Below are 71761 nucleotides of genomic sequence, written 5' to 3'. Positions count from 1 at the left end.
GGTCCAACCGGATCCGACGTGCCTGCTCCATGTCGTGCTGGAAAGCCAAGCTCACGCGCTCCGGGAAGAGCTGGGCGTCTTTCAGATCTTCCTCGTGGAGGGAGGTGACGCGGCCGTAGTCCCCGAGAGATGTCTTGGAGCTCTCCGCGTTGCTGAAGTGTCCACTGCTACCGCCGACCGAGGAGACCGCTATGCTGTTGATGTAAAGGACAAACACGTTAATAACACATTTATTAACACTTTTATTCCAATTGACTTACATGTATTACAGGATATTGGTTTAGGTTCCTGGACAAATTCAGGATTACATGGTATAATATGCAGTGTTAATTCAACATTGACTTGGAACTATGGCCCCATTCGATTAAGTGTTCATTTAAGATTTTGAGAATTGACTTCAACACTGTTTTGGAACATTTATCTGGCACGTTTACAGTTGAACTTAACACTAAAATTGAATGGGACCATACATTCTCAGAATAGGGTTCAAATAACACAGATTTTTTTTACTGTATAAATAAGAAGCTCTGCGTAATGTCAAAGTAGTGTAGCAGCCTAGAAGTAACAAAATGTAGTGTAGCAGTAGTAGAGTAGAGTGCCATTTATACATCCCAAGGAAAATTAAGGTATCGAGTAGCCTACATGTATACAGAAAAAAAAAACACAGACATTACACCTATATTCACCATACATCACACGCTTACATACATTTAGCCAAAGTCAGATCTCTCTCACTCACTCACACACACACACACACACACACACACACACACACACACACACACACACACACACACACACACACACACACACACACACACACACACACACACACACACAGTAACAACTATTACAGCATTCCACTGGTGAGCATAATGAGGCTCCAGATCTATTGTGTGATGATGACTTCAGGTATTCATAAGCTTTCCCATGAATATTTACCAGATTTAAACATTTTGATTCATATTCATATTGTTTTTATATCTTATCTTTTACATGAAGTGTGATTCAAACTCACTTCAACTTGATCAAACATATTTCTGCACCATCTTGAAGTATTTTTAACTAATCAGGCACACGCCCATTTTCCGCAGATAAACAGATAAAATCTATGGATGTCATAGTCACGCCAATTTGATAGCAGATGGGAAAGACTACATTGGACCCTCAAGAATGTAAGTTGTGGTAGTTTGCAAAAAGAAGTTACCTCTTCTCCTCTTCCATGATGTCAGTTTTAAAGATGTCCACCATGAGACTAGATGTTGTAGTCTTCTCTGGGTTGAGAAACTGCAATGACAAGCCACACAAAAGTGAGACAAAAACGGTTGCACAATATTCCAGATGTTCTAGTTACGACAGTTTACAGTTACAGTGTTTGGGTTTGTTCGAAATTACAATTGCCATCGAAATGACTACTCATACCTGTATGCCATGACAAGCAGATCTTAGCATCAAGCTATAGTACTAACACAAAAAGAAACGCTATTTCTGTTTCTGGCATAACCATCCTAGGGGAAACATATACACCTCTCCAATCCATACAATTCAACATTATTGCAGCACAAGTGGGGGGATTTTTGTGGCAGCAGCAGGACAAATGATTTTTAAATCAATATTATGATGAGGTCATTGGACATGTGGGGTCAGAAATTACAGGAGAGTATATGGAGGGCGCAGGTGATAATATGTGAAGAATAAAAAATGGCCTCTGAGACCCTCTAGTTATGTCACATTGTCTTCACCTCACACATGGTTTTACGACATCTTTCACACGTGCGCACTCGCACACCTTACCATTTTTTCTTGTGATTTAAGATGATCAATAGGCCCAATTTTTGGAGTTGAGGATATTTTGCTCCACCACTCTTTCTTGATTCTGGAAAATGAGAAGTAGTAGATTTGAATTTGATGTTGACTCTGCCATGAATGACGCTATTGCAGATTTATAAAGTATACTTTATTCAACAATTAATCCCATGAATTAATCAAGTGCATGTTTGTATATTCAGTTACATTACAATGGTCATTACCAAGCCCTTAAAATGACGCAAGAATAAAAAAACAAGGCTTTCTTGTGTGCACCAGCAATATTCTCGTGCGCACCAGGGGAAAAAAAGTGTTTCTGACCCTCGCCAGAAACACTTTGGTATTTCTTTTTGTACCCTCATGCGGTATGTCATTTTAATGGCTCGGTAGATCATAATGATCAGAATTACAATAATAACATCACTATAATAATGAGTGATATTAGTATTCAGATGTAATTGCTATTCCTCTAGTCCATTAGTATTATTATTATTATTAGTAGTAGTATGTGTGAATTTTGAGATTTATTTTAAACATTTATTTGAATTGTTATATTTTCCTACTTACTTTGCATAGCAGCATGCTAATGTACACACAATGAAGACCAGGATCACAACCAGGACTGGGATCACTTTTTTAGACACATCTTCGCCAGAGTCCAATGTAGCTGCAGCAAATATCAATGCATGAAATTAATTGAATGAGACATATTAATCCACACACACACACACACACACACACACACACACACACACACACACACACACACACACACACACACACACACACACACACACACACACACACGCGCACACACACAGACACACAGACAGGCGCACACACACACACACACACACACACACACACACACACACACACACACACACACAGTTTAATAGAGCAATTCCCTGATTTCGGTGCTCAGTCCCTGAAAAAAAAGACAAAAAAAAGTACCAGTACAAGTTGATTTGACTTACCATATTGAAATTCTTCACTCCAGTCACTGTACTTCAAATACTCGGAGTGGTACACTCTAGCCTTGAAAATATACTCAGTATTTGGCTCCAATAACATGTCTAGATGTGTTTTATGCATTGCCTTAACAATAGATGTGTCCTGAAAGACAAAAATGAAATATATTAGGCCTATACATACATTAGGCCTACATGTACAAAGTATAGACAATCTCAGAGAGGGGAATAAGCAAACAATGTTAAAAACTGTTTTCAAGATATAGTCTAGCACTACAAGCTGAGCACATGGTCTTACCCATTCTTTGGCATTCTTTTCCTTGAAGTAAATTTCCGTCACCAGTTTTTCTGTAAAACCAGGCTGTACGACCTTTGAGTCTTCATAGTTGGTCCGCCATATCACCGTAGTTTGCCCAGCTCTTGTCAGCGTGACATTGGTCATCGTTGGCGTTTTTGGCTTTACTGTAGATGGTAAGGGAAAGAAAAAATCACAAAGTCTTCATTACAGTTTTTTTTCAATTGCTAACAAGCTTTTGTCCAAACCTCAGCGACATTTACAAAACTCTTAGTACAGTTAGCACACCAAGGGCTTTCCATTGCGATACAGTTGACACATTACATGCCTTTTTAACACAATTAGCAGTCAATGAATGCATTTCTTTGTGTATATTTAACAGTGTATGCTTTTGAGAAGAAAATTAACTGTTTGGTCAATTGTGCTTGGTAGGTGGTAGTCCGTATTAAGAGTTTACAAAAAGTAGGCCTATCCAAAGTATGGGTAAGAGCTTGTTAGCAATTAAAAAAAACTGTAACTGATGTTAATTTTACAAGCAATCTTGTAATCGGTCTCCATATTTACAGTCATATCCATTAACCTCTTGATTTGTTATTTGTTTCATGTTCTTCATAATTTGACAACTACAGGAAATTAGAAGTACTGTCTTACTTGTGCCTTCCGTACTAATAACTGTGCGTTTGAGTTCCGTCCCATTGTCAACCCTTCTTAAGGTTACTGTACTGTCCTCAGCCAGCAAAAATCCCTTTGCGATTTCAATTGAGCAGCCACATTCCTTGTCAGTGGAATTCTTCAGAGGGCACTCGTATCCCCTAAGGTAGGAAAAGAATTAGTAACATTTTGCCAATGCCAAGGTGACATTTATTTAAAAGTTATGTTATAGACTATTTGCAGCATATGGCGACAGTAATAGCCAATGCAATAGCTTGTACATACCAACTTTATTTTTTAAATACTTTATACTTTGATAGGCCTTTAAGTGTGTGTGTGTGTGTGTGTGTGTGTGTGTGTGTGTGTGTGTGTGTGTGTGTGTGTGTGTGTGTGTGTGTGTGTGTGTGTGTGTGTGTGATTATTGGGAAGAAATATTATAATTCAAATTATATATAAAAAATCAGAAATCACCCTTACATGAGAAGGATAGACATTATTTTCAGAAGGTGGGAATTGGCTTACACACCTTTTAAGTTGAGGGTCTTTTGGCCAGAATTCCACACGCAGCGCATATATGGAGCAGTCAACCGGCTGCTCGGGTACAAATTCGCACATCATGATAGTGTCAAAGTCATTGACGCAATGCAAGTCCACTGACGCGGCGTCTGTCAGAAGGAGACAAAGTGATACAAATGGAACACGAAGGGTTTAAAAGTCTATAGGGTTAGTAGATTAGGTTACTACAAATAGAGATAAAGTGGAGAACTAAGTGACAATAATTAAACTTACCACGGATCAAAACAAAGACGACAATCAGAACACTTGTTTTCAGCATCTGAAAGAAAAGTTGGTAGGCAATGCGTTGGGCTTTTTCACAAACAACGACTTAAAGAACGTCTCTATGGTAGTAGACACGGACTGTTTCCTTACCTTGGAATCTTTCTTTTCACAGTATTATGTTCGAAGCCATGTTATCTCTAGTTAGATTCCCCCATAGATTGTGGCAGACTTCTATACAGATCTATGGATTCCCCAGCGCACAACTCCTTCCTCGAGTTCGATAGATACTGTGGGTGACTGAAGGCGTGTGTTCGACGTTTACTGGAAGTACCGTCCCAGACTGCTCGTGACGTTGACGTTGGCCAACCAAGGAAATGGGATCAAGTCTGCACATGAAGGCAGTCATGATGAGGCAAGGAATTCACATCACAAAGGCGGAGCTTTTCTTTTTTCTTTTTTAAAACTTACAGTAGCCTACCTTGATGCCCCATGAAATATGTAAACATGTAAACAACTGAACTTTGAATGTTTTGCCTTTTAATGGGCTAGGCCTATATCAGGGGGAAACAAATAGGCCTAATTAATAAACAAAAACAGGGCCCAGGGAGTATTATGCCTATTATGGTTGTTGTTAAGAGCTTAAATATTCTTCTTCTTCTCCCCCCCCCGTTTTAAAATGTTTTCGCGTGTGTGTGTGTGTGTGTGTGTGTGTGTGTGTGTAATGTAGGCTGTGTGTGTGTGTGTGTGTGTGTGTGTGTGTGTGTGTGTGTGTGTGTGTGTGTGTGAGAGAGAGAGAGAGAGAGAGAGAGAGAGAGAGAGAGAGAGAGAGAGAGAGAGAGAGAGAGAGAGCTACTACCAGGCTACTACTAGGCTAGTACTACTACTACTACTACTACTATTATTATTATTTATTTATTTGTGCTATTATCAGTGGTGGAAGTAAGGGTGTGTGTAGCACCGGTATAACATTTTCAGCAGGTGGGCAGCACTGGTAAGAAAATTGTTAATGCTGACCAAAAACACACATTTATGGGGAAAAAAGTAAGGTGCGCGATATAAGTTGAAAACACATAGGCCTACATCTACACTCTGACATTTGAGACAAGTGTCATATCAAATGAACAGAGCTCAAAGTTACCCGATAGGCCTAAACAACTAGTCCTGAAGTGCAATTTGTAGTGCACATGTGGCCATTTTTATTTGCACTATTTCTTCACTATGCATTCAGTTATCATTGTGCCTCAAAACCGTATGAAAACACCCCCAAAAAGCACCAAAAGCACCAAAAAGGACTCTTGACTTACTATTTTATACATGACCTGGACAAAGGAAAATCTAATACTTCCAACTCAGTGAGAGTGATTTTTACTGTTCCAGCTGAGTACATGCTTAACATGTTGTATAAAATAAAATGTCCTTTCTGCTTTGGCATTGCGCGACTTGATAACCCACACAACGATCCTTTGCTGCACTATGGTTAATTACAGTTTTAGGTCACAAAAGAGGATACATATAACTTACAGTATAAGCAAGCATCATGGAGAATATGTGCAGGTACTGTATGCAAAGGCATAGGTGTCCCTGTGTAGCCTATGAAACATACCCGTAATGTACTTCCTATGAAGTAGGCCTACTGTACAAATCAGCTTTGCATGGTGGGGAAAAAAACTGCAGTTTTGAACTAACTTCAAAAAGCGGCCCCATTAATCATTTCATGTTGGTAAAACAATCCACACCTATTCATGCAAAATACACTATTACATGTAAGCTAATGTTATAAACCCCATGAACGAAACATAAACCTACCGTATTTTTGTCATTAGATTACATTTGGCTGATGCTTTTACCCAAGGCGACTTACAATAGAGGACATAATCATAATAATACAATACAACACTTGAAGATACAAAGTGCACAGGAAATAATACAGAACAATAGGTGCAAATGGCAAGTGGGGTTAGGATTTTTTGTTGTTGAATACATTAGTTCAGTGTTAAGTAGAGTAGACACACACACATACCCAACACATAGGTAACATACTTTAGACTGCTCAGTCATCAGGGCAGTAAATGGTCATGAAAGAGGAGAGTCTTGAAGATTGAGAGAGATAATTTTGTTGTGTCTGGAAGTCCATCAGTCCACCACGGAGGGACAGAGAACAGTTCTGACTGGGATCACTTAGAGTGAGAAGGGGGGGCACGTATAGGCGGTTCATATTGGAAGAGCACAGCTCAATGGCAGGAGCATACAGCCATAATAACATGTCCTTCAGATAAGATGGGGCCGTTAACTTCCTGGTGTACGTTGTACAAGCGGGTAGACCTGCCAGGAGGGAGTTGCAATACTCCAGGCGGTAGGTGACCATGGCCGGAACCAGTAGTGGCACTGGATGTTAGGTGAGGTAGGATCCGATTTTCTGTATGTTGTACAGCACAAATTGCCAGGCCCGTGTGACTGATGCAATATGGTTGGAGAATGACAGATGGTCATCGATCATGACGCCCAAAGATTTTGGGGACTTTGTTTGGGGCCACAGTGGCAGAGTCCATCTTGAGGTTGATATTGTGACAGATTGACTTTAGCTGGGATCATTAGGAGCTCTGTCTTGGACAGGTTCAACTGTCGGTGGTGTTCCTTCATCCATGTTCAAAATGACACTTTTGCACACCTCTGTAGTTGGCCAGGTGCGTAGGATATTATCTCAGTGGGGTTGCCATTCAAGTGTAAAGAAATCCTGCTCACTGTCCATTCCATCAGCAAACTTTAGTACAACGTTTGAGTCATCCAACCGTCTTCAGGTTAAGTTTTTTTTTTTCAACCTTTACCGTCATCCATGTTGTCAAATTTGTTGCATACCACAGTATCACATCTAGACAGAGGAAAGGGTAATTATATAAGAATGCTGTTCATTGATTACCTCTATGCAACTGCGTGTTAAACTTTCTTACAAGCCGCACGCAGGTTGTTAGAGTGGGTGGCACAACATCTAACACCCTCACCATCAGCACTGGCTCACCTCAAGGTTGTGTGTTAAGCTCCCTACTCTACAACATTGACACCCATGACTGCAGAGCCAGCAGCAGTCAGAATTCCATCATCAAGTTTGCTGATAACATTGTAGTGGTGGGACTGTTCAATATTAACGATTAAGAGGCATACATAAATGAAGTTTCTAACATCTCACAATGGTGCCAGCACAACAACTTGGCACTAAACGTAAGCAAGACTAAGGAAATGGTGGTGGACTTTCGGAAAAAGAGGGGAAACTACACTCCACTTTCCATCTGTAAACAACCTGTTGAGAGGGTAGAGTGCTTTAAATACCTTGGTGTTCACATCACAAATGACTTAACATGGACAAACAACACACACAATATCATTAAGAAATCCAGGCAGAGACTGTACTTTCTGCGCCTGTTGAAAAAGTTCAAAGTTTCCACACCCATCCTAAAAGCCTTTTACTCCTCAGCAGTGGAGAGCATCTTAACAGGGTCCATCCTCACCTGGTACGGAAACGCCACAGTGCGTGAACAGAAAGAACTACAAAGGATAGTGCGCTCTGCTGAGCGCTGTATTCGTCAACATCTGCCAGCCGTGAAAGACATCTACAGTTCTACACAAAGAGGGTGCTATCCATAACATTCTCAAAGACCAGTCACACCCAGGATATGGACTATTTAAAAAATGAGATCTGGAAGGCCACTGTGCTGTCACAGAGCTAGAACTGAGAGACTGAGAAATAACTTTTTTCCTCATGCCATTTGCTTACTGAATTCATCCTAATTACTTTGATTGAACACACACACACACACACACACACACACACACACACACACACACACACACACACACACACACACACACACACACACACACACACACACACACACACACAAACTTTTTATTTTTATTTTATTTCTTCTTCACCCTTCTTCTGCACACTTGTTTTGCACCGGCCATGCATTTCATTACAAGTGACACGAAAGTGTCTCTATGTACATGACAAATAAATATCCTTGAATCCTTGACAGGTTGGTGAGGCAGGCTGAGATGAGAGCCGAAACCATGGAGTCATCTGGCTGGAACGACAGGGTACATCTGAATCCATAGTTTTGGCACGCATCTCAGCCTGCCTCACCGATAGGACAGGTAATCTGGACATTTTAAACACAGGGCATTTTCCCAGTGGGCCTGGACCGGGCTGATACTGTTGCTGTTTTCATGGGGATTGGCCCACAATTTAGAGGGGGAGGCCCATTGCTCTAGCCTGATTATCGTTGACTTTCAAATCTCTTTTGAGACTTGGTCTGACCAAGAGCATAACAATTAACATTTCCCGAACTGCATGGTTGACCCGCCTCCCTTGGTTTGCCATAGTTGTTTGTTTCCTGACAAAGTGGGAGGGGTTCCTGATTTTTCTGGAGCGCGGAAACAATATTTGTATTGCTCCTGGCCTGACAAGATGAAATTGATAGTATGAAAGTACAAAAGCGGATTCCAAAAAAGTTGGGACACTTGGTATTTTGTGAATAAAATCAAAATACTACTTCAAAACATTCAGTATGTTCATAAGGTAGAGCATTGTGCACAGACAATATATCAGTTGTTAAAGTAAAGCAGAATTATTGTTTTGAGGTAATTATGTGATCATTTCAAATTTCACCCTTGCAACAAATCCCAAAAAAGTTGGGACAGGGCTAATGAAATATTTTAAAAGTTAGATAATACTAAACACAACACAAGGGAGGAGACTTAACGGTTAAATACCTTTACTGATGGCATAATCTTATTCAAAGTAAGTGAAGAATTCTTGCACACCTCCTTGGTCAGGTGCTTAGGAGTGGAACCCCTAGGTCACCAACGTTAAAGCAAAGAAAGCTCCCGCACACTGTTCACATTTGCATGGTTTAATACAACGTTTCGGTCTACTGACCTTCTTCAAGCAGAATTGACTGACCTTCTTCAAGCAGAATTGCGAAACGTTGCATTAAACCATGCAAATGTGAACAGTGTGCAGGAGCTTTCTTTGCTATAATTTTCAAAAAATAGATATTTTTTCTGTGTGAGACATGATTTCAGCAGCTCAACTGATGGGTGTGTTCTTCAACTTGTTTACCCTCTTGTTATGCTTAATATGTGATATATCCTGACGGCACAAAAACTATTTTGTCACCTGTTTACTCTTATGATGGAACGATACTGTTGGAACACAGTAGAGAGTGCAATTTGCCATCATTATGTGGCAATATCTAAAGGCTGTGCTCCAAAACATAATGCCTTGGTAGCTATGGATGCTGTTTAAAATCTGTATATATCATTCAGCATTCATTTTAATGTGCCACATGAGTAAGAAGACCATAAACAAGGCACTACTGCACCCTCTTACCATCATATATGCTGTCTTTTAGACTGACCACTAAAACAAGCTGATATATTCATCCTCTGTGTAACCTGGGGGGTGCATGACTCAATGATTTTCAAAAAGGAAAATAGTTTCCATTCTGTAATCAGAGGACAGTTTCACATGTCTTCTGAGTCCATCTAGAATTATCTTTGCCGCGTGCAACACAGTGAAATGTCTGTATCATGTGCAATAATCAAGCATTGTGTTATCATCATTTTTTCAACAGCTGTCATTGTTGGAATATCATAGTGTGCTTATTGTCAATGGGTATTTCATGATCTCATCACTCATGAAATGCTTTCACAGAACTTAACATTACAGAAATAGCATTTTTTTGTGATAATTCAATCTTTTTTGTGTAATAAATCAGTAATTAGTCCCTCAACATATTCACTTTAGAGTGACACCGCCTCTGTGTACTGGCCTTTTATTTGTGCATTCATGTTGGCAGTCAGTATAGTTCCTTTTAAAATGGTCTTCCTTGGGTTATTTTGTAGAATTATCCAACTATTACAATATGTTTTGGCCCTGTCCCAACTTTTTTGAGATTTGTTGCATGGGTCAAATTTTAAATGAACACATATTTCCCTCAAAACAATATTTTTGCCTCGATTTAGCAGTTGCTATGTTGACCTTGTGCCATTGTGCATCGTATGCATGAATTGAATGTTTTGAAAATGCCAGCATTTTGATTTTATTCACAAAATACTAAATGTCCCAACTTTTTTGGAATCCGCTTGTAGCCTGTGTGTGTGAAGGGCCAGTCTATGTCATTTTTCGGCCCCAGTCCAGCTTCCTCACTTACCTGTCAACATGCGGAAGGAACACCACGTGCAGCTGATCCTGTCCAACACAGAGCTGTAATTAACGATGAATATATTCAACAACACTGACATAAAGAAATGGACCAAGATATACAGCATTTCCATGATTTGTGTTACACTAGCTCCTCTCACCATTTTTGATGGTATGAAATTTGTGAAATGTTATCGCTTTCTCCCTTCCCTGTTGATCTTACTTGTGTTTTAGTGTGTTTAGATTACATTAGATTAGAGAAACTTTATCCATCCCAAATAAAATTATTGTTCAAGCAACATCAACAATAAACAACAAAACAACAATAAGCAATAAAACACCAATTTCTGATAAATACTTCTTATGCATAAAAATGTTGCTTGATTGTAAGTTGCTTTGGTTAAAACATATCTGCCAAATGCAATGTAATGTAATGTAATGACTTGAGGCCATTATGTTAGCTATTCCAATGCGGTAAGAAATAGGGGTAAAACAAGCCTAAAACGAGACACCTTCATTGGGAAACAGAAACAATGAATTCTCAGGATAGTCTCAGAATAGCCGCTGGCATACTGGCTGTCTGCTGCTTTGAATATGTCAACAGTCCATCTTCCCAAGGCCTTCTCTGAGGCCCTGTTTTGATGTTGGCTGCTGGCAATTGGAGGAAGTAGTATCTGCCAGGATGTTCATCTCTCTGGCTGCCGTACAGTTCATAACATGAAATGTTGAGGTGTTCATTTAGGTTTTTCCTATTAAGGTGCATTTGTGAGTGTATGTGCTTAGATACGTTTATATAGGTAGAAATACATATAAGTGTGTGTGTGTCTGTGTGCGTGCGTGTGCGTGTGCATGTGCGTGTGTGTGTGTGTGTGTGTGTGTGTGTGTGTGTGTGTGTGTGTGTGTGTGTGTGTGTGTGTGTGTGTGTGTGTGTGTGTGTGTGGTTGTTGGTTTGCATCAGGCTATACTCTATATTGCTTTCTTATCTGCTGCTTCGGGATAAATTGAATGAATAATAAATGAATGATGACACCTGATGAAGTCTCAGACCAAGGGGGATAGGAGTAATTCTGGCATGCCCAGAATTGCCATCCTCAAATAGCCATGGTTAATTGTGGGTTTCATGGTTACAAAAAAAAAAAATGAAAACTTGTTCACATCCGTGTTGTAATGGTTAGGGAGTTGGACTGAAGATCAGAGTTGCAGGTTCGAATCCCACCCTTACCTCTCCCTAAACCTGCATGCATGGCTGAAGTCCCCTTGAGGACCTGACCCCACATTGCTCCAAGGACTGTCACCAATATGTGCGTTGGATAAAAAAAAAAAGCGGCAGCTAAGTGTAATTTAACGAATAATTATAAACCGTGGTAAAACAAAGAGTAAAACCATTGTTAATTTTATAGTTAAACCATAGCAAAACCATCATTGAACCATAACTAAAAACCGTGCCGAACCATGCAAAAAAAAAAAAAACATGAAAACCATGGTTTACCATGGTCGATTTTCGTAAGGGTGCATCTGACTCCACGGTTCAGGCTCACTGAAAGGGCTCGACATCTAATCTGCTACAAAGGCCTCTGCAATATCTGACTTATCTATTATAAAATGTCTTGGTCTCCAAAGCAATGGCCAAATCTTGATTCACGTGAGCTAAATATGGTAGTGGTTAGCCTACAACCAGTGGTCTGCAACACACTGGTGGTCTGGACTGTGGCTGTGACTTGCTATTCATTTCAACATCTAAAGATGCAAGATATAACTTTATCCTTATCCTTGGACACTGTCAAATTAAGTAAGTGAGCAGAGACTGCTGAGCAGGAGACAACCTGCTCATATACAATAGCCCTACAGTACATGAACACAGAGGCTCTAAGTAGTGAATGCCACTTAAATTCTTTTCCACACAGTGCTTCCAAGATTTATCTATGCGTTAAGGTGGCAGAGGGACCCTTGTCTAGGGTTGCCAACTCCCTGGGGAAAACATAAGGGACACCTCATTTTCATAGGGTAAGATGGTCAATGTAGTGCTTCTTAGACAATATCCTAGCCTGATTATCATCGATTTTCATATATCTTTGAGAACATTACAATTAACATTTCCCAAAAGGCATGGTTGACCCGCCTCCCTTGATTTACCACTGGTTGTTTGCTTCCCGACACAGTGGGAGGAGTTCTCGATTTTTCTGGAGCTCGAAAACGATATTTGTATTGCTCCTAGCCTGACTAGAAGCAACGCAGAAGGTGTTGCGTCACTAGGAGGGCGCGGCCTGGTCAAATAATGGCAAATCTAATTCTCATTTATTCCCTTGACATTTTGAAAACTTTTTGACTCTCACGGTCATATGGGACAAATTGCATCCCGTTTCAACGCATTAGTATCCATGCTTTTGTTTCTAAATACAGGATGATTCCGTATTTCAAGGGATGGTTGCCAACCCTATCCTTGTCCCACCCACCTGAACACAATGTTCATGTTGACACAGTGGGCCACAGACCCACAGACTACACCGTAGTCTTAATGGTGGTCCCTGGGACCAGTTGAATATGTGATAAGTCTGCCATGTCGTCATTTGTAGTGTAGTGGATAGCAGCGGCACATCTTTTGTCAACCAACAGAGCCCTAAGCATGACTGCTTTCATGGAATCTTGCAAGTCACAGTGAGAGACACTTTGACGTGAGAGAAAGAGAAGTGCACAAGACCCTGCACACCCACACCAGACCAAAACACCTCACCACGCCGCCACCACTGACCCCCTAACCATTTTGTCAATTAACCAAAAGTTTCTGTTAACATTCACTGGAAACTGAAAATGGGGAAGTGCCTAATTACTCAACTCGAGGTCTTAATTTATCTCAGACCATAATCTGTTTGATAATGCAGATTATGTGGTAACACTTTAGAATAATGGATGCAAAAAAGCATTATAAAGACTTAATAAATAATTAACTATTGATGAACAAAACATTAACAATTGTTTGTAAATGACTAAGAAATGTAAACAAATGCTTGTAAATGACTAGGAAATGCTATGTTAATATTTTATATTTATCAAACATTTACAAGTTGCTTATAAATGAATAAAATACTCTGTTATAAGGTCTGTAAAATCTTGCATATATCATTTGTAGATATTTTATACAGCATTAATAACACTTAGTTAATAATAAAAACATTTGTTAATGTTTTATTCATCATTAGTTAATTATTTACTGAGTCTTTACTAAGGAACATTATTATAAAGTGTTACCGATTATGTTTTTGCAACACAAATTCACACAGCAGGTAGGCCTAGAATTCAACATCTAACTATGGGTGAATTGATTCTGAATTAAAATGTAGACTGTGATATTGGTTCATTACTGCTATCAGGCCGACATACATCTTCATAATTTTTCATATTAAAAGAGTAGTAGCTATTGGGCCTACTAATTAGGTCAGTCCACAAAGCCTTGGAGAGTTAGGCATGACAAGATGTTTCTGATGTGTTCAGCTGTGGGGGTGTTGTCTAACAATCCTAGCAGCTTCTAGAACAGTGGTTTTCAAAGTGTGGGCCGGGGACCCCTGGGGGGGGGGGGGGGGGGCAAGGTGATGCTAAGGGGGGCGCGGCAGGTTGGCAGGAAAAATAAAGCAAAACTAACTGAATAATTTAATAAATTGAATAACTTGAGTAAGACAAAACAAGCAAAACATGAACCAAACAACCCCAGTGGAGTCATTTTCTTCTTTACAAAGTATATGTTTATAATTATGTATTCTGCTTTACAGTACTCGAATGGTTTTATGAAAGAAAGAAAAACTTCAAACCAGGTGCACAGAAAAAATATTGTGGCACGGTCTATGTTAGGTGTGGGGGGGGGGGGGCTTGGCTGGAATCAACTGGTATATGGGGGGCTTTGTCATGGAAAAGTTTGGGAACCCCTGTTCTAGAACTACAGGCTCTGTAGTACTAGGCCTACCACTGACATGCACCTGTATCTAATCATTGCTCTGTAGAATGCTAGAGCTACAGTAAAACCAGAACCGCTCTGAGTAAAAACAATGACGGTGTTCTACGTCAGGCGCGCGGGAGAGACAAACAGGAAGAGGGTTGACCACTCTGCTGCTATTTGTCTGAGGGTTTTGCTTGTTTCTGCTTCGAGGCAGTCAGCTATTTATAAACTGGTAAGACTGCTTTGGTGAATTAATTGTGAACACAACAGTTACCAATGCATCCATATAACTTCCTTAGATATTACTTGACAAACTAGCTCAGAAGCTAAATGCTGTGTGTAGTGTACCGAGTTGATGCTGCTTTCAGGTCGAGCTAGCTTGTTCTGTTGTTGTGTTGTGGATTCTTCCGAACTAGACAAATGGAAACGAATTAAACAGCCGAGGTGCGCGATGTGTTTATGATTGCAATTGGATAGCTAGTTTGCTAACATTGTCATTAGCTACCCAATCATCTACTGGTCACCTAGCTGACCCACTCGTAAACGAAATGCTATTAGGGATGCCTTCGTTCAAGTTGTTTATCATCAACCGATACGAAATCGTGTTTGACAAAACAGATGCAAACTTCTAACTTGTTGGTTTACTGGTAGTAGAACAGTCTAGGTTGGCTTACTACTTGCTTGAATTGTCTTTGCGCGTGCACCTGTAGCTGCATCGTTCATCAGGTCAGCAGACAGCAGGTCAGGCCAGGGTGTCCCTATTCAGTGATGGGGCCAAAACGAACCACAGAGTCTCTACGTTCAAATGGTACCATTCACTTCATTATTGGTCAAACACAGGAACCACGTCTGCAGACTTTGACCCATCATGAAGTGAATGCTAGGCCCTACCATTTGAACGTAGAGACTGTAGAATCCACAGGAAGTGACAGATTTTGTGATGTTCTACCAAGGACTTACATGGGTTGGAACATCTGTTTTCTGAAATGTGGTCATGAAGACCCCCTGGAAATTACTAAATTTCAGCAGTTTAGCTGATACATGGACTTGGAAACACATTTGAGACTTATTCACAGGTCCACTGAAGCTGTTTGTCAAAGGGGATCTTGTTACAGCCTTTCCCAAGACAATTATGCACATGCGTTTTGCCAAGTGTCTTTTTGTAAATGTTTTTGTTAGTCAAATAAGGTCTTACTGAATAATAACCTTTTGAGCTAGAAGCCTGATCATGGTCACATGTGAAAGCTTACCCCTTGAGGTGTTGTACAGTCATCTAAAGTTGTGATAGGCCACCGCTCGTCTGTTTAGAAGGTGCAGGATTCAGTAGAAATCTCTGTATAAAAAGGAGAATGCCTGATTAAGGTCTAAGGACCGAAAGCGTGCAAGTCAAGTAAAGCTTCTTTGTACAAAAATAGACCTGAAGTGTGTGGATTGTCTCCTTGTTGTACAGTCATCTGACATGGTTGGATATGCCTTTAAGGTTGTAGGTAGAGATGATGCTGTACTGTACAATATGTACAGGAAAAGACATGTGAAGAAAAGGTATTGTTGTGATAAATGTCTATCAATGGTAAACATGATCCATGTTGGTGTGGGGGTGTGCGCCTTGCGTCGGCCTTAGTTACACAACTGTACTTGCCGCTGTGAAAATGTCAAAAAATGTTGTTTGTTGTCCAGGTTTAGGCCGGTGTGGCTACGCAAGACTTTGGGTGGTGGCGGCTGGTCAACCATGGCGCGGCCGATGGGAGATAGCCACCGCAGGTTCCTGCAGACCATTATGAGCAACGGCATCATCGATGGCCCCCAGGCCAAGGCACTGCATAAGCACTGCTGTGAAGTCGCCGGAGGTAGGGAGTTCTCCAGAAAATCTAGACACGCTTTAAGCAATCGCAACGTCTGATTGATATATTATTATCAAAAAGAGATATCACCCTAGTACTTCGGCAATTTCACTGACTCCCCAGTGAGGTTTAGAATTTAGTTCAAAAGTCTTCCGATTGTCTGTAAGTCACTGAATGGGCTAGGCCCTAAATGTATACACTTGAGTCATAATCCTAAAATGTCGTAGGTCTTCAGAGTCTCCTCTACTGGGTGGGCCTCGGGTTAAAATCCAGACAGGGTGAAATGACATTTAGCCAGTATGCTATATGCTGGAGCCAGTTTCCTGTTGAAATTATGACTGTCCCCAACAGTGGCATTTAAAAAAAAAAAAGTTTATTTTCATCTGCCTTTGGTTAGAATTTATTTACAGTCTTACTTTTTATTATATTGTTATATTATTATTATTATTATTAATACATTATTATTATATTGTTTTGTTTCACAGCCTTTAAAATAGAAGTTGTTTCACTCTTAAAATCGTGGAAAGTCATGAACCAATTGTAGACTAGAATAATAATAATATAATAATAATAATAATACGCAGGTTTTGGACAGCACTTTTCTTTTGTAGACGCTAATAATAGGATGGAATAGTTTGTCTTTCATCACTACTATTCACTATTCACATGTGCAACTGGAGCTACACAACTGCACAATATGATTGAACGTGTCTCACTCATCAGTGAAGCATGTACGCTGTTGTGTATTTACAACATGGAATAAAGATTGATAATAAAGATTGATGTCTGCTGTAGGCGGACAAACCTGCTTGACAAAAACAAAAACCCTGCAGTGTGCATGCCTTATGCCTACATTTTCACGATCAACAAATCATCAAATTGCTGTGTGTAACCCCCCCCCCCCCACCCCGCCGCTTGCTCTCTTGTTTGGATGTAGCCAACTATAGCCAGGACAGGTTGGATGAGTTCATCGACGTTGTCAACTTGCATCTGCAGCCCATGTTCATGCACATCAGGAAGGGAATGTCTGAAGAGGATGGCCTACAGTACTACGCCTTGGTAAGAATTCGTAGGAATATGAATTAAGTATTTTATTGTCTACGGAGTGGGAAATTGTCCTCAGTTTCACCACAAACATTGTATTGAAATCATTATCATAATGCACAATTCAAATATTCAAGCTCTGTATTTTGTTTAAAAAAACATTGAAAAAATACAGTGCCCTCCATAATTATTGGCACCCCTGGTTGAGATGTGTTTTTTAGCTTCCAATTATTTTATTTTTTTTCTAAATAATATGGGACCTTAATGGAAAAAAAGAGAAAAATCCAACCTTCAATACAAGTGCATTTATTCAGTGGGGAAAAAATCCCACATAAAGAAATAATTATTTGACATCAAATAATGTGTGTCACAATTATTAGCACCCCTGGTGTTAATATTTTGTACAACCCCCTTTTGCCAACAAAACAGCACCTAATCTTCTCCTATAATGTTTCACAAGATGGGAAAAGACAGAAAGAGGGATCTTCAGCCATTCCTCTTTGCAGAATCTCTCTAAATCATCCAGAGACCTGGGTCCTCTCCTCTGTACTCTCCTCTTCAGCTCACCCCACAGGTTCTCAATGGGGTTGAGGTCAGGGGACTGAGATGGCCATGGGAGGAGCTTGATTTTGTGTCTGGTGAACCATTTCTGTGTAGATTTGGCCATATGTTTAGGGTCATTGTCTTGCTGAAAGACCCAGTGACGACCCAGCTTCAGCTTTCGGGCAGAGGGCAACAGATTTTGATTTAAAATGTCCTGGTATTTCAAAGCATTCATGATGCCATGCACCCTAACAAGGTTCCCAGGGCCTTTGGAAGCGAAACAGCCCCACAGCATCACTGACCCACCCCCATACTTCACAGTGGGTATGAGGTGCTTTTCAGCATGCGCATCTTTCGTGCTACGCCAGACCCACTTAGAGTGTTTGTTGCCAAAAAGCTCAATCTTGGTCTCATCTGACCAAAGCACACGGTCCCAGTTGAAGCCCCAATACCGCTTGGCGAACTCCAGACGCTTGCGTTTATGATTGTGAGTGAGGAAAGGTTTTCTCCGTGCATGCCTCCCAAACAGCTTGTTGGCGTGTAGACAGCGCCTGATGGTTGATTTGGAGACTTTGTGACCCCAGGATGCTACCATTTGTTGTAATTCTGTAACAGTAAGCTTTGGAGATCTTTTGATTTCTCTTACCACCCTCCTCACTGTGCGTGGTGGCAAAATACACTTGGGTCCTCGTCCAGGCTTGTTTACCACTGTTCCAGTTGTTTTGAACTTCTTAATTATTCCTCTCACAGTGGATATGGACAGCTGCAGTTGAGTGGCAATCTTCTTGTAGCCTCTGCCTGACCTGTGAAGGTCGACGCACATCTGCCTCACTTGTATGCTGTGTTCCTTTGTCTTTCCCATGTTTAAGAGTGGATAAGAGAAATGGCCTCGGTGTCACGTCATATTTATACCCCAGGGAAACAGGAAGTGATGAATTACTAATTAAATGTTCCTACATACTCTGGTAAACTTTGTAAACTACTGTAGAAATGACAGAAATGCTTCAATTATATTTATTTCCTGGGAATTGTTAAGGGTGCCAATAATTGTGGAACAGGTGATTTAAGTAAGGGTTAACGTTCGGCGAGAAGGTCGCTACCGTGGAATAGCAGCACGACAGAGAGAATCTTTAGACCCCGACGCGGAGCGGAGGGGTCTTGTTCTCTCTGAAGTGCTGCTATTCCACAAAGCGACCGACTCGCCGAAAGTTAACCCGCTTATTCTATGGATATACTTAAATGATTCACACATGGCGGGGACATTTCTTTAGGCCTATTTAATGTTAAGATTGTTGCTGCGCAAAACAAAACAGTGCCGTTGTGAAACACCGCTAAGCAACAGCTAGGTAGCCAGGACAACAGGTGTTGTCTATCACAGCAGCTGATTAGAGTCTTGTTGAAAAGTCGCTTTAGCAGTGAAAAGTCTTGTTGCCATTGACAGTGGTCTGTTATAGACCAACCCGTCCGTTATCGAAAAATAACAGACGTGCGAACGTTGGGGAGCCCCGTTGAAATGAATGGAGCATTCGACCGATGACGTCACACCATATTAGGAGTGCGCGATATGGACGGTATACTATCGTGCGAGGTATTTTTTCCCCCAAGGTATAGATTTTGTCCATACCGCTCTACCGCCATGGCGCATTGCGTCCTGCAGATGGCAGTAATAGACAACGTTTTGAACATCCACCGACTGTCTCTCTTAAAGCTTAAATTAAATTGTGCTTCTGTTCTACAACCACATATTCTTTTGCTGCTAAGTGTAAAATGTATAGTTAGTGTAGTGAACTATTGTTTTAAACTGTATGTGATTTCGATTCTGGTCTCCACAATTTCACGTACAGTGGTGTGTGAAAAGCAAGTTAGCAAGCTAACAGCCCAAGTCATTCATGTCAATGCTGGTGTCTGACAACAGAAATGTGCTAAATCTATGTGCTACTGGTTGCTTTACATTTGCGCCAGCCTTACTGTATGTTACTGTGTCCAGGTGAGATAATATCATTCACGATATCTGGCTGGGTGTTAGTAACTTAGATGACTGTTCACTGTTTAAAATGTGATTTAGCGATTTCGCTAACGTTAGCACGCTAACCGCTGCTGCAGTGATAGCTGCCATTTAAATGCATTAGTTCTACAATGCATTGCTAGCTGCCTCATGTGAAAGTTCGTTTTTTTTTAACTTTAACAATAACAGCTGAACCATTAGGCTTGGCATAATCACAGATGCAAGCACACATTTCAAAATTACCCCCAGCAACTCCAGAAATAGAAAAAAAGGGCAAATGAACGATTTATTGGATAAAATCCATGTTCAGTTTGACACCCCTCCCTTCCCTAGTTTAACCCCTTCTAGACTTGGTGAAATTGACAGTGTTGTAGCCTATTGCATTGCATTGCATTGCAAAATGCATTTTACATAGTTTTTGTTTGTTTTCAAAAGATTTGAATAGCAAGAATTCACACACATTACAAAAGTGCAAATGTTTAAAAAATGCAAATGCAAAAGTAAAAAAAAAAAGGTGTTTTGTACATTTTGCGACGGAATGCTTAAATTTTACACAAATGTAAAATACCGTGATATATACCGTGATATATACCGTGGCTAAAATTATACCAAGGTATACATTTTTGACCATACCGCCCACCCCTACACCATATAATAATGAAAAATAATTATTTTTTAGTCAGGGATTTTTTTATTTTCTTACAATTCATTTGAGTTGAAGGTTACATTTTCCTACAATTTTCAGTGTGACAGTATTCTTCTGCAATAAACACTGAATTTATTTTAAGGCTTTTAACACATCTCAACCAGGGGTGCCAATAATTATGGAGGGCACTGTACATTAGGACTCTAAGTGGTTAAATGGACGAAGTGTTGTCCTGCGTTCCAAGGTAATTGCAGTGCACAGCAATAATGAATATGAATACATCCCTTTTGAAAAGTAACATTTTGAACAATATTGTGAAATCACGTGACTAGTGTTCAGGTTCCATGACAGGCACTGATGGATGGTGATTTGTGCCTAAAAAAGCAAAACAACTCTACCCCACCACTAAAATCCAATATTTCAGTAAACACAAAATGTATCTACACAATATGCATAGACTACATTTAATACATTTAATCTGTTGAAAGTACAACATAAAAGACAGTTTTATTCTATGAAGTTAAAATACATATTTTTCAGTTTTGGGCAAGTTAGGGTGGTGCAGAAATGTGTAACTTGCACCCCAATTAGAGTCTCAGATTTTAGTAATTGAACAAGCATTCAATCAGTCTCAGAGGAGTTTAAGGACTCATTACACAGTCTTCTATCAAACAGTTGACTATAAAACAGGATTTTGCAGAGCAAACCCCTTCCTGATTCCTGCTGTAAGCAATTATGGCACATGGAAGAGAAAGTACTAAAGGCCTGACAAATGAAAGGTTTTACACCAGCAAGGTTGATGCTACTTGAAGACATGTGGTTACAAGCTTTAGGACAGATGGATCTGCAGCTGTCTCACAGAGACATCCAGGTGGCCACAGACTTAAAGGGGCATTCCATCGGTGGAGACCTGAATATGTATTGAAAGTGGGTCGTATATGTTGTAGAATAGTATCATTAATTTCTAATTTGGTGCCTTCTCGGCCGAGAAAAGGCAGAAAATGACTTTTTAGTGCTTGTGGATTTGTGACAACAATGCCCATAATGCATTGCAATTCTCAAGTTCCACAGACCACACCCAGGCAACTCTGCCAGTGACTTACTGGAGCCTCAATGCCAGTGATTCCAAAAGCACTGGCACACTGATCTTTGATAGGTCTGTTAGCGCATTAGGTCCAACCCCTATGGGCGGGGTTGAAAGGGTGGGAAAAAGGCTTGTAGTCTCAACAGAAATCCACCTCTCTTACACTTCCTCCTACATTAATGCAAAATGACGCTTTTTACATCATTGTAGGAGGAAGTGTTAAGAGGTGAATACGGATTTCTCCTGTCTCAGGGGGAATTTAGAGAGTGTTGCACGACCATTCAAAAGTATGACTGGGTGTCTAGCAATGGAAAGCCTAATGCAAATTTGCGGATTGTCCCTTTTAAAGTTAACAACTTGGAAGGCATGCAGACATTACCTTGGATACCGTGGCTCTTGATACATCACAAAGACTTGCCGTCTCGGTCAAAGATGCAACAGTTACACACGCACCAAGAAATTCTCCTTTTTGAACTCTGATATGTCACCCATAATGTTGTGTGCATTGCAAAATCTGGAGCAAAACTGTGCTCTTACCTTGCTAATTGAACCTTCACACTTCATTTTACTGGTGCAATGTGCAATTAATGAAGAAGGCAAACAGGCTGGTCCTCTTGAGCCATGAAACTTCCCACACTAAAGTGACAGGTGTTCCAGTTAATTTGTCTAACCCCTGTACATATTGTACTCTGAATATGTTTTCATGTAGTTCATATTATCTGAGAGAGTTTCCTTGTATATTAACAAAATAAGTCTTTTCATCTGTAACATATAACCCTGTGCAATAACTAGTCAAGCTAGCATACACTACAGGTCCCGCACTCTATTGTATATTTGCTGCACTTCGTTCTGGTTTTTTACCACCTGTACACAGCTGCACTCTGTATTCCCCCACACTTTGTATTTTGATATGTGCTGTATGAAATGTAAAATAATATTGCCTGGCTTCTCTGATGAAGGTAAACACAGCCGAGACGGAGGTGACCCGCATGTCTTCAGATTACGCCGACAACGAGCTGGAGCTATTCAGGAAAATAGTAAGTTGTTTGTGTGCTTTATTTATTTTTTTCATCTTGTGTTTATGTGTTTAACCGGATCCCACCGCACTCTCGATTATAAGGTGCAAAACATAAACAAAAACTGTTCTCAGTTCGAACTGAGCCCTGACCCCAGGCCTATTATTAAAAAGAACACAAAGGGGATTTAAGTGTGCAGACATTTTTCTTTCAATTCATCTTGTGTTTAACCAGGAAGATTATCTCCTTTTCCAGGGAATCCTGGAGAAGATAAGTCGCAGTCACTCATTGAACACAGAACAAGCAATGAGACATAATATAGATGCCTGTCTGGATGTCTGCACTGTAGGCTCTCGCGGTACAGGACTGCAGAATCAAAACAGCCTGGGCTATTTCTTATTGAATACACCCAGTGATGAAGGGAACACTTATCACACTTTTTAAATACGCTTTTTAAAATTTAAAATGAATAAATAAAAATTGCTGGTGCTCTGGTCATCCCTGGGTTTAGTCGGATATGTAGTCGTAATAGGATACCTGATTCATGAAGAGAAGAGTTTCGAGAGTAGTGTTCACCTGCATTGCACATGAATTGTTATCTTGTCTGACATGCAAATGTGTTGGCAAATGTGCTTGTTGGAAAGCTGTCCTCAGTTACCAAGTTTGCCGTTTGATATTATCAGATGGATTTGGTTGCCGAGTCGGATAATGGAACGGCCTCCTCCACTGACATCCTGAACTGCGGTGACGCGCTTCTCTCCAAAAAACTCAAGAAGAAGGAGACGGAGGTCGTCCTGAATAAGTTTGTGCAAAACAAGTGGTTAACTGAGGTATGTCCCCGCCAGAAAGGCAGTGTCTTAAGCTTAAGTAAGTTGGCCTGTTTGCAATTAGTTTGAAAATGGCTCTTTGCAATAGTGCTGGCACCTTTAAAGGTTGAACATTTAGCCCATTTTCTGAAATGTCTGCAGTAAAGTACAGTAGACCTCACCAATTTTTTTACATTCGCTGCTGTTTCCGTTATTTGGCTGATTTGGATTTTGTCTCAACTGGATTTATAATGGCCGTCTATATGTACTGAAAAACCACCCATAACATTGGTTTTTAGGGCCATTTTGTGAATGAAAGAAAAAATGTTTTTCCAAAATGCTAAATAAAACAAGACGGAAGCCATGTTACGCTACAAAACCTGTTGTGAGTTTCTCAAAAGAGAAGTTGTTAGCCTGTTAGCAACTTCTGTAGTTGCCAATGGGAAAATGCATTGAAAACAACAAAGTAGCTAATGTAGTAAGCAACTTTGGTTTTGAGAAATTCACCCCTGTTGTGGAATACCAGTGAACACCCACCAAACACTTGGTGAGTGGCACATCTTGTAAACAAATGTTTAGGCTGGTTTTAAGTTCAGATATGGACATGCCCTTAGACATCAATTCTATAGCCAGTTGAGACAAAATCCAAATTACCCAAATAATGGAGACAGCCATCAAAAAATGGGTGAGGCCAACTCTACTTTATTGCAGACAGGTCAGAAAATGGGCTAAATGATCAAAATAGTGCTGAGGCCTTTAACGCACTGAGGACTGATGATGAATACTTAATTACAAACTCAAGGTTCCATAAAGAGATGCACCGGATCCAAGGTCCGGTTACGGATCCGGCAGGATAATAAGGTTTTTCACAGGATCCGGGTCCGGCAGGATCTTGAGCAGTGGATCCGTAGCCTAGGCTTTTCAGTCAGTCTTTCACAACCCCAATCGCTGCATGGAGTGAAAGCCCTTTGGAAGCGTCCGTTGCAGTGTGGCAGTAAGCCAATGAGTCTAAAAAATAGTTTTAACCAACATAATAAAAAGGTCCCACGTGTGTGAGTAGGCTTTGTGTTTCAACCAGGGGGTCAGGATTTGGCTGATTAGCAAGGCACTTCCTCGTCGTAATTCTCACAGATTTGCTCATTTCCAACGCCACTTCGCTCGAAGAGGGTGGATGTGATTGGTGGGTGCGCGAGTTCAGTGTTGGGCACACATACCTATACAGGTGTGTGGTTGGGCACCTCCATGCATCCAATGACCGTCTTCCATATATCTTTCTGGTCAAACGGAAGTCAGTCATTAACGTGGCACGTAATTGGCTGACTAAACTGACGGCGGAAACGACTCCATTTTTGAAGCTGAAAAATTCGTTTCAATTTTGGCTGAATTCACTAGCCTAGCATTTCCCATTGAAATGACTGGAGGCGGGACTTATTCACTCTCTCCAGTTCTTATACTACCTCCATGGTTGCAACCCTTTCGTAGGATCCCGTATCCGGTTCCAGATCCGACAGGAACTTAAGCAGTGGATCCGGTATCCGGCAGGATCCTAAAAATCAGGATCCGGTGCATCTCTTAAAAAAACATAATGAAGACAGAAAACAAGTACAGTACAAGCACAAATACTAGGTCAACCCATTAACATGCATTCAAACTTCTAATCCAGTGTTTCCACATATCAGAGAAATACCTCACATCACTCTGTCTAGTGTCAGAAACGGCAGATAGTATGTTATTTTTTGACTCAACAAGTCTACACATGAATTTGTACATAAAAATCGTCAGCAATGAGGCATTACTATTTACAAATAAGGTGCTTGTGCTTGTCCATCTTGTAATGTTAGGGAAGCTCCTAAAGGCATCATTATACGCTAAATTTGTGCTCTAGAACTTTACAACTAAGAAGGCTCAAAAGCAAAACTCTTCACTATGTCTTACTGTTTTTGATTGCACTCTGAATGTAGTTCAGAAAGTGTGTTATCTGGGTCACATCATCACTAATGATCTGTGTGATGATGATGATGATGATATCCAGCATCAGTGTCATATATTATATGCTCAGGTCAATATGTTGGCCTGCAGGTGCCTCATGTGCACAGAGGATGTTAAAACGGATCTCTTCAGAGCTTACTGCACTCCTTTTTACACGCCTCATTTATGGAGTAGTAAATAGCGTACAGCTACCCGTAGCTTCTTCAGTTTATCCGTTGCTGTAGCTCAGCACTTGACGTATGAAACATTTTTGGCATCTATGGGTGGGGGAGTGAAAACTATTACGGCTCCTCTGCACGCACACATGCTTGCATGGTTGAGCAATATGAGGAATTCCTCTGTCCCCACATTGCTCCAGGCCTTGACATTGGCACTTAGCCATCCAACCATCATTTCAGTGTCATTAGCTACTTAAGCACGCAGTTTACTCTGGTTTCGACATGCCACGTACCACAGTAGCCTGTGTTCTGTTGTTTGGGCCTTGTTCATCAATGTTTATATCAACACTCGGATAGCACACTCGGGTTTCAATTTGGCAGATATTTATTTTCGCTTTGGAAGCTATAGTACTAATCTTGCTTCAGCTCTTCTGCGCTACCATGGTGAAAAGATTGGTATGCGTGACCACAAGTGTGGCTACTAGAAACATGGAATGTCAAGTGACTGGGGAACTCAAGCCACAGCGGGTGGGGAAGTGAAAGAAGTGAGTGTCCAGTCCTGGCTGTAGCTAGCCCCTAAATACATACAGTACTGTACAGTATAAGTATATCCTGTCTGCGGTGTGTGACGGACAGCCTCCTTTCCTCTCTCACTCACCTGCGCTGAGCGGCACGGCGCTCTCTGATGCGACCTAACTAATTCAGCGCAGCTGAATCGAATTGCAATCAAGCCACCACTCACAATATTTTGTTTGTAAAGAGCAGAGCTACTGACACACACACACACACACACACACACACATGAGAGAGAGAGATACACATGAGACATAAACACTTGTTTCCTTTACTGAACCCTAAGTAGAAGTAGAAATTTGTTTACAACTGAGCTGCATCTGAAGTTTCTAAATGTCCATGTGGATTACTTAAAGACTGATGCAATCGCCTGCCGTGCGATGCACTAAAGGAACATAACTGGTTTTCCCCGCAGCACATTTGTTAGTCAAGATGGGTAGGGGATTAGCGGGTATCAGATACACGTGTCTGTCATCATTTGACGGGTTATGCAGTGCAGTTACATTAAATTTGATAATCAAAATAGCTGAAATAAATGGTGTGTGTGTGTGTGTGTGTGTGTGTGTGTGTGTGTGTGTGTGTGTGTGTGTGTGTGTGTGTGTGTGTGTGTGTGTGTGTGTGTGTGTGTGTGTGTGTGTGTGTGTGTGTGTGTGTGTGTGCTTTCAGTCAACGTAATAGTTGTGATACTGCACTATGTTAATACATGATGTATTGTACATATTGTATTGTATTGCATTATATTGTATTGTATTGTATTGTGTGTAACAGAAGCATGGCGAATACTCCCTGAGCACGCGCTGCATCATGGAGATGGAGACGTACATGCGCACCGTCTACCAGGACCTCCTCAAGAACTGCCACGTGTGCGACAACGTGGCCTTTCAGGTACAGCATTCGGCCCAGAGCTGCTGCGGGCCAAGTATGATGACTATGTGGAGCAGCATGTTTGTCAAAGCAGTTTGTGAAAAGTATGCTTGTCACCGCATCACCAGCAGCCCTTTGAAGAGTTGGGTGTTATTTGGTCAGCCTCTTCCTCATGCCTTCACTATTCATATTCATATTGGCACATCTTTACATCTAGTTGCCATTAGAAGAGAGAATAGGTCAGAGCAGAGCATAAAACGAGAGATTAACAAAAAAAAAATCTTTGGCAGAGAGGTTCAGAAAAATTGAGTTTAGGTATTTTTAGTCGCATGCACCAACATGACACTGTATTGGTCGGATGGTAACCGGTTTGTTTGTTTTTTTTCCAGAGAGTTGGCGTGCGATGTGGGCCTGTGCATCTTGTTTAGTATCAAGTGTTTGTGTCGGTGTCACTGTTGTGAACATTTGCGAGTGGTGTTACAAATACAAAGGAACACTCCAGGGGTGAATCTCTCAAAACCAAAGTTGCTTACTACATTAGCTACTTTGTTGTTTTCAATGCATTTTCCCATTGGCAACTACAGAAGTTGCTAACAGGCTAACAACTTCTCTTTTGAGAAACTCACCCCTGAGTTGTTAGTTTGCATGCAGTAATTGCACTGGAGTGTACACTGCAGAGGCATCGTAGCCAATGTGTGTTGTGATCAGTGCCAGACGCCAGGCCTTCTGGTTCTGTCCTTGTACGGTGTGTTACCAACCCAAACAAGCAGACATACCTGCTCAGCAGACCGTGCAGACATACTATTGAAAATAATGGACGTAGCAAAGTATATTTGTTTTAATCCCTCTCTATGTGTCTGTTTTGTCTGTCTCCCTCTACGCTATCGCTTTCCATCTCTCTCCACTGTTGACAAACTCATTCTCTCTCCTCTCTCTCCGTCTGTCCCTCTCTACCTCTCTCCCTCCCTATTTCTGTCTGTCTGTCTGTCTGTCTGCCTGCCTGCCTCTCCTCTCTCTCCGTCTGCCTCTGTCTGCCTCTACCCGTCGCTCTCTGTTTCTCTCTTCGCTTCACACGTCGCCCTTCTCACTGCTTCTCATCTCTGCTGTGTTTGACAGTGTCAGATGTGTGAGAACCCCGATTGTGGCATTCGGATGCACTTGCCGTGTGTAGCACGCTACTTCAGAGGCCGCAGCGACCCGCACTGCCCCGCCTGCAACCAGTTCTGGCCTCACGAGATCCCTGGTAAAAAAATATACTCGCGCACACACACACACACACACACACACACACACACACACACACACACACACACGGATGCAAGACGGCGAAGACAAAATAAGTCGCAAATACATGCAGATAATATTCCTTTGAAGTGCCGATGTAACGATAACGAGTGCACTGTGAATACACTTGTAGAGTTGCGAGCTATGACTGTGACAACAGAGAGTCTGTTGCATAGACATACAGTACATATCAGTTACCCTGACCCACATGGTTGTTAGTGTTTACCCCAAAAAAGTCTGCAATGACATAAGAAGACACTCTGGTGTTTTTTTTGTTTGTTTGTCCCCTTTTGTTGTTTGCCCAGAGATCCAAAGGCCTCCTCCGGCCTCTCAGAGCCAGCCGTCGGCAGCCAAGGAGAACACGGCGCCCAGAGGTAGCACCTCCACCCCCACCCCCACCCCCTCTTCCTCCTCCTCCCAGGCACGCAGGTCCAGTCGGCGGTTATAGCCTCTGCTGTGCTGTGCTGCGCTGCAGTGTGGGGTTTCGTGGTGTGATGTCTCATGTCTTGTCTTGTCTCGATGCCAAAACTAGTCTGAACCACAGTGCTGTGGGTTATTTGCTGTTTCATGTTGTGCATCTGATGTGGTCATTAGATGGCCAAACACTTGTTTGTGCATAAAGGAGATAAGGGCTTCAAGGTTTGACGCTGTGCATGCGTGTGCAGCACGATACTAGAACAACAACTGGGGCTGAAGTCATTTGTAGGCCTACTTGCTTTTGGCTTTAATGTTGGTCTGTTTAATTGTTTTTAAAAAAAAAGATAATTAACTTCCTCTTTTGGAATTCTGTTGGACACAAAGGCAAGTGCCTGTATTCTAACATGCTGTTTTCATGCTGTTGTTTTTTTATAAGTAATAAACTTAATCCACTCTGCAATAAAAGTCACACGTTTGTACTTTTTGTGTGTACACACTGTGTTCTTATCTGTTTTGCATTCTCTGTCCAAAATCTTTGCATACATTCAAAACCATGCTGAACTTTCATAGCTGCCTTTTCAAGAAAGCCAGTGTTTTTGTTTAATCTGGAGCTTTAGTGTTTTGTTTTTGGTAGTGCGTGTGACGGTGGTATTTGAAAACAAGGTTGGCACTCACAGTGCACACCTGCAAAACCTGCTTGTGTAAGACTTCCTTCTTTGAGCACTTTCCATGGAGACACATCAGTTGATGCATTCTTTCTCTTTCACATAAGCAGCATCTGTACATAATTGCATTTAGAACATCTGAGGTAAATACTTAAAGGCCCAGTGACATTTTAGTCGTTTATTTTCAAAATAGTTGCTGCCAATTCACTAATTTGATACATTCATGACTAATATTTACTGACAAAAGTGCTATACTGTAAGTTTTACAGTCAAAGATGGAGAGGATCCCCCTTATCATGTACACTACTCTCCAAAGGAGTTGTCGCCTATCCATCTGTTTGGAATAACAGCTAATAACCTGACTTTCAATTAATCACTTGGCTTCAGAAGTCACTTATATGAAAGCCACAACCCTCCCGAATGAAAATGTATGTACAAAAATAAATTTCATGCACCAAAGAAAGATTGACCCTTTAATGAACACAGACAGGGCAGATTTTCACAAGACAAAAGTTTTGTCGCCTATCGAACATAATGTGAAAATGAGCAGATAAGTCACTTCAAAACACTTCAAATACGCAGATCGGGTGTCATACTTAATCACTGATTCACTCACACCTCTCCAGAAAATCAACTTTGGCCTTAGGTGTATGTTTAGGGTCATTGTAATCATGGAAAGCAACACAATGAAAGTCAATGGAGTTCAGTGAGAGATGGTGACATATTGGCTATTCGTAGAGCAATACATTTTTAACTTCATGATAATCAATGATAAAAGCCCTCAAACACCTGCAGCATGCATGCAGCTCCTCCCTCTGAAGCCAAGTGATTAATTGAAAGTCAGGTTATTAGCTGTTATTCCAAACAGATGGATAGGCGACAACTCCTTTGGAGACTAGTGTATGTATGTATCATGTAATGAAAAACCCTACTGGTCTTCATGGAACACTTGGTGATGGAATGAAAATTGGTGATGATAAATATGGATGAGAAATGCGTGTGACTGGCCACATCAAAAATGTCATATACTGTATCGGATTACCAATGTGTTGGGGGAAAAAGATGTTTGTGATGCCGGGTCCCTGGTATTTTAAAGGGTAATGCCTCTAAGCGGCCTCTTTCATCTACGTGTGTGTTCATTGTCAGCCATAAAACTGTAAATAATATGAACAACCTGAGGCTGTAAACACTGAGAAACACAGGGTCATTGTCACCTTAGCAATAGTGGTGTGTTTCCTCATGTACAGTATGACAAGCTTTGAGCATTTATTAATGACATCTGAATGATGTACAAAGTGTACTTTTACAATTTGCTGCTGAGAACATGTTGAGCTGTTGCATTGCACAACAGTGTGGCTAGTCTACCACATGCAGCTGTGGTGTGTGGTGCTGTGGCCTGTGCTGCCACTGTGGCTGCCTGTGCTGGCCAGACAGACAACAGTTGGCCCCGTTTTAGACCTTGGCTGGCGAATGTTGGCTTTACTGCCAATGTCACCACAGTCAGGGGTGTTTGATATCTATCTGATAACTATAAATGAACTGAAACAGAGTTTCATTGGGCTGTGTCGTGTGTGTATATACAAGTATGTTGCTTAATGTCATTATGTGATATGGCTTTTATAGTGGGGGGAGGCCTTTCAGTGCTTAGCTGTTTGAAACATTTCAACTCTATCCCCAAATCAGAAACGAGACATTCAAAATGAAATATGAGTCGTAAAGTAAACATCAAAAACTAGAAAGCACAATGTTGAAATACTATTATTACCCCGCCTCCTGAAATAAGACATATCTTTTCATTTCTGTGAGAATAACCATCAACAAGTTTCTGTTATTCTGGAAACAAATACACAATGGAGAAAATGTCCAATAAGTTGACTTTGGATTTTTTTTCTTAATTGTTATAAGTTTTAACAAAAAAAGGGCAAAATGTACCCACCGATCATTAATAGTCAATACGGTAGGCCTACCCTTTCTGATCCAAAACTGACAACAGGCTCTTTGATTAGTTTGCTAAGTAGGTGGGCACATGTCGTCTTAGTACTAGGAATTTTGAGAAAAAAGAGATAGTGTCTAATTTCGGGAGGGGGTAAGGTAATATCCTCTTCAACTGTATATGTTCCACAAATAGGCTTAAAGAAAGAGGAATTGTTTATTTAAATGATTACATTTTAGCGTGCGCACACACATACACACACACACACACACAGCACAGTATATACAGTGACATTTTGAGCAGTTTCAAATGGAGTGATATTGTAACTGACAAGGCCCTACTCATGATTTGTGAAGAGATGATATGAATACAGGTGATCTGTGCAAAGCAATAACATCAGAACATGACCAAGTGGATATGGCTCTGAGACCAGGATTAAAATGGATGGAAAAACTCTGGATGTCTGAAGACACACTAGGATAATATACTAGGAAATACATGCATGAATCTACATACAAATAACAATAAACATTAACTAAGAAAATGGCAAATAATCCGTGCAGTATAGGCTGTGATTCAGGAAAAAGTCTCTGAAACATATTCATCAACATATAATTTATCTTAAAAAAAAAAAAAAAAAACCCTAAACAGAATATTGCACAACAACGCCCCTTAGGGGCTAGAGTGCGACGTGCAGCAGTCATGAGGCATCATTTACATTCTGAACGAGAGCACATTTACCTCAATAATAAATAACCAAAATGCTCTGGCTGTCTGTGTCCTACAGAATTGACTAAAGTGATTTTACTACTAGCAGCAAGTAGTTTGAACTGAGTGCTTCGGGCATATGGAATGTTGCACAACACCAATCCCTTGTGGCTGAAGTGCTTAAGAGTGCAGGACTTAGAAAAAGAGCTACTGGTGCTACTGACTACAGTTAAGCGTGCTATGTGAATCTGCCCTGTGCTTCTTTGCCCATTGAATCTCTTTTGGTTACACAGCATTACCATTATGGATTACTAATAAATAGGTAACTTTATGTTAATTACTATATAATTTCATGGTAGTAATAACTTTTACAAGTAATTACCATGCAGTTTCCTGACACTTACTTTACTTCATGGATGTGAGACGCGCGCACACACACACACACGCACACGCACGCACGCGCGCACACACACACACACACCACCTGTGTGCATGTATGTGTTTGTGCACATGTACAAACCCCAACTCCGGTGAAGTTGGGACGTTTGGTAAACAGTGAATAAAATCAAAATGCTATCATTTTCAAAACATTCAATCTATTCATTAGATGGAGAATAGTGAAAAGACAACATAAGTGTTAAAACAGAGAAAAAATATTGTTTTGGGGGACATATGTACTCATTTCCAATTTGATAAATGCAACACGTCTCAAATAAGTTGGGACGGGGATCAGTGAAATTTAGTAAACATCCAAATAAGATAAAACAACAAAGAAGAACATTTCAAAATGAATTGTACTGACGGACAATATAGGTGTCCAGGTATAAGATCATCACAGAGAGGCTGAGTCACTCAGAATTAAAGATGCAAAGGGAATAATTACCATAGTTATTACATACATTTTTGAATTCCCTTTGATTTACCACGATTGAGTGTATATAAGACATATTTTTGTTATTAAAATCATTGTATAGGTTCATGACATCATGAAATATATATTGGCTGTAGTCTCACTCTAGCAGTCCAGGAATTAGAGCTATTGAAAATTGACCATATTAAGAATGCTTAATTCGTGCAAATGATACAGGGGTGTAACATTCTCCTAAGCACCTGAGCTCACTTGAAATAGATCCAGAAGAAATGGGAAACTGTCCTTTGCTTCCAGAAGTCAACAGAAGTTGTAGAAGTCCATTCTTTTTAACAATAATAGAGCATTGCACATCCTGTGCTACAGTGAAAATGGAGCATCCAACTTGTGTTAGTGCTCACTTCAAAGGTCAGCCTCCATGATGGCATGCGGGTGCAGTAGTGCATTGGTTAAGATGTTCTCACTCATCTGTAGAGTTAAATACAGTGCTGAATGGTATAAATGGGTTTTAAACAGCATGAAAAGCCACTCGTGCATTATATTTTCAAGGAAGATCTTCGATTACTGCCACATAGTAAGGTCAAATTGCATTCTCTACTATGTTTTAACAGTTTGGCTCCACCATAAGGACCAGCAGGTGATAAAATTAGTGGGCTTTTGGTCAAGACCTGTCACACTGTAAGCACTACAGAAAGGAAAACATTGCAAAACATGACAAGGAATACACCCACCATTTATGCTGGTGAAATCATGTCCAAGATAGGAATTAACACTGTTTTTTATATAAAATCATCTCATCGGTTAATGTATTTAACTGTTAAGTGTTGTCTTTTGTTTTGTTTTTAGTCTTCCTCGACATTTGCTGCCTTTCATTGTCCCCGTCCCAACTCTTTTGAGACTGTTGCATTTATATAAATTAGAAATGAGTACATATGTCCCCCCAAACAATATTTTTTCTCGGTTTTAACACTTAATATGTTATCTTTTCACTATTCTCGATCTAATAAATAGATTGAATGTTTTGAAAATAATAGCATTTTGATTTTATTCACTGTTTACCAAACGTCCCCACTTCACCAGAGTTGGGGTTTGTATAAGTGTCAACAGAGGCGATTCTAGTGTCAGTGGGGGCCCCAAGCAAAAACCCAAAAGAATGAACATTCAAAACAAATTGGCGCTATTATAGTTTGAAGTTGAGCTGTTTTTCACCATCTAGTGTGCTGGGGGCCCCAAGCGGCTGCCTGTCTTGCCTGGTGACAAGATGCTCCTCTGAGTGTCAACATAGTAATTACTATGCATAGGAATCACTACAATTACCAAATTACCACCTTATTAGCAGCCAATTCATAATGAAAAGTGTTGCCCATTCTGAATATTGTCATTCATATTCAATGTCACTTATCATTAATATTAGTAGACATACAAGCCATGGCGAGTACAGGGTTGGAATTTCATCCTTGAACAACTCCTAATCCCATTTATCCAGGGCTTGTAACCAATACCCTGTACCTAAAAAAAACAATAGATAAGTTGCTTTGGATAAAAGTACCATCTGCAGCTGGTAAGAAATGAAATGTCATAAAGTACTACCGAACTTTACAGTGCAAATCACAGCCCACTCTCCTTATTTTTGTTGGTCCCATTAGACAGAAATGCCCACTAGGCTCTGACACATCATCACTTGTCATCACATGCATCACTTGTCATGTCACATCACACCCCTACATGGTTTTGAGACTAAAAGAGGTCTATGAGATAAAGGGAGGAGGTGTGAAGCATCAGCAGGTTCACTTGGTGTAAACTACTTGCTGGATTAAAATGAGATCAATTGCACAAGCCACTTGGTGGTGCCAGTGGTGCCTTGCTAAAACAAAAAGTTGAGCTTCAGGAAAGAGAGTGAGAAAGAGATAGAGAGAGACTGTTAAAAAGAGTTACTTTTAGGCAATAGGACTTGTTTTTAAAGCTGCAAAGACGCTTTGTCTGTGTCTCAAGGATTTCTCCAGCTTCTGGTCTGATGTCGTGGAAATTAGAAGATGAATCAAAACTCCAAGAAGCAAACCAGTTGCCTATAGCTAATTCATTATTTCATGATTTTATGTCTTCACTGTGTTCATCAAAAGGGACTGATAAAATTGGGATAAACTGGGATCGCTAGCTCTGGCCATTTCATAGTATTTTAAACAGGCCATGCCAAAAAAAGTGCTTTGTTGCATGTTTGCATGTCAGATTAGTCCATAACATGTTTTCCTGGTGTCGCAAACTTCATTTGATTGCTGTAACTTTTGCTCACCAATGAGCATCTGTCTTTTGCACAGATTGATTGTGTCAAATCAGTCAAGGTCGATGTCCAGGCTCTCCATATACTTGAGGAAGTCGAACTCTTCCACTGGGAACGGCACATTCTTCCACTTCTTTGGAGTCAGTGTGTCTTGGGGAGTCTTGATGGAGAAGCTGGTGATGGCTATGCAGGGGAGAATGGCCACCTTTTTGAACTTGATCTCCATGCCCCAGTCCTGAAGAGCACAAAGGACAGAGAAATGTAAATTGACTGAGGGTCGTGCTATGGAGGCGAGGAGACATAGGCGTGCACAGATAGGGACAAAGTCCATCACAAGCATGTGACAAAAATGCCTCCAGCCTAGTAAGCAGTCGGAATTTCCACATTGACCCCAACCCCCCTCTTCAGTAACCTGGTTCTCACTCACAAAGTGTAACGAAGATGCACGAAGCACTAGGGGTCTCGCGAGAGCCAGGCTACCTCTTCAGCACCTGCCGCCCCAAAATGTCTGTGCACCAATTACACTGTGGGCAACCAGCCCAGGAATCTAGGAATCCGAACTTTAGCTCAGGGTGAAATGACTTGGCCTACAGCTCTTGTTGTATTTAATACCAAAACCATATAAGCCCAGGCTTGGCCAACTGTATCAACCCAGACTCTGCTTTACCTTCTTGCATCTTCTGCAGAAGATCTTTCGTCCAGGCTCCCAGTCCTCAAAAGCCCTCTCCATGACTACTGTTCCTCCAGTGGTGTAATGGTCCCTAAAACACACACACACACACACACACACACACACACACACACACACACACACACACACACACACACACACACACACACACACACACACACACACACACACACACACACACACACACACACACACACACACACACACACACATTACAGTTACATTCCTCACACACTACAAGAAATGATAAAGGCTGCCATGTCCATGATGCTTCTACTGTGGCACATAAACCTTGTTGTGACGGTCCTTGCTAACTCACTTGAAGTCAGAGTTGATGATGACGTGATGGCTGTTCTCGATGATGCTGATGTCAGATCCGGAGGCGACCACGGTGAAGCACTGGCGGCAGCTGAGCTGCACCTGCGCCGCAGTGTAGCGGTGCCGGGCCCTGTCCATCGAATGCGCCGCCATCGCACGCTCAATCACCGCAGCCTTCTGCAGCTCCGCAATCTACTTACACACAAAAAGATTCTTTTATTTCTAAATAACATTAACAACAGTCATTTAATTACAAATATTTAACAATACCAATTCTTTTTTACGTTATTCACAATACACATTCGATGCATGCATTATGTTTATGACTTATTATATATTCATTAATTTATTTATTGATTTATAGTGAGTAGTATTAAAGATAAGTAGTATTTATTTCACTCACTAGAAATATTTATTAGAAACCAGTGAAAAATAAATAAAAATCAAAAGCAAAAAAATAATTACATTTAAAAAGTGACATTCAAAAGATGTTTACAATTTTGAGCACTAATTATAATATTTTTGCATGACCCCATGAAGAGGTGACTACTGACCCTGCGCTGGTACGTGCGTCTGTCGTCCCTCTCCATGCGCTGCACCCGGGTGACGGCCTCGCCGGTCAGTTCCTCTAGGTACTCGTTGGTCTTCTCGCGCCGCACCTCGCGGCTGCCCGCCGTGGCCACCACAGAGTAGACGCTGTCCTCGGCCCGCGCCCGGCCCCGCGCCTGCTGCTGAGCGATCTCGTTGGTCAACAGGCCGTAACGCACCACCATGTTGCACTCTGGGATATCCAGCCCCTCTTCGGCCACGCTGGTGGAGATGAGTAGGTTGTATTTGTTCTGCCTAAACATGGTGATGGTGTCTTTCTGCTTGTTCTGTAGAAACACAGTCACATGCCCATATATGACAATGAGCACACGTAGCCTCTAACTGCAGCTGGGGTCGCCGGCGACCCTATTCACTTGCTGAAAATGCTTAACTACATCATAACAACATTGCTATGACATTACAGAGAGCCATAGTGCTGCTCTAAGGCAGTGTTTCCCAACCAGGGGTACGTGTACCACTAGGGGTACGCGAGCACACTGCAGGGGGTACTTGGAAAAATGTTATTATTATAACAAATGTATGGAGCAGTCACATCAGGACAGAGAAAGCAATATAGAACATGAAAAAGGGGGTACTCATGGCACAACTAAGAGGCGTAAGGGGTACGCAAGACAAAAAAGGTTGGGAAACACTGCTCTAAGGGGTTAATGAAACAGGATTATTGATTAGAAATGAGTTCGGATTTTCAGAGAGTTTAAACGTTTAAACAAAGTGAAGAGGGGAAAAATAAGTAAAATGGCCATTATGAGTTGGCACCAAGGCACCTGTGTGATATATCCCACCTTGTACCATTTAGGATGCACACACATCCACAAAAAATAGATGCTGGATCAAAATTCATCATAAAAGAAGGTAAAAAAATCTACACACTATAGCAGGAACAGTGTGCAGATTTTTCTTTCCTTCGTATTGTATATCCCACCTGGGTCATGTGGGTTTCGCCTGTGCCCGCCCCGACGAGGGGCGCAGGCTTGATGTCGGCGTCCATGAGTCGGGGGTTGGTTTTCACCCAGTCCCACAGGTAGTGGGTGCCCTGCCTTGTCTTGGAGAAGATGATGCACTTGGTGCACCTGGACGGCCCTCTAAACTGCTCCAGCAGGGCCTCCGCCAGACGCACCAGCTTGGGGTTCTCAATGCCCGTATCCACCAGCAACTTCAGCTCCCGTCGATTCGCTAAAGAACAATCAGTTACGGTTATCAGTGTTCAGGGGCGCAGCTAAAAATGTTGGGCCCTATGAAAGATTCAAATTTTGGGCCCTCAAAATGACAAATTATGTTATCAGCATCCTTCCTGGGCCCTGTCAGTGCTGTCGGGCCCTTAGAATCTGTAACACCTTTTCCCCCTCGCGGGACCCATGTCAGTGTTATTGTCATCCTAATTGCCAAATTAATTCAGCTGAACGGAGTGTGATCTGTTTATGACAATTAGCTTTCCTTATTACCTGGCCCCCTGGAGGGGGCTGGGCCAGGTATTGTAATTACTCTGTCTGTCTGCAGTGCTTTAAAGTTGCGTCCCATTACTACCACTTCCACTTGTTTAGAGCTCTAACACTCGCTTTTGCGCGTTCCCGTGAAAGTGTAGGGTGTCCCGTTTCTTAGGGAGGCGAGTGAAAGTGCAAAAATTCCACTTAAAATTCCACTTCGACCGAGTGGGGATAGGACCCCCCCTAACGGTCGGCACTTTATTAGATTGCTCTGGGGTCAAGGGCGGAAGTGACATCATGAGGGACGCACTTTGTTTTGATTTTGCAATGGCGACAATCACCGGACTGCAGTTGGAGAAAACTATGGATAAAGCACATTTGTAACAGATTTAACGTAAATGTGTGCCGCTTAACATGTTTTAAAATTATTTTATTTTATTTAAAAGTCTGTCCCAATCCCAATAGGGGAAAATTCGACTTCTCTTTATTCTCGAGGGAATGACTCGCTTTTAAATTTCACTCCTAACGAGGTGAAGTTCAAGTGAAAGTGGAAGTGGTAGTAATGGGACGCAGCCTAAGTCATCTGCAGGGGGCGCCAAACAATCAACATCACATCATGTGCATCTAGTGTTGGCTAGTGATGATCATTGCCATCTATGATTGCTCTTGTTTTAACAATACTTTATCCAATTAAATAATAAACAAATGCCTGTGTACAAAATGGTACATTACTTGACTCACCTGTTCAAAGTAGCATAGGGACTTAAATTCAGTTTCTCTCTATATATTATTATTATTATTTATTTTTTATTACTTTATTATTTCATTTTTTTGTTTCTAAGATGACCTTGAGTGTTCTGAAAGGTGACATGTAACCAATAAATACATTATTACTAATAATAATTAATATATACAGTAGAATGAGAGTTGTCCTGCGTTCTTGCCAATACAAGGACCTTAAACAGGTCAACATTTCAAATGTTGCCAATCGTATCTCAGACCAAGGTAATGCTCTGACCTTCAAACAGTCCTGCCAAGTAGGTGTCAACGCCGTCAAGGGCAAAGCCCTCCTTGGAGTCGTAGAAGTCCTCCAGGAAACGCAGGGCGTCCACGGTGCGCACTGTGTCGTTGATGAAAAGCGCGTCGTTATACTTCCTCAGGTGGATGCCACACTGAGACAGAAGTCGGTTCTCTGTCATCTCGCCTGGCAAGTGCACACACACAGACGCAAATGCACACACACAGACACACAAGCACATACACAGTTAGCTGCTCTGCTTGTGCATCATTTTGCAAAGCACATTTTATTTGTCATCCTCTGTAGAGTGGGAATGTCTGTCTCTCTATCACTCACACACACACACACACACACACACACACACACACACACACACACACACACACACACACACACACACACACACACACACACACACACACGATTACTTTTATTTGGATCCAAAAGACAAGCAACAGGGTACAAGATCCAAATATTTTGGAAAAGGTATTTGACATGTTGATAGATCTTAAGGGCTACACACTTAGAGTAGTAGCCTTAGGTCAGCCATGTCAAATTTTAAAAACCTTTTCCTACATTGGCTCTGGCAGTTACAACGGGTGTGGTGGGCTAGATGTTCAAAGGTGCATGCAGGTAACCCTGACACGCATCACCATTGCTGCGTGCGGCCATCTTGCGCATGCACACACACACACACACACACACACACACACACACACACACACACACACACACACACACACACACACACACACACACACACACACACACACACACACACACACACACACACACACACACACACACACACATTACTACAGAGTATGGGTATGGACCTGAGTGTTATGTGTCACTTACCCAGTTTCCTCAGCTGCATCACGTCTTGCTCGTACTCCTGCGTCCCAAAGAGGCGGAAGGAGATGAGCTCGTCTGCAGACATGAAGTCGTGAATCATCTTCATCATGTCCTTCAGGTGGTCAGCAAAGGGGTCCTGCAGCAAACACAGGCAGGGTTGCCAGATGAGGCTGATGATTTCCAGCCCAAAAAATGCTCAAAACCCGCCTAGAAGCACAAAATCCCGCCCAATTCTATTGATTTCTATGGGAAAAATTGGGCGGGTTTTTCTGCTAAATGCCATTTTTACCCGCACAAGGACATCCTAAGCAGGACAATTGGGCAGGAAACAGCCCAATCTGGCAACACTGAACACAAGCAGGCAGACAAGCAGATAGACAGACAGGGAGACAGATACTATCAGATACCGTAGATCAGGGGTATTCAACTGAATGTCGACGAGGGCCAGTTTTTCAAATTCCTCCCAGTAAAGGGGCTGAACTATACATATGTATTATGGTTGCCAACTGTCAATGACAAAAATAGGGGACACTCCCCCAGAAAGTTTTGCATTTCTTAGATGTAATTTCCTGCATTTTAACGTCTCGTGTCCCGTTTCAGCTCGATACGGAACCCGTACTTCTATCTCTAAACGATTATGTATTTCAAGGGGCTTGTGGAGGGCCAGAACCTTGCCGTCCAAGGGCCGCATCTGGCCCCAGGGCCGCCATTTGAATAGCCCTGCCGTAGATCAATACTACTGTAGATGGAAAGGCACGACATGACACGACTGTAACACGACATGACTGTAACATAACACGCTTTAACACAACGATATACTGTAGCAGGACATTAGATGATATCCTGTGGCATTGTATAACATACGTAATATACTGTGACATCACATTAGTAGTAGGAGTAGTGTATTTATTGTCCCACATGGGGTAAATGTCTTCAGGTAAGTCAATACCTACAATACAATCACATCCCCCGCGTCCACTCCACAACCCACCTCCGTAGCCCCTTAATGCGCGCCGTACCTCCTGAGGCACGCTGTAATAGACATTGAAAGTTAACTACTATAGTACTACACCACTATGACAGCGCACGGGGCCTTTAGTAATACATTACGACTTAGTCATTGCCATTCTGGTAACAGCTCATTTATAATGCCGAGTCTTAAGAGGTTAATCATTTAACCTAAGACACACATTTGTACCAAAACGTGACAAATGACGTGGACATGGACAGTTCCATCAACCATCATCAATCATCAGCAGTCCCAGTCTACCCCATAGCATAGGTTAAGTGCAAAAACAGCAAGCGCTAAGGTCAAATCAATAAATAGATGGCAGATAAAAGCTATGCAAGTGCATCACATCACAATATACACCACAACACAACGACAGTCAGAAAGATAGATAGACAAACAGTTAGACACTGTACATTGACAAGATCAGACAGACAGATCTGCAGAGAGACTGACAAATGGAAATGTAGGCCAAATCCTGCCCTGCAATCTGGTCAAACAGACAATTAGTATGACAACTGACAGTGGGGTCAAAGACGTCCAAAAAGGAATTGTCATTCAGTGTAACGGCTACCTTCTGCTGACTGTAACTGTAAAAAACATGACTCTTTTTATTTTATTTTTTTCCAGTGAATTCATGAAAGCCTCGACTGTCATCCATTCACTTGAAACAATTTAAAAATCGTGTTTTTTTACAGTTACAGTCAGCAGAAGGTATCCGTTACACTGAACGACAATTCTTTTTTGGACGTCTTTGACCCAGTGACTGGGTCAGAAGGCAGGAGGTGAAAGGCTAAACACGTTGCAAACCCACCTGAGGCCTTTGAACCACAATGTCGTATCTCTTCACTGGCTTGGGAACCACCTTTATCAACTCAGGTTTGTAGTTTTCAGTCGAAACAATTATTGAATCCAGATTTGCACATATCTGAGAGAGAGAGAGAGAGAGAGAGAGAGAGAGAGAGAGAGAGAGAGAGAGAGAGAGAGAGAGAGAGAGAGAGATTCAGTGACAAATTCATTTTACACATAAAGTATATAGCAAATGTATTGCAGTAAAAATCAAATGTTTATAAAGCCCTTTAAAAGCAGCAATAATGACTGACCAGACATGCACCTAGAAAACATGTGGGCAAACACAAATGCACACACAAACAAATGGGGGAGACACACACACACACACACACACACACACACACATCCACACACACACACACACACACACGCACACACACACACACACACACACACACACACACACACACACACACACACACACACACACACACACACACACACACACACACACACACACACACACACACACACACACACACACACACACACACACACACACACACACCCCTACAGTACCTCCAGCACGTGTTTGACTGCGTTCTCGATGGTTCTGCCTCCCCCGGTGCCAGGTGAGGCGGTGAGGCCGAGGATCTGGGGCAGCCTCCTCTCCCCCTTCATCTTGCTCTTCACGTACTGCGCCATGATCTTGTTGTACGTGTGGTCCTTGTTTGTGTGGTGACACTCGTCGATGATCAGCAGCGTGAAGTCTGTACAGGACGGGAAAAGTGTACGTGTGACCGGGAAGTGGTTTGTTCTTTTTGACTCGTGCTAACTGTGTGTATTTACTTTCAAACTTGTTTAAGTTTTAAAATGTTAAGGATGTCAATGTTATACAAAAAGACTAGGATGCCGTTACGATTTAAATAAAATAAAGATTCAACACATGCTGTACTGTAAGTCACATCAGATTCTGTGTTCTCAATCTAGTCTATTTTGTTAACGTCTAAAAAGCTGTTGTCCATTTTGGTTGGCACATGCAGGGCCGCTGACTAGCCTGGTCCTGACCATCCCATAATACTACCATTGAGGCTAGCCGCTGACAGCTTTGGCCTGGGACAAAGACATGCGAAACCAAATCTGGGCCCCCGCCTTCTCCCTGGACCCCTGACAACTGATGCGTTTGTCCCCCCACCCCCCATCAACTTCCCTGAGTACATTATACTCATCATACTGTATTTTCTTCTGAGATGATATGTGTGTGTGTGTGTGTGTGTGTGTGTGTGTGTGTGTGTGTGTGTGTGTGTGTGTGTGTGTGTGTGTGTGTGTGTGTGTGTGTGTGCGTGCGTGTGTATGTCTGTGTATGCATGTGTCCTGACAAGGGTATACAACATGCGTCCCACCTGTGAGGTCTGCGTGTTTCCCCTCCTCCATGTTGGTGAGGGCGTTCTGGAGGATCTGTGCTGTGCAGATGACCACGTCCGAGTCCTTGACCACGCAGCCAAAGAAGTTCTTCTCCTCCGAGTCCCCGCTGATAGGAGACACCTGGTAGGCCCTCAGCGGGTCCCGAAACTCATTACTATAATGCTGATCCACCAGGTGTACCTTTCATAGGGTAGGAGAGAGATAATATCATGGTGTTTTATTACCGGTAGCATGAATGAAAAATGGGTCTGTGCAAAGACAAATGTTTGCAAGTTTTTGAATGCGTATGGACTATTTCACCATTTTTTATTCTGCTGTGCATGTAAACATGACAGGTGGGAAAACAGTATTTAAGTGTCCTGTCGGTTGAGATTAAAAGGAGTCAGTGCTCTTCAAGGGAAATGGGCAAACTTGTGTTCAGTAAAAGAAGAAGATAAATAGGAAGTATTTGTATGTATTTATTCAGGAATCATTCCTTTAAATATCTCCAGCAGTTTGTTTGAGACATCTAACACATGTAAAGCGTGACTCACATGAGGGGTGAACGCTTTAAGTGTCATGTGGCCCACAACAATAACAATCTATTATTGTCCACCTAAGTGTTGTGATCCAAAAATGTTACCAAATCATAAATTCAACTTTTCATTCTTGGCAACATCAGCAATAACGGCTAATTTAAAGCTTTATACGCAGTTGGTAAATAATGCATTGACAATTAGTAAATAATCAACTAATTTCATATAAAACATTTGTAAATGTTTTGTTTATAATTAGTTCATTATTTACTAAGTATATACGTAGCATTAAACACAAAATTGAAAAAAGAATAATAGCCTACTAAGAATGATAATTGCTCTGAAGTTCATACCTTATTGACGAGGACAGCCACCTTGGCGTTGGGCGTGGTTTTCAGGTGATGCTTGGCGACGTAAACCGCAGCTCTGGTTTTCCCTCCGCCGGTGGGGAGCCAGATGATGACGTTCTCTCGCGCCACCGCCCGCTGCACCACCTCCAGCTGGTAGTCTCGGAGATTCAGATCAGCCATCTGTAATCATCCACAAAATCATCTCATCATTCGCTTTCCTTTGTAACCCCAGCAAGTCATACAGTTTGCAACTAGACTCTTTGGATTAATTAGTGTGCAAATGTGGGGTGTGTGGATACAATGTTAGCCTATTTAATGTCAGTGTTCAATGTTTGTCTAACCACATAAGTAGTTTTCGTACTGATATGACAATGACATGGGTGTCATTAGACTGATATGGTGATGTGGTGACAGTGCCATAGCATCCTCCTGCCTTGGATGACTCAGTGATGCCAACGGGGGTTTCCACCCCTGTCTAACAGAATGTGGCCAACACAGGCAGGAGTGGCATGTTTATAGTTGCAAGATAAGGCTAGATTTGTCAGTGCAGTGACATTCAAGCAGAAAATGCAACCTCAGTTGTATACAATCATCATGTAACCATAGGTTTTAGAGGTTTCATTTGAAGTAAATTGAGACCGAAACTTTGAGTGTTCAGTTGGCAAGGAAACTGAGACTGAAACGGATTCTGCTGATTCAGGCATTTGCCATGCAAATAGTAAAAAAAGGTCAACAGTATACACAGAAATACTGTATGACATTCAAAAACAGAAAAGACATCTCATTTCGGGGGGTGCTGTTGCGCAGCACACTAAGTCCCCCACGTTTGGGTTTGCCTGCTCTTTGGGACCCGGGTTCTAGTCTGGTCTGGGTCATGTCCTAACCCTGCCCCCATCTCTCTGTCCCACTGATTTCCTGTTATGTCTACTGTCCCGCCATCAACAAAGGCACAAAAAGCCCATAACAATATCTTTAAAAAAAAAGAAATCTCATCTAACACATAGCAAAATAATAAGCTAAGTGACAACCAGTAAGCATGCAATCTATGGGGCATGTGTAGTTTATGTCTGTGTGTAATGTCAGTGAACATTGAACCACAAAGTTTGAACATTAGTCCCTCTCTATTTAAGCTTTTGTGAAAGCACAATCTGAGGATAAAACACTTGGACAAGATAAAATATCTGTGCTGACACTGACATCCTGTGTCAATCCACTCTCTTTTATCACTAGTTGACAGTCAACTAAGTAAACAACACACTTCTTCCACTGTCTGACAAATGCACCAAAACCGTAGCTCACAATCAACACTATGGCACAATCAACACAAATACGTCCCCACACAAATGTGTCATGACACTCACCTTCTCTGGTCAGTGTGAATAATTGACCAGAGGGAATCTGGTGTGTGTTGTTCTTGGTGTTTGTGTTCGACCCTCTCTTCTGTAACAAGCGTCCTCCTGCCTTCTCTGGGTTTTTAAAGGGGCTCTATCGTGAAGGAAAACGAAACCGGCAGTGACTCTCTGCCAGGGGCCCCTTCAGGGGGTGAATGAGGGCCGGCGTGTGGAGCTACTCAAGGAAGTGACAGAGCAGAAAGGAGTAGAGTGAGAGTGAGAATAAAGTCAGTTAATTTGGAGGGGTCTATAAGGGTATCATGTAAGCGGAATAAGAATGACATGACAAATGTGGAGAACATTAATGACACATTACTAATGTTTATGACAGTTGTCATGGTGTGCCTTTTTCTTTGCATGTTGACATTGTAATGTTTGTGTGTCACGACACTCCAAAACCTGAATGACACATTATGACAACAATCGTTAACCTCAATAATGTGTTATTAACATCGCTGGTGGGTCATGTCATTCTTATGACGTTTACACGAATCCCTTCAAATAGTTTTACATAGTGTCCCCTTGTCAGGAGGCCAATCACCAATGAGGGACTACAGATACTGTACATGTGAGTATGTGCCTCCATACAACACAGATTGGTCCTCAGAATGAAAATATCTAAATGACTGCTCTTTTTAGGTCAAATAGTGAATACTGTCCATGAAGGCATGTAAAATACACTGATATTTACAATACACTAGTACAATAAACTAGTCATAATGTTTGAGGAGGGTCTCTTATATTTGCTTTCTGGCAATAATTCTTGAGTGTTTTAAACGAGTTAAGACATGGCCCCTGTTTATGAACTTGCTATGGCCAGATATGCAATGACCAAGTTGTAATGTATAACTAGAGGTTCAGAGTGCTGTCGTTGTAAAGTCCTTTCAGTGACTAATAGTGTGCCACTGGTGGACCAGTGCACATTAAGAAGCTATGGCTGTAATCTTTGACCTTCAATGTGAGCCCACAGGGCTGGGAGGGAGCCAAAAGAGGCCTTGTTGTTGTGGCTCAGGAGACACCTAAGAGGGCCCTTGTATTACAGTGCTGCACTGGGAAAGCGAAACTTAGAAACCCCCTTGTCCGTCTATGAAGCAACACACTGCAAGCTTTAAGACAAATACAAAAATCACAAATACCTGCTTATGTATGTACAAACATTCAATGTAAAATATTGGATTGGAGTCTGCACATGCATGAGCACAAAATGGCTCACATGTACACAATAGAAAGGGCATTTTAGGATACAGCAGAAGTCCACTCTTAGTCCACCCTTAATATAAAAAAACTTTTATTTGAATAAACAGAGAGGTACAGTACATCAAGCTTAGCAATTCACAGGCATCTCTCAAATGCAATTGAGGAAAATGATTTTTTCTTTGCCCTTTTCCTGATGCTATATATAGTATATATTTTTTCCACCGACAAGGAATAATTGAACAAACCCATGTTTTTTTTTCAGATTAAAAATGCAGCATACTGTGAGGAGAACCCCGTTTCTCAGAAGCATCGTTGCTAACCAGTTAGCAACTTTGTAGGTTGCCAATGGGAAATTTGCATTGCAACCAAGTAAGTTGCTAACTTAGTTAGCAACGACACCTTCGAGAAACGCACTCCAGAAGAGCCGAAGACAGAGAACACGTCTGAATCACACTCCCCACCAACACTCCAGCAAAAAGGTAACCATGATTCGAATACGCATCCTCAACTGAAAACACAAAACAAAACCAAATATAATTTGTTGCCTTGTTTTTGTTTAGTTTGGCAGAAATTGTGAATATGAACATCATTGTCCAACCTGACAAGGAATATCCCTACACAATAACACAGCCAAGTGGGGAGAAGGCTTCAAACAAGGCACAGACTGAGGAGTCAGGGGGGAGGGAAATGCCTTGTTTATGGGAACGCTGGGAAGGCTGCACTGTCGGCATCATGAGGATCAGATTATCCAGGAGAATTGACTGCCTACACCCTCCCTACTACAGTATGTGATGGGCACCCTACATTCATTAGTTAAACCCAGAGCCACATATTCCATACTTAGTTGTACATGTACAATTACTTTGTCATATGATCACCTGGATGAAATGGACACATACACCCGGGTAATTTGGAGTATGTGGCATTGGACCGTAAACTAATTAATCTAAGTTGCCCATCACTGACAGTATGTGATCGGGACCATAACAGAACTTAAACTACAGTGAACATGGAATGAACTACACTGTTTTGAGGCCTCTGTTGGCCGAGGACATTGGGCTTCAGTGCATGACTGAACTCTGAACAAAAATGGTCCATCTGCGGAGTGAAAAGCTATGAACGTGGTGAGACTATTCACAAACACTGGTCTATTACAAGTATAACCGACCTGACCACCCTAGAGTCAAACTGATTTGGACACGGAAAGAGCTCAAGAGCAGAAAGGCTGCATCTTCATCAAATATGACACTCCTAAAGAAAAGAAACACAACAACCCTAGGCCACACACAGTTTCCAAATACTGGAACTGAAAGCAAAAGTACTGTTGGACACGTAATGCCAGAGGGACCCCACCCGTTCACTTTCCAAACAACCTTTTTGTTTGCACAGTTACAGCCAATACATTCTTCAAACCCCATTTAAAAAAGGGTTCAAAAGAAATATACAGGAAAAGAAAACGAAGCAAGTGTAACATTTCAAAGTTACATATATTTAAAAAATAATAATAATAATAATTAGGAATATCATAAGCACTCTTGGTCCTTGTTTTTGCATTTTGAGAAACACCACTGCACAGTCCAAAGTAGAAACACCCAACCTAAACCAACCATTACAGTAGGATTTCACTGTAATACTGTATGATGAAACGTCATTGCAGCTTGAAACTGCATTGCAGCTTCTCCAAAGGAGAATTCCTGCTCATTTCAACATGCAGTTAGTTGTATTGCTCACACTACTTATGACTTGTCAGAACCTGACCTGAATCTTTTTTTTTGCAATGTCCTTTCGGAGCTCCCAGCCATTTTTATGAAGGGCATGATTTGTTTACAACTCTCTCTCAACATACTCCTAGTATCATCTCAAAAGTTTATGCAGCGTCAGTCAACGCCTTCTAAAAAATGTTAAAACATCGTGGATACTGAAGAGTAGCGTGTCCAACAGAACCGCATGTTGAAATTGGCTGGAATTCTCCTTTTGACATTAACAGGGAGGGAAAGAGGAAAGAGGTGCGTGCGAATACCGTAATCGTTGGGGTTGTGGGCAACACAAAGGACATTTACACAATGCCTTCTCTTCCTGTTCTGGTTAATATGGCACCATCTCCCCCAAAGTCCAGTGTTTTAAGTGACAACCTCAGAAACGAAACTAGACGACAGAAGCTAATAGTGGCATGCAAAACCTTTCGTTTGCATATGACACATATTATAATGCTGATGAGGATGATGCATGAAGCGTAAAGAAATGACCTGATAACCTAACAACCAGTGTGTAACGTGTGTTTGTGTGTATAGTGTGTATAGCTGATGGGGTTGAGTGAGTATGTTGTACACAAGACGTACAAGAGGTCTCGAAACAGTGATGTAAGGAGCAAACGTCTTTTTCCTGCCGTGGCTGACCACTCTACTCCCATAAGGAGTTCAAAACTGTCACAGAAAAGAAATAAACACACACACGCACACTCTCTCTCAATATATCAAGTGGCATAACATGAAACCTGTATAGGTACACGCACACGTGTACACACAGGCAATACCTGTCCATTGTTGACATTAGTACTAGACAGGTTCTCTGCATCTTGCCAAGCACATACCCAGACTTCACACAGAAATATATGCCCAGATATACATTTGTTTAAATAGGCAAATGTAAACAAGTCTATATGAACTATGTTGAGCTCGTGCGTGCACCATCTAAAGTGGGTGTGTGTGTGTGTATGATCTGAAGAATATCAGTTGCCATCTGGTGGGTGAAGTGGTGTGTTATGGTGTTGTGTTGGTGAATACTTCTGCTTGTGCTGCACTGTGTGTAGTAGTAGCATCAGTAGTAGTGGTCCCTCTAACAGCAAACGATGGACGACTCCTCCCATCTGCTCTCACCCAGCCAATGCCAGACCAGTAAAATCCCCCAACCCAATGGCCTCATGCCCCCATTTCATTTTTTGACGAACCCAAAATTTCTCCTGCCTGCTCACCCACTCAGCCAATGAGAGCCCAGAGAAGCCCAGACCGCCCTGGGCTTCATAGATACGGAACAGTGGATGTCGATTTGACAACTGCCCGCCATCTATTGGAGCACATACGTTAGTCCATGACGCTGCCATCTTTGGAAGGGCATGAACGTTGATGCACCAACATCCTGTAGGGGGCGGTAATACAACATCTTTGCTGATACTGGGAAAAAGGATCCCCGTAACATGATGGCGGTGCACAGTGTTAACGCACTCCAAAAGACTGAGAGAGTCATCGTAATGTTCTATATCTATGCCTGGGCTTAAGGCGTCATTTGACCATGTACCCCAAATCCCTCCCACCAACCCAACCAAACCAGAAAACAATGCAGCCTTTTGGACTTCCGGTGTCACCTCATTGGTCAATGAGGTTGCTCTTCTTCCTGCCCTCCAATGGCAGCCCAGAACACCCCCAATAACCCAGCCCTGTCCCGCCTCTTGCGGCTCACGCTAGCGCCTCATTTGTCAATGAGGCCGCCCTCCTTGAGCTTGAAGTAGAAGAACTTCTCCAGCGTGTTGGCGCAGCGGCAGTACTCGCTGTCGGGGGGGTTGTACTCGCGGCAGTTGGTGATGACGCGCTGCAGGTCGGCGATGAAGAGCTTCTTGGTCACGTAGTAGCGATTCTTCAGGCGCTCCGTCATCGTCTTCAAGTCTACAGCAGAGGGGAGGAGAAGAAGCAGAGGAGAGGAGGGGAGAGGAGAGGAGAGGAGAGGAGAGGAGAGGAGAGGAGAGAGGAGAGGGGAATCAGAGCAGAGGAGAGGAGAGGAAGCAGTGGAGAGGAGGGGAGAGGATCAGAGCAGAGGAGAGGAGAGGAGAGGAGAGGGGAGGGGAATCAGAGCAGAGGAGAGGAGGGGAGAGGAGAGGAGGGGAGAGGAGAGGAGAGGAGAGGAGAGAGGAGAGGGGAATCAGAGCAGAGGAGAGGAAGCAGAGGAAGGGAGATGAGGCAGAGGAGAGGAGAGGAGGTGAGGCGAAACGAGGCGAGGCAGAGGAGAGGGGGCAAGGCGAGGCGAGGAGGTGAGGCAGAGGAGGGGAGAGGAAGCAGGAGAGGACAGGAGGGGAGGGAAAAGGAGAGGAGAGAAGGAGAGGCAGGAGAGGAGAGGAAAAGAGAGGAGGCAGAGTAGAGGAGGGGAGAGAAGGGGAGGCAGGAGAGGAGCGGAGAAGAGAGGAGGCAGAGCAGAGGAGGGGAGAGAAGGGGAGGCAGGAGAGGAGAAGAGGGGAGACAGGAGATAAGGTGGAGGTGAGGGCCCAGAGTAAGAGAATCAGGACCATGCTTTATGCACCACACAAACACCCAAACGCAAACACAAATGCACACATGCACACATAATATTCAGATCGTGTACACAGATACAATTTCTTTACAGAATGAATTTATTCCCGGTTTGTCATGCTCACCAATGGGAAAGCGGATTATCTCATAGTAGTCAGGTGCCTCCGACTTCTTGACTGGTTCCATGAAGGGCCAAGCGTCGGGATGTGTCTGTCACACACACACAAGCACACATTGCAAACCATTTTTTCTTTTGATAGACGTCTCTTTACAAAGTCTCTACCAAGAAAAAAAAACCCTTGAATGGCAAGTTCGTAATTGGGTCCACAGTTTAGAAGGCTGCATTTTCAATGCATTAAAGGGACAATGTGTGAGATTTTTAGTTATTTATTTCCAGAATTCATGCTGCCCATTCACTAATGTTGCCTTTTTCATGAATACTGACCACCACCATAAAATTCTAAGTATTCATTATGACTGGAAAAATTGCACTTTTCATACATGAAAAGGGGGATCTTCTCCATGGTCCGCCATTTTGAATATCCAAAAATAGCCATTTTTAGCTGCAAAAATTACTGTACTTGGATCTTACTAGATCACATTTGTTTATTACTTAGTAAACTTTCATGTAAAGATCAAATTTGGCAATAGGCAGCCCAGTTTCAATGAGCAGCGTAGTTGCAGTACCATTTTTGACCATTTCCTGTACAGTGTACCTTTAAAGAGAATGATGCATGCACATGAAAATTTGATTGAGAGTATAGCATTTGCTTGTTTGTTATTTCCAGTCAACAGGGGTACTGTGGAGTTCCGGCTTTTAAAGAACTTTCCAATGTTCCACTGTTTGAAGGCAACATTATCGACACACCAAAAAACTACCACAAACAATGGTTCAAAGACATTTCATGTCATTGAACTGGTCAGACAAATTTTAAGAACTATGTCTAGTGTCCAAAGTCAGGCAGTCAAAGTCTTATAGACGACTACGATACACAGGATATTAATTACCTTTATCTGGGCAAGGAGATTCTTCAGCATGTTGTAAAGCAGGTCTGGGTCTTTCAGCTCCTTTCTGCAGGAACAAAGGTTCATGTAACAGCAGTAGCATCAGATCTTAATGAACATAAGGAAGACTGTACAGCTTCCAAAAGACCAACATTTTGATTCACATAGGACACTACTGTATGTCAAAATGCTTTTTATAAATTTTAAACACAAATTTAATTAAATTTAATTGAAATTTAAACACATTTCCTAGTATCATTTCCATGAACACTCCTTATAACAGAGCACATAGATACTGGCTACTGGTCAGCGCAGATATTGTCCGCATCTTTTTGCCATCTCAGGGTTACCAGACAGACGACACTCTTGTGCAGGTGATCACTAACTTGATTACAACAGCATCCAAAATTTACAGGTGGTTTGTCTAATGGGCATTTATTTCCAGCGCTGTCAAATGGCCAGTGAAAGCAACCTGAGCATTCAAGTTAACACTGTCAAAATTGAACGTGAATAAAGCAGAGACACTAGTCACGACTAAAGTTGCCAGAGTCATGACAAAGTAGACACGAGCCAGTGGTCTACTGAAAACGGTAATCTTGAAGTAAGTGATACTCACCCTTTTTCTTTTGCAGGTTTCCATCCCGTCTCTCCTGGGCAAAAGCAGTGAGCATAGTTAAACGTGGAAATGACACTCATGTACTTAACACATTCACGCAAGAGCGTTCATTTTCAAATCTTGACGAAATAGCACATGAAAAAACACAACCTTTGTTGATTGAGGGCATGCATACAGTCACACACACAGACACACACACAGGCGCACACACACAGAGACAGACACACGTACTAATGCCGGGGATGCTCTCCACGGGTATCTGCCGCACGCCCTCCTTGAAGCAGGTGAGGCCTGGGTACACCTTCCTGATCTGACTCTGCTTCCTCTCAATCAGCTTCTTAATGATCTGCAGCATGACAACACACACGCAGTTAGCAACCATCCATTTCTGTGGTTTTACACGGTGAACAACTTATGTCACTTACCATTATCAGTGTTTCCTCTTCAGTGTTAACTAAACTTATGGTGCAATTTTCAGAATATCAAAGCCTAAATGTGTACTGTACTTGCCCAGCTAGGAGCCTGTCTAGAGGTCATTGATGGTGCTAGCATTTGTCAAAAGCTCTAACGTGACAAAAGAAAGTATTCTATGAAGGCAGGCTCTTCTCAAAATCTTGTGCTCAAGAAAATCGTGTGCTCATAGACTGGCAGATTGTCCTGCTTAATATAGCAAGAGAATGAGAATGAATGAGTTAAATAAATGACAATCAGCATTAAATACAGAAATTGCGGTAACACTTTATTTTAAGGATACATCTATTAGCACTAATACATACAATGTGCCTGTATAAGTAACTTGTAAGGCATGTACAAAGCAAAATCAAACATTTGTTAGGCATGTATTCGCAAATGTCTTGTTCATGCACAATAAGGGATTTATTACCAATTTAACCTTAGTAAGGACCTAGTAGGCCTTAGCGTTTGCTTAGTACATGCCTTACAAGTTACTTATGCAGGCATTAACATTGTATGTATTAGTGCTAATAGATGCATCCCTAAAATAAAGTGTTATCGAAATTGCTCGACACCCAGGACTTGTGTTACCTCTTTCTGCCTCTTGATGATGTGCGACAGCTCAGTGTAGGGGATTCTGGGATTGAGCTCGCACTCCATCAGAGTGGCGCCCTCGTAGTCCTTGATGTAACCAAGGTAACGGCTCTTGGGCACTTTGATGTCTTTGGAAAAACCCTGGTGGAGGGGGGAGCATGGCACAAAGAGACGAGACACACACAAGCTTCTGAAAATCAAATTGTTTTCTAACTTTCAGGTATATAAAAATCTATTTGCTGAGCATTACAAAGCACAAGGAAGATCTGGTGTATAATCAGGTGCATGATAAGAAGAAATAGTTACTGTAAACCAAAACTTATGAACCAACCAAAATGACTTATGACTACACTGTGAAAAATGAGAAAGTAAGAGGCAAGCTTTGGGATCACTTCCTGTGAGGGGTCAGACATAGAGCTTGAAAATGACGTCACTTCCCCCGATTTCAAGGGACCTCAACGGTGTTTTCAGCCAAAAATCGTAGCATGTAATCCAATGGCGGTATTAAAATGATATATCAATCCCCTTCGAGTTGTGCCACGAGCTCCACATATGTTGTTTCTGATATTTTTGTTAAATTTTTCGTACGAACCTCCAAACTTTTTAGAACGGTGTATTTCTTCACATTTTTCATGTCGACGGCCTCGGGACAAAATATTGACACGTCTGCATGAATAATCCATCTAGCCTCTTAAACAGCATATTTGTAGCCCAGCGCATATAATGTCTGAAATCAGAAGATATTTACTCGCTACCAAGTTGTTAGATGGTCAGCTTAGGTCCCGTGAAATGTGGAACTAAGGGGCGGGACTTTCAAGCTCTATAACGGCACATAGATATGAACACTAGATATCGCCTTGACCACTCCCTTGTATTGGAACAAATGGCTGAAGTCAGATCGGCGCCATGTTTACCCACCATGTTGCTGCCATCGATTGGTGACAAGTCAATATGCACATTACCCTCTAGGTGGCGATAACATCTATGAGAAATATACCTATACCTATGCTAAGACGGCGGGGCGCAGGGTTGGGCCAAGCCAAAAGGGGTGAACACGGCATCTAGTGTGGATATCTATGACAATGCGGTATACATATACAGTGAGGACAATGAGTATTTGATCCCTCGTTGATTTTGTTGGTTTGCCCACTAATAAAATACATGAACAGTCTTTAATGTTTATGATAAAGTGTATTCTAATATGGAGAGACATAATATCAAAAAGAAAATCCAGAAAGTAACTCTAAAGAATATATATTAATTTATTTCTATTTCATTGAGGGAAATAAGTATTTGATCCCCTGCCAACCATTAACAGTTCTGATCCCGCAGATCAAATGGCATTTCCAATCAACTTGTTATCTGAATTGAACACACCTGTTAATAGTAACCTGCACAAAAGACACATTAAATCTGCAGAATCAGTCCATAGTATCAGCCAATCAATCAAACTAAACTCGCCAACATGGGAAAGACCAAAAAGCTGTCAAAGGATGTCAGGGACAAGATTTTAGAATTCAACAAGGCTGAAATGGGCTCCTGGATATTAAGGAGCAAACTGTTGGTGCATTTCTTCCAAATTTTATAGGACATACGAAATGATCATCAATCATCAATCTTAGGCCTGTCTGTGGTTCCATACAAGATCTGACCTTGCGGGGATTCAATAACCAGAAAGACAGAGATAAAGCATGCTAAAACTGTATGGGAAGAGCTAGGAAATGATCTCAAGGCAGCTGGGACCTCAATCAAAAATCCTGCAGTGCACATAAGGTACCCCTGGTTCAGAAAGAACCTGTTCAGGCTCACCTCAGGTTCGCCAAGGAATATCAGACTGATTGAGGATATGATTGGGAGGTGCTGGAATCAGATGACACCAAAATCAAACGGTTTGGCATTAACACAACTCGATGTGTTTTGAGGAAGTGAAATGCTGCCTATGATCCCAAGAACAACACCTTCTCCAACATCACACATGAAAGTGGTATCATTATGTTTTGAGGTTGTTTGTCTGGCCAAGACACAGGACAACTTCACATCGTCAAGAAATGGATGGAGGGAAACATGTAAACGTACAATGCTGCATGCCAACCTCTTTCCCACCACCACTAGACTGAAGGTGGGTCATGGATTGGCCTCCCAATATGATAATAATCCATAACATACAGCCCAAGCAACAAAGGAGTAGCTCAAGCAGAAGCACATTAAGGTCATGAAGTGGCCTAGACAGTTTCCAAACATTAACCCTATAATAATCCTATGGAGGGAACAGAAGCTCCCATTTGCCAAGCTTGAGTCATACAACTTAAATGATTTAGAGATGATCTGCAAAGAAAAAGGGACAAAAATCCCTTCTAATATATCCACAAACATTGTCATAAACTGAAAGAAACATCTGACCTCTGTACAAGAAAACAAGGGCTTTGCCACCAAGTATTTTGTCTTCTTTGACTAGAGGGGTCAAATACTTATTTTCCTCAATGGAATACAAATCAATTAAAATATATTCTTCAAAGTTATTTTCTGGATTTTCTTTTTGATATTCTGTCTCTCCATATTAAAATACATTTTATCATTAATATTATAGACTGATCATGTCTTTATTAGTGGACAAACCATCAAAATCAACAAGGGATCAAATACTTATTCTCCTCACTGTACATGTACCGAGTTCTCGTCACGGCTCTGGGGAGAGGTCAGACTCACCTGCTTCTTGAAGTAACCGATGGCGTACTCGTCTGCGTAGGTGAGGAAGTATAGGATGCTGTGCTTGATGTGGTACTCCTTCAGGTGGTTCATCAGGTGGGTGCCATAGCCCTGCAGGAGAAGAGAGAGAGGAGAGAGAGAGACCGAGAGAGAGAGAGTAGGGAGAGAGAGAGAGTAGTGAGGAGGTGCAGGGAGGTGTTTTGGAGGTGCAAAGGGGGAGCAGGTGAGGAAGTCGTGCCGTGCTTGTGGTACTCCCAAACATCTTCTATTAGAGGAAGATACATCAAGCCAATACTTTTCCGGCATCCATGTGATGTTAGGTGAACGCCCCTTATGTTAGGATTTCCCTTAGTGTGTGTGTGTGTGTGTGTGTGTGTGTGTGTGTGTGTGTGTGTGTGTGTGTGTGTGTCTGTGTACACAAGTCTGCATGTCTTTCCATGCGTGTGTCATGAAACCGATGTGTGTGTGACTCACATAAATGTATGTCCATCTGTGTGCACGTCTCAGTGCATGTACGTGTGTGTGTGTGTGTGTGCAAGTGTTCACAAGTGCATACACGTGTTTATATGTTTATGGATGCGTGTGTGCATGTGCAAATGCGCGTTTGCACGTGTCCACCTCACCTTGACCTGCTCGTTGGAGGTCACGGCACAGAAGACGATCTCTGTGAATCCCTGAGTGGGGAACATGCGGAAGCAGATCCCTCCGATCACGCGGCCGTCCTTGATCAGGGCCAGTGTCTTGTGCTTGCTGCATAAACGCATGGAGAAAACACACAGGGCAAGGCTGAAAAACATACACCCACACACCTGACCTCCATCATCATGTGAATCCCTGAGTGGGGAATATGCGGAAGCATAAACGCATGGAGAAAACACACACAGGGCAACGCTGAAAAACATACACCCCCAGGGGGGCGCTTTGGCGCAGCGCGCTAAGCCCCCCACACTTGGGCTTGCATGCCCACGGGGACCCCGGTTCGAGTCCGGACGGGGTCATTTCCCAACCCTGCCCCATCTCTCTCCACACTCACTTCCTGTCGCACCTTCACTGTCCTATCCGAAATAAAGGCCCAAAAAGCCCATAAAAAATCTAAAAAAAAAGAAAAAAAAAAAGAAAAAGAAAAACATACACCCACACACCTGACCTCCATCATCATATGATACCCGCACAACTATCACTTGTTCACGTCCGTGAAAACAGCAAAGGGCAATGCTGAATAACATAACACCCCCACACACCTCAGTCACTGCATCACAATATAATATGCCCACACACAGCCATCACCACCTGGGCTCTGGTTCCTTCCTAATAGCGATTCTCACAGAATGTCTCGTCTGGCCAAGACAGCAGCATATAAAATACACTAAGCCAGGGATTGCCAAACTTTACCATGACATGCTACCCCATATAGTGGTAGATTCTGGTCCCCCTAAGGTCCCCCTTAGAGGCCGTGCATGCACACAACATTTTTTCTGAAGTATGGTATTGTTTGAGTTATTTTGGCCTTATTTTAGTTATTCAATTTATCCAATTATTTATTTAACCTTTCCTGACAACCTGCCGCGGCCCCCCCTAGCACCCCCCTCCCAGGGGTCCCCGGCCCCCACTTTGAAAACTGCTGCAATAAGTCAAAAAGGACAGACAACCCTATCCCAAGTGGGTTCCAGGGCCAACAGAATTAAAAGTCATGTTCATGACAGATTAATGGGAAGTGCGCCACATTTCTCCGTACAAAAACGTGTCTTGCACGACGGTGCGATCGTGATGTATTTAGGGAACATACCACATTCTAACTTGTGTCTTACTTACTTGGTTATGAAGAGCAATGTTTACGTGCATTTCACTGCATCTACACTACAGACCTTTCACCGCACCATGACTAATGCACACTTAGTGCTGCTTGGTGATTAGTGATTTAGGAACCCAGCTGGGACTGTAAGGGTATAAAGCCTCCCTCTGCCCTGCAGTAGTCGCCCTAGTCTAGTGTGACCTTTGGCTTAATTGCCGCTTCTTCAGCCAGCTGCCAGAGCAGCTCTGAACCTCACTGCAGGTCATGCAGCCGCACTACGCCACCATACACACGGGAGAACAGTTGCCATGGCAACCTCTCCTAGTCTGAATGAGTGTGGGAGCTTGTGTGTGTGTGTGTGTGTTACAGGAAGCATGGGGGAGGAAGGCTGAATGCCTATACTGACAATTCTACTGACTCAAAGGACACCTTCACACTACTAGTTAAGAGTTTGGTATGCAGCCGACAGCAACATCCTTGCCATGCAGCATACACATAGTGTGCAGCAGAAAAGTAACCAGAAAATGGTCTGATGGTCACATCCTCTCCAAGCTTCCTATGACCGCATTTCACAGAGTGTGTTAATTAGAGTTAAGCTGGCAGACAACATCCATCACCTGTCCACTGTCATCTGTCCATTTGATTTGGTGCACACATAATTTCAATTAATCTCATACCAACTAGGGAAAATCTGCCCTTTAAATGTGAAATGAATGAGCAGTGAGTGGGTCAATTAGTCAGTAACCAACATGGCGCACCAAAACCATGATGCAATGGTCTCCAATTATTTTTCTCCAAGGGCCAAATTATGTAGAGCAAGTAAGGCTGCGTGCCAAACCAACGCCCCAACCCAATGCGAAACAATATAGAGGTCTGGACAGAGAACAGATTTTCGCTTTTCCGTTTTCCCTTCTTGTCAATGACTGTTAGCACAAGATCTGATCTATCTCTCTGTGAGTGCTTTGGAGAGATATGACCCACTGAAGTTTTAGTGATTGAAAATCACACACATTTATGTTTTCATTTGATCTGACCTCATGGCGGGCCAAATGTTTACCATGCCCGGACCGGATTTGTCCCCCGGGCCTTTGTTTGGAGACCAAGGCCATAATGGATTCATTGGCTGAGTGCGAGAGGTCCAAGGTGATGATGAAGGTGGTGAAGGGGTAAAGGCCTTGGGACTCACAGGTCGAAGACGAGGCGCGTGATGTACTCTTTGGGCATGCGGGGCAGCTGGTGCGAGAAGACGTTCTGCAGGCCCACCAACCACATGAGGATCTTGCTGGACTTCTGCGTGAGCGAGTTGCCGATCACGTGGAACTCGATGATGCCGCGCCGCTCCTCCAGCCGCGCCGTCTCGTCACGCGCCGCGTTGGCCGACAGCAGGCTGGTCTGGAGACCGAGATGGACAGACAAGATTAAAGAAAAACATTGTACAAATATGCTTTTCGTTACCCATGTTGTAGCCCTCCATACATTAATGTTAAAATAAATCATGAAATGTCTCTCTCATTTTGATGTTTAAACTAACATAAACAACACAAATGACACGGGGTGCATCACTGTAACTATGATGAGCAACTTGTAGGTCACTTGTGAAAAATACCAAGTTCATTTTATTTACGGTATTTAAGAATAGCTATAGTGCACAGCATTTTGAAACACCAGCCTGTGTGTGCGTGCGTGCGTGCGTGCGTGTGTGTGTGTGTGTGTGTGTGTNTGTGTGTGTGTGTGTGNGTGTTCCCTACCTCTGGTCCCAGCATGGCGGCAGGGTCGGTGATGGTCATCATGACCTCGTTGACCAGCTCCATGGGGATGTCCCCCATCACCCGGATACGCTTGGCATCCTCAAGGGTCAACGCCTCCGGCAGCTTACGCTTCTCACCTGCACCATCAACCACCACGATGGATGCGGAGCGAGGGAGGGAGGAAAGGAGCCATGATGGAGATGGAGAGAGAGAGAGAGAAGGGAGGAGAGTGAGCAACCACAAATAAGCTATTTCGGTAGAAAAGACAAAAAAACATATAATGTTTAGATGGACAATGATTAGCTGTCAAAAGGTATTCGCTTCCACTTTCACTTCACTGTATTCAAAACCTCTGAGGCTTGCAACCTCTGATGATGATGATGATAGGGTAGTATAATTACTTTATTGACCCCCAAATTAAAGGTGCACTATGTAGGATGGTGGTCAGAGTAGGTATTGCAACTATGCTGCTCATTGAACCTGTGTTGCTCATTGACAAATTTGATCTTTTCATTAATAGGTACTAATAAGTAATAAACTAATATTCATTAATATGACCAAAGTACAGTAAGTTTTGCAGCTAAAAATGTCAAAATGGTAGACAATGGATAATATTTTTTTCATGTATGAAAAGTGCAATTTTCCCAATCATAATGAATACTTAGAATTTGATGGTAGTGGTAAATATCCGTGAAAAAAGAAACATTTGTAAATGGGAAACATGAGTATATGGACATTTTGGGAAAGAAAAAAATGAAGAAAAAATGAAGAAAAAAATAAGTTTTTGGCCTTGTTTTCAGTTTTAGAAATCTCCATTCAAAAACCTGGTTTAAAAATATCCCTTTCAGGGGGCTAGAACACACCCATCACAATGGTGTTTTTATTTTTATCCACATGGCGTGTTTCTATGTAAGCGGAGAAAACAATGTATACGATTAAAACCATCCACATACGTGTAACCAGCAGCTTAGGCATCATAGAAGAAATTCTGAAATCAGTACCTGTGATTGGCTCAGTTACAGCGGAGTCTAGCCCACTGCCAAGGGAAGAGGCTCCGCTGCTCATGCTCTTGTTGAAGGATGGGGACCCCGAGACAGCGCCAGGACTTAACACTGCAGATAACGCACAAACATCAATACAATCACACATCCATACAGACACAGAGGATGGAGAGCAAGCTATCTGCCTCTTCTCGGTTTACTGTATGTAAACATTAATTTTCACTGTAGTCAGTGGTAACTAGACTATTCCTTCAAAGGCCTATTTATTGTAATTGAAAATACCTAGCCTATTGTGCCACCCTTTACTCCAAAATTTGCTATAATTTAGGTTAGGTTTGTGCAAAGCAACAAAGAGCAGTAAATGTTTTAAAAGTTGGGAGTGTTTGCTGCACCATACTATCCATCGATCTAGAAGTAATGAGCGCCTCACCAGTCGCGTGTCCCAGTTGGGAGCCCTCCGCTGCAGGCATGGTGAAGTCCGCCTCCCAAATGGGAGAGTTCTCCCCATAGATCTCCTCCTCCAGCATCGACAAGAACCTACAAGACAAAAAACATTGCTTAGAATCTCATTTCTTGGGAGGTGCTGTGCCGCAGCGGGCCATGCCCCCCCACATATGGGCTTGCATGCCCAGGGGTGCCCAGGTTTGAATCCAGACTGGGTCATTTCCCAACCACACCCCATCTCTCCCTACACACTCACTTCCTATCGATCTTCACTGTCCTATCAGAAATAAAGGCCAAAATGCCAATGTATAGGACTTATTTTGGGGCAGTGTGTGGTGAGTGCATTTTGTTCCCTATGTGGTGGAGAAGTCTGTGAGGGTCAGAGCGTTTTGCTCCTTGCTTGGGAAAATGGGTGAGGATGTAAGTGCGTGACGAGAAGGATGTGTGACAAAAAAAATTGTGTGATTCTCTCTTTACTTGGGGGAAGTGTTCGAAGATGAGAGCGCGTGACGATGAGCGTGTGCGACGATGAGAGGGTGCGACGATGAAAGGGTGCGACGATGAGAGGGTTTTTCTCCTTACATAGGATGAGGGTGTGTATCTGTCCTTACTTGGGGAAGTGTGTGAGGATGAGAGTGTATCTGTTCTTACGTGAGGAAGTGTGTGAGGATGAGGATGCGTCTTGCTCCTTACTTGGGGAAGTGTGTAAGGATGACAGTGTACATCTCCTTACTTGGGGAAGTGTGTGAGGATGAGGGTGTATCCGTCCTTACTTGGGGAAGTGTGTGAGGATGAGGGTGTATCCGTCCTTACTTGGGGAAGTGTGTGAGGATGAGGGTGTATCTGCCCTTACTTGGGGAAGTGTGTAAGGATGACAGTGTACATCTCCTTACTTGGGGAAGTGTGTGAGGATGAGGGTGTATCCGTCCTTACTTGGGGAAGTGTGTGAGGATGAGGGTGTATCTGCCCTTACTTGGGGAAGTGTGTGAGGATGAGGGTGCGTCTTGCTCCTTACTTGGGGAAGTGTGTGAGGATGAGGGTGTATCTGTCTTTACTTGGGGAAGTGTGTGAGGATGAGGGTGCGTTTCTCTGGGGGAAGTGTGTGAGGATGAGGGTGTATCTGTCCTTACTTGGGGAAGTGTGTGAGGATGAGGGTGCGTCTTGCTCCTTACTTGGGGAAGTGTGTGAGGATGAGGGTGTATCTATCCTTACTTGGGGAAGTGTGTGAGGATGAGGGTGTATCTGTCCTTACTTGGGGAAGTGTGTGAGGATGAGGGTGTATCTGCCCTTACTTGGGGAAGTGTGTGAGGATGAGGGTGCGTCTTGCTCCTTACTTGGGGAAGTGTGTGAGGATGAGGGTGCGTCTTGCTCCTTACTTGGGGAAGTGTGTGAGGATGAGGGTGTATCTGTTCTTACTTGGGGAAGTGTGTGAGGATGAGGGTGTATCTGTCCTTACTTGGGGAAGTGTGTGAGGATGAGGGTGTACATCTCCTTACTTGGGGAAGTGTGTGAGGATGAGGGTGTAACTGCCTTACTTGGGGAAGTGTGTGAGGATGAGGGTGTAACTGCCTTACTTGGGGAAGTGTGTGAGGATGAGGGTGCGTCTTGCTCCTTACTTGGGGAAGTGTGTGAGGATGAGGGTGTACATCTCCTTACTTGGGGAAGTGTGTGAGGATGAGGGTGTAACTGCCTTACTTGGGGAAGTGTGTGAGGATGAGGGTGCGTCTTGCTCCTTACTTGGGGAAGTGTGTGAGGATGAGGGTGTATCTGTCTTTACTTGGGGAAGTGTGTGAGGATGAGGGTGTATCTGCCCTTACTTGGGGAAGTGTGTGAGGATGAGGGTGCGTTTCTCTGGGGGCAGCTTGTCCTTCTCCATTCGGAACTTCTCCAGCAGCTGCCGGCGCGTGACGGTGAAGATGGACTTGAGGAGGCTGCGGCCAAACACCTGCGTGGTCTCGTACCGCGGCAGGCTGTCGTTACTCTGAGGGACATGGCAGTAACACAGCCACCTGGAAAAACAAGTTAACGCACACACACATACAAACACAGTCACAGACAAATATCCATTTCAGAGTTGGATTAACAACAACTTTTTTTGCAATGCAAGAACTTCAACATGGACCAGTGATCAGAGCAAAAACAAATCCTAGCGATTAATGTACCTTGCACGATAGAAGAAATAACATCGAAACACATTTGATCTCAAATATATAAAATATGGCAGACAAACTCAAAAATCCTATGCCTCATGGGCTACACTATGTTGAAGAAATATATGACAACATGATGCATTCCTCTTGTTTTGTTTTCAAAGTCTATATGAAGAGAACAGTCCCTGATTCACGTTTCACATGATGGCCTAAAAATAACTACAGCTGTGAAGCTTGTGAGATTAACTTGTCAGCTAGACAAGCGGGACCCTGCCAATGACGCCAAAAACTATTATTAGAACAATCTGGGTCTGAGTGATGACAACATCCACGTGCTAACAAACACAAAAACAAATACAAACACAAAGATGCACCTGGTGTAGTCCACTTTATACGCTGAGCCATCATCTTTCTGGGCGCGTTGCCGAAACTGTGACGGCGTCTCGAGCTTCCAGTAGTTTAAGCAGAGCAAGAACATCTTGCTCAGCTCGAACATGGTCTGCCGTTCTTTGGGGGGCAGGTGACTGAACTTGTACTGAACGAAGTTCAACACTCCCTGTGGGAAGAGAGACATGGACAAGGTGGAAAATATGCAGTTAAACACTAAGCAGCATTAAAAAAAAAAAAACAACAAGAAAAAATGAAGGCAGAGGAGATAAGACAACACAAACCTGCTCAATGTTGGGCTTCTCAAAAGGGGGGCTTCCAAGCGAGCTCTCTACTATGGGTTTCCCCATTTGAAGAATGCACTTCCTCAATAGCTGAAAAACAAAAAAAAGATCATGCTCCTTAATGCAGCCAAAACATCTTTATCTACTCAGCATTTATTGCTGCAGTGCAGACCATAGACTATCTTCAACAGATAGACAAATAGCCAGCTGTCATGACAATGTTGTTACCAGTGATGCGCGGGCCGACGAAAAAACAAGACACAACCGACCGCTTTTTCCCCTAGTCCTCCCGCTTGCCCTGCCCGCAAGAAATATTCATGAAAAATATTGACCCGGCCCGCTTCCCAACCCGCCTTTGAAAATAGTAGCTAGCCGTGCGTCTTATGAACACCATTGGCAACGCACAATCACGTCAATAAAGGGCTCAGTTCACTCAGTACACAGTCCAAGGGGTCTGGGTACACTTCACATCACAGAAAATACTGAGCTGCTGGTCTAAGTTCGCTTAAATCAGTGGTTCCCAACCTATGGGTCGGGACCCAACCTATGGGTCGCCAAAGATCCACGGGGGGTCGCGAAGCCCTCTTGAGTTTTAAGGGGTTTCATTTTAATACCATATGTAGCCCATGTTGAATAAATGACAAATGCATAGAAGCAACAACATTTAAGTGCATTACACATTTATTCTGTTTTTGAACAAAGACGAATTGAGGAATAAAATGATGACTAAAATGAGTTTTTGGAGGAGACAGAGCGTATCAAGTGACTTCCTCTCATGCGGGCGCTGGGTCACCAAAGCTTACAATAGTAAAAACATGGGTCCCTGAAGAAAAAGGTTGGGAACCACTGGCTTAAATGGTTGATAGGGACCAGGTAGGCTATGAAAACCACCATACTGGCAATGTAGCCTAGAACACTTTATCTTCTTTTGGTTTGGTAAGCTACTCCTCTGCTCTGTCCTTTTCCTGAACTGAAATTGGTTTCGCCTTTTCCTATCCCGAAGTTGAGGGACAGGGTGCCAAGGCCACCCCCTCCTTCACCAGAGACCAAGCGGTTAATTTGGGAGTTTGGGAAAGATAATCGCGTCACACAAACCACAAACGCAACCTGCGCTGCCTGGTGCCACTATAGGCAACGCTTGTCTTTCTAGCGCAAATGATCATTTAGCCCACACAAAGCGTGAACTCTCGTAATCTTAGATGACTGCAATGTAAAGATCCATTCATGATCACGTAGGCTGCAGAGCCCTTCTCAACTGATTGACAGTTGCACTCACGATGCTATAACGCGACATGCCCTGTCCAACAAAAAGTAGCCTATGTTGAATAGATAACATTTTCTCACAAATTATTCTTTTCTAATATGAGCATTTCGATCATAATGTGTTTGTCTGTTACCCAGACTACCAAGTTTGATCTTCATACAATGCCATTTTATTATTTAGGCTATTTATTAGCCTATTTATTTCTTTTAAGTGACGAGGGCATTGTTTTTCCACTGTAGGCTAAATTACTCAAATGAGCACTGCACTCAAAGGGAATAGGTTAATAATTTGGACATTGTATAGTCTATAGTTGCCTGTTCTATTTCGACAATATAGGCATATAGCCACTCGAATCCCTCGCTGTGGAGGAAATTAATATGTAGGTTGGTGAGCAGACGGAGCCAGCCGTCAAGTGGATTGTCTCGTAGTCGTGGTACGACACAGGAAATGAAAACAAACTCTGTAAGCAACACATGACTGCGAAACCATTACAATTGTATAAGAAAATATGTAGGTTATATCCATCACTGCACTGTTTAGAGAGCACCCTCTGTGTTCTTCAAAATGCACTCAATGGTTGCACCTGCTGCAGGAGCCTCATTAAGTCTCCTGCAGAGCTGGTGGCACCATCGTAGTTATTCAGACATATAAACTTTGATCTATTTCGCAAAAAATGTCCCTGTCTGCTAAAGTAAACTATGGCCTATTGGCTATAGCCTACTTTAAAATTCGGTATAATTTCAAAGGTCCTGACCTGACCGACCGCACCCGACCCGAATTTCATTAAAAATAATATTTCATAACCCGTGCCTGCGGTCGACCGCAGTTAACTGCAAGCGCCCGCTGATTTCGGGTCAGCCCGCGCATCACTGGTTGTTACTATACGTATAGCCTAGATAAATCTTTCTCAACAGGGGCTCTACAACCCCCAGGGGCGTTAGGGAGCACTGTGGGTGTTGAGAAAGAGGCAGCTGGGGGTTGCAAAAGGGAGGCATTGATCCATTATATTATTTTAATATCTAACGGGGCAGTGGCAGTCTAAAGATGAGGTCAAGGGGGGTGTTGGCAGGCTTTTGATAAGGTAAAGGGGGCGTTTGTTCAAAAAGTGTTGAGAACAGCTGACCTACACAATGTGCATTTGTCAAAGTCTAGAGTGCGTCCTTCGAAGTGCATCAGCCTTCATAATCATGCCCAGTGATTGGATACTCCGCAGAGTTCACCAAAGAGTATCCAATCACTGGGCGTGCCTAACAAGGCTGCCACACTTCCAAAGCTCATACACTTGACATTGAGAAATAGGGAATGTATTCATAGGGGGTAATCCTGGCTACAAGATTGAAATGCCTAGTGTAGTCCCTTCTGTGCTCACCTTGAAGAGGTAGAAGTAGACCTGCTTGGTGTCGGTGTCCTCCTCCTTGTGGACGGACATGAAGAGGTTCTCCACGTCCACCACCATCCCCAGCAGCCTGTTCATCTCCTCCTCAGACACGTTCTCCAGGTGAGACACGTGGTCCGCTGCACCAACACAACCATGGAGTAGCAAAACTCATGTTAGACTCTGCTAGAAATGCTCAAATACTGTAGTACCTGGCTATATCCACTCATCAGGTTTTGGACCAATGACAACCCAAAATGCACTATGGCTATTCACTTGGGTAACCTTCGTATCATTAAATGTATGCATAGTAAATGATTTACTAGGCTTCCCTGGAATCCATTACATGAGCCAACATCTGTGGGAATTGTACATGAACTGTTACCGGTATGTTTGTTATTGTATTGTTATGAGCTGGAAGTATGAGGTTCATATTTTAGACAAGTGCTTTGTGGCAGGCTGCCACTTCTATGGACTGGGCACTATTGTGAGCTGTGAGGGTGATGGAGTACCCAAGGCGTGGCTGCAGCTGCGACAGGGCTCCGTGAGGCTCGCCGCCTGCTGCTGGAGGTCCATCCGGGATGCGGTTGGAGGGTGAGGGTTTTTCCATCCATTGCACTTGCAAGCATCGTTTGCCTGTGGCAGATACAATTGGTCATGATGGCACATAGATGTGTAAGCTAGCCTGAAGAGCAGCTGTGATGGGAGGCATTGCTATTATTTGGGTGGCATATTGCATGGAAATTGCAAAATGTATTTTTCCATACCGGTGCATCTATACAGACAGTGTACCTGCAAAGCCAGTAGAATTAACTATCCTTGGCCAAGTGGCGACAACAGCGTTGTCGTAAGTATACATGCACCATCAAACTATTCAATACAACATATTGCACATGAACCTTTTTGTCATGGTGATGAAGAAATTTCATATTAGACAATTAATTCCAAAAATCGAGCCATCATTCAGCTTCTTGTCCAACCATTTGGCTACCTCTGCCAGATAGTCCTACTGCCCACAGGAGCTACGGTCTGTGAAGCCCATTCATTGCCCACTAACTGACAGGAGCTTTGGGGGGCAATGTTTTGGTCTGGCAAGTAATGTTAGTTAGCTAATAATCGGTCACACAGCTAGTAGGGTATGGTGTTGGTCGTCTAATTGTATGTATTGTAAAAGCTAGCACGACTGACTGATTTGTAGCTAATGCTAGTTGCTTGCTAAATACATGTCGGGAACCGTGCGCGTTCTGCATTCAAACGAAATTCACGTTTGGTGCATAGCCCAAAACACGAATGAACCTGAACAATATACGTAAATTCAGAACAAGCCTTAATTTGGCCATTCCTTGTACCTTGCAAGCGGAGAACACTCCCAGTTTTTCAAGCTTTTTGGCTCTCGGAAAAGCACGGACTTGTGCCTTCTTTTGACTGGCCCACTGTTGCTGACTGAGACCCGGCCTGGCTGGATCACTGTTCCCAGACGCAGAGCCCGAGTTCGCGTTCGACCCAGACGTCCCACTGGGTTGTGCTTGCTGTAGCCGGGCTTGGGTGGAGGCCTGAGACGCCGGCTCCGCCATAACAGCGCCTAGCTCCCACAATCAGCCACACTTCCCTCCTTGTTTTGTTAAGTTTATTGATGCTAATGCTACGTTCAGATCGCGACTCTACACTGGCACGTGACGTCACGCCACATGCGCATTGTCTCCTCCCTCTCTGGGATTTGTAGTACCGGTAGTTCTAGAACTACATCAGGTAAATTCTTCTAATGGGACATAAAACTGATGTATGTAGGCCTACAGTAGGGCAGGAAATAATACACATTAGTATAAACAAATTATACACAAATTATTATAATAAATCAAGAACAATCAAAATCAATTTAACAGCCTGGAGTGTGTGCTAGATGCCACTCAAAAGCAACACTTGGTAGAGGGCTTGTCCTAGGTGCAAAGTAGAATTGAAAGAGGCCCCTGCAAATGAACTCAATACTGTACCAAGTGTTAAATGTTGGATACACTGTGTGGAAGTGGCCATTCTGTAGGCTACTTGCCTTCCAGAAATGACCAGGTACTCTATAATAAAAGCTGGCCTGTCTTAGCCAAGACACTAAAGTTGTGTTTGGATCGTCTCCTTCCCAGACATCAACCCAAAACACACATTGGTGTTGGCCTTCCAAGTTTCCTGACTAACCTATATAAAACACCTGTACTGTAGGCAGCAGAGGCATGAAGACATAACATGTCTAGGAGATGTTTGCTCTGGCAGGGGAGAAGGGAACGTTTACCACCAAATGAGGAAAGAGTAAAATGTCCAGGGCGGTCTTTCAAATCTATCCTGTGTGGTGGTAGGATCTTGTGACAGCAAGTAAAGTAGGCAAAACCACAGCATTCTACGAAACTCATGAATAAACCAGAAACATTCTGTGCACTCAGCTATACAACTTGGGTGACTGGAGAGAAAATGCGACTGGGAGAAAGCTTGAGTAAGCAGCCAGTCAGCCGCACCAGACCCCATGACCAGTATTCCATGTGAACGTGCTGTTTGAAAGAATGTGAGGAATTCCTGGACTTACATACAGCCCTCGCTGGCTGGCTAGCTGACATGGTTTTCTCTAAGTCCTGCCTCCTGTCCTGTGCGTCTGTGTGAGCTTCCGGCCCGGCCCAGCCAGGGCTGTTCCTTAAATGCTGATGAGGGCCTTTTAAAAGGAGAGACACTGGGTCCACTGTTTGCCAGAGCGAAGTAAACCCAACACCCAACCAGCCAGCCCCTACACAGTTCTTAGACGGGCAGCTGTGCTGTACAAGCTGCTGTGAGAAAATAACTAATTAGGGAAACGTGCAACATGTTGTCCATACATGAAAACCTACAGAAAACAACCATTTCCGAAAACAAGTCTTGTCATCTCCTGGGTGGGCAAGTATTTAAACCTCCTAAAGCGATAGCCATGTGGATGAATACACACTTATCCATTAGGTTTCAATCTGAAGTAACAGGTTTTTTGTTTTTACACTGGGCGCACATATACAGTATAATCATGATCTCACAACCAGTCATCCGGCCTGTCTCATTCACTAGGTTCTTGGCAAAGAAACTGCCATATATCCATAAGAGCAGCATGATTATTATATTGTGTGTCAGTAAACAGACAGTGCCACACCGACTTACCTTCCCCCAATGTTTATTGGTAAAATTACAATTAGCTGTTTTTTTTTACGACATCTCCCACATCCCCTTTTATGCCACCCACCCTCCCCAGAAAACAAAAAAACAAACAAAAAATGAAAACAAACTAAAACAAAATATTTTGCCCACCTGGCAGCAAAGGTCATTGTGCTAGTCAAGGATGCCATTACAAGACACTGTCAACACCATTCAGAAGAATCCCTCCCAATAAGAAATGTAAAAAAAAGAAATTAATGACAACCAGAGAAACAGAAACTATGGTGGGACCGATAGACCAAGAGCAGTCAATATCATAGACCTCAGAATTAGAGGAATCTTTTCTCCATAGGAAAAAAAAGTTGAGGATGACGGCATTTTTTTAATATTGGGAAGGTACTGTATTGACAATTACTACTGATTGGTTACATGTATGAAGAGGAGAAATAAAATACAGTAGCACTTTACTTGAAGGGCGAGAGAGAGAGAGAGAGAGAGAGAGAGAGAGAGAGAGAGAGAGAGAGAGAGAGAGAGAGAGAGAGAGAGAGAGAGAGAGAGAGAGAGAGAGAGAGAGATCTATGTTTCACTATGTATTGTCAAGCGTGTGTCCATTGGTTGAACATGGAACAGTGACAACTCTGACCTGCACTGTCGTAAGTGCCTTGTTGTCCTATTAAAGTTGTGTGCTGACAACCACCGTTCATTTTGCGTTTTCGCTGCTTGAGTGCGTGTTTGTATGGGTCTGATGACGGTCTGGAGTGAAGCGTAAAGACAGAGGCCTTATAACCTGGTGGCTGGGCCCTTCATTTGTAAAGTGCTGTTTCAAAAAATACATTGTACAAATACAACATCATTTTTTTTTCTCAATACACATAATTGTGATTTTGGTCAAAAAGAGAAAAAGAAAATCTGGTCTGACTACCTATGATGTTACTTTTTCAATTTCATATTTCAATGATTAAAAAAAAAAAGACAGTTCATTAATGCTAAAATGTCATTTTGTGTCATAACTTGTTAATGCACTATGCATATAGTTGGATATCCGATACATGATTGGAGGAGTCGGAGGGGGGACAGAACACACAAAAAAGTATAAGGAGGGTCTAGGCTATGAAATCATATTTCCATTTGCTTGTGCCAGAGATGTCGCAGTAGTAGTAGTAATATGACAACAAAGATAATCATGACGACATTAATCAAGACAATGAAATAATACAGAATCTACAAGACCTGAAAGGGAAAAAAAACAAACCCTCATCCATCTTCCCATACCCACCCTTTCCTCACACAGTCATTTACAAAAACAAAAATGAAATTGTATCATTTAAAGTGGTCTGATGTATATTAGGACCAGGGAGGGGTGGGTGTATGCGTGTTTGATTGTTTTTACCTACATGCACCCAGACCCTGACAACACTAGATATTTGAAATACTGGGGCAAAATGGAAGCTGCGTGAATCAAAGAAGGGCAGGACCCAAGGAGATCGAGAGACAGAAAAAAGTAGGAAGGAAGGACAGGAAAGAGGAAGAGAGAGAAGAAGGGAGGGGGTTTTAATTCCTTTC

General features: G+C 42.5%; 4 protein-coding genes across 6 annotated transcripts in view; 1 reads left to right on the top strand and 3 right to left on the bottom strand.

Annotated features, from left to right (window-relative positions):
• The window catches only part of LOC134436021 (uncharacterized), a 6017-nt gene extending 1088 nt beyond the window's left edge, over nt 1-4929 (bottom strand). The window contains exons 1-10 of one of the 2 annotated variants that reach the window (XM_063185053.1): nt 4654-4929; nt 4513-4558; nt 4250-4388; nt 3724-3884; nt 3076-3239; nt 2784-2922; nt 2374-2473; nt 1795-1876; nt 1208-1287; nt 1-194 (exon numbers count right to left, since the gene is read on the bottom strand). The exon at nt 1-194 is cut by the window's left edge and continues 1088 nt beyond it. In XM_063185053.1, coding sequence (XP_063041123.1) covers nt 1-194; nt 1208-1287; nt 1795-1876; nt 2374-2473; nt 2784-2922; nt 3076-3239; nt 3724-3884; nt 4250-4388; nt 4513-4558 — 1105 coding nt within the window. In that variant the 5' untranslated portion in view covers nt 4654-4929. The remainder of the gene's footprint in view (nt 195-1207; nt 1288-1794; nt 1877-2373; nt 2474-2783; nt 2923-3075; nt 3240-3723; nt 3885-4249; nt 4389-4512; nt 4559-4653) is intronic. The other variant, XM_063185061.1, reaches the window with a different exon arrangement.
• Nucleotides 4930-14743: 9814 nt separating this feature from the next.
• Nucleotides 14744-29379, top strand: nsmce1 (NSE1 homolog, SMC5-SMC6 complex component). The gene is made up of 8 exons (XM_063185042.1): nt 14744-14862; nt 16308-16477; nt 17409-17530; nt 22753-22830; nt 23493-23639; nt 27104-27220; nt 28316-28442; nt 28789-29379. The coding sequence occupies exons 2-8, from the start codon at nt 16360-16362 to the stop codon at nt 28929-28931; spliced, it is 852 nt and encodes a 283-aa protein (XP_063041112.1). The 5' UTR covers nt 14744-14862; nt 16308-16359; the 3' UTR covers nt 28932-29379.
• Nucleotides 29380-34352: 4973 nt separating this feature from the next.
• dhx58 (DEXH (Asp-Glu-X-His) box polypeptide 58) lies at nt 34353-45823 on the bottom strand. The gene is made up of 12 exons (XM_063185032.1): nt 45720-45823; nt 44362-44538; nt 43472-43673; nt 42648-42838; nt 42091-42204; nt 40271-40403; nt 39413-39598; nt 37893-38143; nt 36916-37236; nt 36363-36553; nt 36020-36113; nt 34353-35587 (listed from the first exon to the last, which is right to left on the bottom strand). Exons 2-12 carry the CDS (start codon nt 44536-44538, stop codon nt 35405-35407), a joined length of 2043 nt encoding a protein of 680 aa, XP_063041102.1. The 5' UTR covers nt 45720-45823; the 3' UTR covers nt 34353-35404.
• Nucleotides 45824-47020: 1197 nt separating this feature from the next.
• kat2a (K(lysine) acetyltransferase 2A) lies at nt 47021-68696 on the bottom strand. 2 transcript variants are annotated; one of them, XM_063185021.1, is made up of 18 exons: nt 68392-68696; nt 67555-67678; nt 67037-67182; nt 64404-64493; nt 64107-64288; nt 63400-63591; nt 61569-61675; nt 61139-61249; nt 60138-60274; nt 59576-59781; nt 57221-57347; nt 56598-56708; nt 53889-54032; nt 53076-53190; nt 52845-52878; nt 52232-52295; nt 51349-51433; nt 47021-50605 (listed from the first exon to the last, which is right to left on the bottom strand). In XM_063185021.1, exons 1-18 carry the CDS (start codon nt 68614-68616, stop codon nt 50412-50414), a joined length of 2394 nt encoding a protein of 797 aa, XP_063041091.1. In that variant the 5' UTR covers nt 68617-68696; the 3' UTR covers nt 47021-50411. The 2 variants fall into 2 exon arrangements, with proteins under 2 accessions (XP_063041091.1, XP_063041096.1); XM_063185026.1 differs by having other exon boundaries at nt 52845-52875.
• Nucleotides 68697-71761: the final 3065 nt, after the last annotated feature.

The sequence above is a fragment of the Engraulis encrasicolus genome, chromosome 2 (assembly GCF_034702125.1).
Source record: "Engraulis encrasicolus isolate BLACKSEA-1 chromosome 2, IST_EnEncr_1.0, whole genome shotgun sequence".
NCBI lineage: Eukaryota > Metazoa > Chordata > Actinopteri > Clupeiformes > Engraulidae > Engraulis > Engraulis encrasicolus.
The sequence above is the reverse complement of the archived record's forward strand: the minus strand, read 5'-3'. Positions and strand labels throughout refer to the sequence as shown.

Excerpts from the sequence above, each read along its gene's own strand:
- nsmce1 (XM_063185042.1), top strand. The coding sequence starts at position 16,360 with ATGGCGCGGCCGATGGGAGATAGCCACCGCAGGTTCCTGCAGACCATT. Across the intron at positions 22,831-23,492 it reads TGGAGCTATTCAGGAAAATA|ATGGATTTGGTTGCCGAGTC; the intron begins GTAAGTTGTTTG and ends TGATATTATCAG. Across the intron at positions 23,640-27,103 it reads AAAACAAGTGGTTAACTGAG|AAGCATGGCGAATACTCCCT; the intron begins GTATGTCCCCGC and ends TGTGTGTAACAG.
- dhx58 (XM_063185032.1), bottom strand. The coding sequence starts at position 44,538 with ATGGCTGATCTGAATCTCCGAGACTACCAGCTGGAGGTGGTGCAGCGG. Across the intron at positions 39,599-40,270 it reads GATGCAGCTGAGGAAACTGG|GCGAGATGACAGAGAACCGA; the intron begins GTAAGTGACACA and ends TGCACTTGCCAG. Across the intron at positions 37,237-37,892 it reads GCGAAACCCACATGACCCAG|AACAAGCAGAAAGACACCAT; the intron begins GTGGGATATACA and ends GTGTTTCTACAG.
- kat2a (XM_063185021.1), bottom strand. The coding sequence starts at position 68,616 with ATGGCGGAGCCGGCGTCTCAGGCCTCCACCCAAGCCCGGCTACAGCAA. Across the intron at positions 67,679-68,391 it reads GAGTGTTCTCCGCTTGCAAG|GCAAACGATGCTTGCAAGTG; the intron begins GTACAAGGAATG and ends TATCTGCCACAG. Across the intron at positions 61,250-61,568 it reads CCAACTGGGACACGCGACTG|TGTTAAGTCCTGGCGCTGTC; the intron begins GTGAGGCGCTCA and ends CGTTATCTGCAG.